Genomic DNA, 71,802 nt, shown 5'->3' on the forward strand with positions numbered 1-71,802 from the left:
ACTCCTTTAAAAATTTGGGAGGGGTACCTTGGCCCACCCCTTAAATTTTGGAAATTTACCAATTTAAACATTGGGTATTATAGTACAGGACCCTAATATGTATCATGATAAATTTGGGCGGTCCACCTCGTTTCCTTCCAGGGGCACAAAATTGCCAAAATATAAACGTAAGCAATACGTTATACCACGTGTTTGATTTTTGGTCGATTTTATCCCCTTTGATGAGATGTTATTACCTTATATGGTTATATGGTCATGTATAGGGGTCCATTACCTTTCATAAGATATCGGTATATTTGTACACTCCTTTAAAAATTTGGGAGGGGTACTTTGGCCCACCCCTTAAATTTTGGAAATTGCCCAATTTAAACATTTGGTATTATAGTACCGGACCTTAACATGTATTATGATAAATTTGGGTGGTCCACCTCGTTCCCTTTTAGGGATAAAAAATTGTCAAAAATATAAACGTAAGCAATACGTTGTACCACGTGTTTGGTCTTTTGGCCCAATTTATCCTTTTGGATGAGGTTCTATTACCTTATATGGTTATATGGTTATGTATAGGGGTCTATTCCCTATCATAAGACATAGGTACATTTGTGCACTCCTTTAAAAATTTGGGAGGGGTACTTTGGCCCACCCCTTAAATTTTGGAAATTGCCCAATTTAAACATTTGGTATTATAGTACCGGACCTTAACATGTATTATTATGATAAATTTGGGTGTTCCACCTCGTTCCCTTTTAGGGGTACAAAATTGTCAAAATATAAACGTAAGCAATACGTTGTACCACGTGTTTCGTTTTTTACCTAATTTATTCCATTGGATGAGGTTCTATTACCTTATATGGTTATATGGTTATGTATAGGGGTCTATTCCCTATCATAAGACATAGGTACATTTGTGCACCCTGGAGAGGTACTTTGGCCCACCCCTTAAATTTTGGAAATTGTCCCTCTTATATGTTTGGTATTATAGTACCGGACCTTAACATGTATTATTATGATAAATTTGGGTGTTCCACCTTGTTCCCTTTTAGGGGTACGAAATTGCCAAATTTTAGTACAACCACGTGTTTGGTCTTTTGGCCCAATTTATCCTCTTGGATGAGGTCCTATTACCTTATATGGTTATATGGTCATGTATAGGGGTCCATTACCTATCATAAGACATAGGTACATTGATGCACCCCGGGAGGGGTACTTTGGCCCACCCCTTAAATTTTGGAAATTGCTCATTTTATATATTTGGTATTATAGTACTGGACCCTAACATGTATTATGATAAATTTGGGTAGTTCACCTTGTTCCCTTTCATGCGTAAAAAAAAAAAATTGCCAAATTTTACTACAACCACGTGTTTGGTATTTTGGTTCACCCCTTGGATGAAGTCCTATTACCTTATATGATTATATGGTTATGTATATTGGTCCATTCCCTATTATAAGACATGGGTATATTGATGCACCCTTTAAAAAATTTGGGAGGGGTATCTTGACTCATCCACTCAGTTTTAGAAATTGATTAATATAAGCATTTGGTATCTTCGTACAGGTCTTCAATATGTACCACTATAAATTTGGATGGTCCACATCGTTCCCTTTCATGGGTAAAGAACTACCAAAAATCAAATTTCGGATGTTATTGACCCCTATTTAATACGTTATATGGTTTATTACCTCTATATGTTTATGTTCTCTTTTAAATTTGGGAATTATCAAATAACAAAATTCGGTAAAAGTTTTCTAGGACCCATTGGTATTCCTCTTATGACCAAATATTCAAAATTTAAAGGTTATTGACCAGCTTTATTATTGAATAAATACAGGATTTATTACTTTTTCATAAGACACAGGTGTATTTGTGTACCAATCTTAAATTTTGGGAGGGGGTACATTTCTTATTGTCATATCAATAATTGGTAATTGTTCTTAAAATTGGATAGTATCTCATTCATTGGGTAAATCATTATGATCACGTGATCAGTTATTGACCTATGATGGGATTAGGAGTCCAGGACATTGGTACATTGAAACTTTGTAGGATAATTTGAGAATTGTCAAATGAAATTACGTCATTGGTTTTGATTATTCCCTCCAAATATAAACGTAAGCAAGACGTTGTACCACGTGATTGTCCTTGATGAGGTAGTGTACAGGGATTCATTTACTTTGTTGTGGTACTTCTTAAGTTTGAGTACACACACTTTTAGAAAACAGTTGGTTCTACTCAGGTAAACAATTGACGGACATTATTGACCTTATTGAACATATAATGATATGATTAATTCTAAGACTTAGGTATATCAAGAGAAGTATTCTTTAAATTTGGGAATGGTGATAAACAGAATTTTAACATAAGGCGCGAAATTTGAAACAATACATTGAACTTTAGTCACAGCTCATAGTCTAAGATCATTGGTGGTGATTGATTTGAAATCTGATAGCTAACCTTATTGAATCTTATGACTCATAGACGAAAGGCAATACATGCTACAACAGTTTGAAATTTAATCATAAGGTGATGTAATCTGACACTAGCAAAGTTATTGTTAATGCAATTTGATTGGCTAATCACTATCTTTCCTGCAATCTGATTGGTTGATCACTATCTTTCGTGCAATATGATTGGTTGATGATTTTCAAATCTTTGCTGCATTCAGTTTTAAGTTTTGTTTAACATTTAAAAGTCTTGGTTTCGTTCAACATTTTGCACTCACTGATAAATATGATCAAAACCGTTTATTTGTTAATCGAATAGTTAAAAACCGGATAAAGTTTGACGGTTAACCGTGAAACGTAAAATTTTTGAAACTTTTTGTTTGAAAATTCTTGCTTTCAAATTTTTGTTTGAATTTTTTGTTTCAGAATTTTATTTGGAATTTTTTCTGACAACTTTTGTTTCAAAATTTTTTGTTTAAAAATTTTTCGTTTGAAATTTTAAAAAAAATTTTTTCGTTTCAAAATTTTGTGTAAAATTTTTTGTTTGAAATTTTTTCGTTTCCAAATTTTTTCGTTTGAAATTTTTTTCGTTTCAAAATTTTGTTTGAATTTTTTCGTTTGAAATCTTTTTGTTTGAATTTTTTTCGTTTCAAATTTTTTTTTCAAACTTTTGTTTCAAAGATTTTTGTTCGAAATTTTTGTTTGAAATTTTTGTTTCAAATTTTGGTTTGACATTTTTTAAGTTTGTGAACTCATTAGTAAAGAACCGGAACTGTTTAGAGCAAAAATCTTTGACAACATTGTGGTGCAATAGTACACGTCAGAATATGGGGTTGTACTTGAAATGGAAAAACACAAATCATTGAAATGGATCATTTTATTACACTCCACATACATCCATACCAGATAGTGGTTCTGGATATTGTCGATACAATGTATTTTGAACTTCTTGCACTAGTTTGTCTTTAGCATATAATTTTAATTCCAATTGAAGTCTTTTAAGGTCTAATGCAATATCAATTGGTGGAAACTCAATGTCCATTTGATCACAAATAAACTGTTTATCAATACAGTTATGCACCCAAGAACGATGTTGACAACCATCACAATATCTAGATACATGTTGTACAATATGCATAACACATTTTTCAAAATAGTACTTTTTCAGGAATATACTTGTTTTGTTGCACACTTCCACTGCATGTTAACACACTGGAGACATTTATGAATTTGTTCCATTCCGTTTGCGTTAGATACACCATGTTGCGAGGGGCATGAAATGTACTCTTTTTACGTAACAGCACCATCTTCTCTTCGAGGACTGTACGCAGCACCACTTCATGATTTGAGCCTAATGATTTGACTATGGCCACATTTAGCTCATCATGAAAATAGTCATTTATTTGATCGATTCATGCCATTCTTCACAGGTCAGTTGTACACCAAATTGTTCTGCTTTGCCCAATCGAATCACTGGTTCAAATGTTCTAGCACTGATACCAATTATCACATGTTTTGTTTGAAATATATTTATTGGATAATAGCTTGCGAAGATGAATTCTTTATCGTTAGAAGTACACATCTTTCCTCCTGAAAAGCACTTGCTCAAATGATTTCACGGTATTGGTTGATTTATAGAACTACGGCTGACGTCATGTGTTGACATTTGAATTCATGGTTTCATCACCGTTACTGACGTGATCCTGACCAACCACATTCATACAACTATGTCTGACGTGCTGACCTTTGAATTCATGATTTCATCACAATTGCTGATGTGTACTAAATTCAAATTGATGACTTCGACCCAAGAATCCTTTGTAACATAAAGATACAGATCCAGTATTTAAGAAATGCAGCAGTTCTTCTTGTTTTGATGCTTCCATGGGTAAATATCTTGCTGGTAAAATTATATTCTTATCATTTTCAAGCTTCACTACGATTCTTAATCCAAACTTTGTAGGGATCATTTGGCTAGCTAAGATTCTATAAGGTACATTTTGTTGTAAATCAGTAATCTTGGTAAATGATTTCATCACATCACGCGTGTTTAGAAACTGCAGACAAGTAGCCATGATGATGTTATCATGAATACTAACTCGAACGATGATGCAAAACTGATGACGTTGCATCATGTTCTGACGTGTACTATTGCACCACAATGTTGTCAAAGATTTTTGCTCTAAACAGTTCCGGTTCTTTACTAATGAGTTCACAAACTTAAAAAATGTCAAACCAAAATTTGAAACAAAAATTTCAAACAAAAATTTCGAACAAAAATCTTTGAAACAAAAGTTTGAAAAAAAATTTTGAAACGAAAAAAATTCAAACAAAAAAATTTCAAACGAAAAAATTCAAACAAAATTTTGAAACGAAAAAAATTTCAAACGAAAAAATTTGGAAACGAAAAAATTTCAAACAAAAAATTTTACACAAAATTTTGAAACGAAAAAATTTTTTTTAAAATTTCAAACGAAAAATTTTTAAACAAAAAATTTTGAAACAAAAGTTGTCAGAAAAAATTCCAAATAAAATTCTGAAACAAAAAATTCAAACAAAAATTTGAAAGCAAGAATTTTCAAACAAAAAGTTTCAAAAATTTTACGTTTCACGGTTAACCGTCAAACTTTATCCGGTTTTTAACTATTCGATTAACAAATAAACGGTTTTGATCATATTTATCAGTGAGTGCAAAATGTTGAACGAAACCAAGACTTTTAAATGTTAAACAAAACTTAAAACTGAATGCAGCAAAGATTTGAAAATCATCAACCAATCATATTGCACGAAAGATAGTGATCAACCAATCAGATTGCAGGAAAGATAGTGATTAGCCAATCAAATTGCATTAACAATAACTTTGCTAGTGTCAGATTACATCACCTTATGATTAAATTTCAAACTGTTGTAGCATGTATTGCCTTTCGTCTATGAGTCATAAGATTCAATAAGGTTAGCTATCAGATTTCAAATCAATCACCACCAATGATCTTAGACTATGAGCTGTGACTAAAGTTCAATGTATTGTTTCAAATTTCGCGCCTTATGTTAAAATTCTGTTTATCACCATTCCCAAATTTAAAGAATACTTCTCTTGATATACCTAAGTCTTAGAATTAATCATATCATTATATGTTCAATAAGGTCAATAATGTCCGTCAATTGTTTACCTGAGTAGAACCAACTGTTTTCTAAAAGTGTGTGTACTCAAACTTAAGAAGTACCACAACAAAGTAAATGAATCCCTGTACACTACCTCATCAAGGACAATCACGTGGTACAACGTCTTGCTTACGTTTATATTTGGAGGGAATAATCAAAACCAATGACGTAATTTCATTTGACAATTCTCAAATTATCCTACAAAGTTTCAATGTACCAATGTCCTGGACTCCTAATCCCATCATAGGTCAATAACTGATCACGTGATCATAATGATTTACCCAATGAATGAGATACTATCCAATTTTAAGAACAATTACCAATTATTGATATGACAATAAGAAATGTACCCCCTCCCAAAATTTAAGATTGGTACACAAATACACCTGTGTCTTATAAAAAAGTAATAAATCCTGTAGTTATTCAATAATAAAGCCGGTCAATAACCTTTAAATTTTGAATATTTGGTCATAAGAGGAATACCAATGGGTCCTAGAAAACTTTTACCGAATTTTGTTATTTGATAATTCCCAAATTTAAAAGAGAACATAAACATATAGAGGTAATAAACCATATAACGTATTAAATAGGGGTCAATAACATCCGAAATTTGATTTTTGGTAGTTCTTTACCCATGAAAGGGAACGATGTGGACCATCCAAATTTATAGTGGTACATATTGAAGACCTGTACGAAGATACCAAATGCTTATATTAATCAATTTCTAAAACTGAGTGGATGAGTCAAGATACCCCTCCCAAATTTTTTAAAGGGTGCATCAATATACCCATGTCTTATAATAGGGAATGGACCAATATACATAACCATATAATCATATAAGGTAATAGGACTTCATCCAAGGGGTGAACCAAAATACCAAACACGTGGTTGTAGTAAAATTTGGCAATTTTTTTTTTACGCATGAAAGGGAACAAGGTGAACTACCCAAATTTATCATAATACATGTTAGGGTCCAGTACTATAATACCAAATATATAAAATGAGCAATTTCCAAAATTTAAGGGGTGGGCCAAAGTACCCCTCCCGGGGTGCATCAATGTACCTATGTCTTATGATAGGTAATGGACCCCTATACATGACCATATAACCATATAAGGTAATAGGACCTCATCCAAGAGGATAAATTGGGCCAAAAGACCAAACACGTGGTTGTACTAAAATTTGGCAATTTCGTACCCCTAAAAGGGAACAAGGTGGAACACCCAAATTTATCATAATAATACATGTTAAGGTCCGGTACTATAATACCAAACATATAAAAGGGACAATTTCCAAAATTTAAGGGGTGGGCCAAAGTACCTCTCCAGGGTGCACAAATGTACCTATGTCTTATGATAGGGAATAGACCCCTATACATAACCATATAACCATATAAGGTAATAGAACCTCATCCAATGGAATAAATTAGGTAAAAAACGAAACACGTGGTACAACGTATTGCTTACGTTTATATTTTGACAATTTTGTACCCCTAAAAGGGAACGAGGTGGAACACCCAAATTTATCATAATAATACATGTTAAGGTCCGGTACTATAATACCAAATGTTTAAATTGGGCAATTTCCAAAATTTAAGGGGTGGGCCAAAGTACCCCTCCCAAATTTTTAAAGGAGTGCACAAATGTACCTATGTCTTATGATAGGGAATAGACCCCTATACATAACCATATAACCATATAAGGTAATAGAACCTCATCCAAAAGGATAAATTGGGCCAAAAGACCAAACACGTGGTACAACGTATTGCTTACGTTTATATTTTTGACAATTTTTTATCCCTAAAAGGGAACGAGGTGGACCACCCAAATTTATCATAATACATGTTAAGGTCCGGTACTATAATACCAAATGTTTAAATTGGGCAATTTCCAAAATTTAAGGGGTGGGCCAAAGTACCCCTCCCAAATTTTTAAAGGAGTGTACAAATATACCGATATCTTATGAAAGGTAATGGACCCCTATACATGACCATATAACCATATAAGGTAATAACATCTCATCAAAGGGGATAAAATCGACCAAAAATCAAACACGTGGTATAACGTATTGCTTACGTTTATATTTTGGCAATTTTGTGCCCCTGGAAGGAAACGAGGTGGACCGCCCAAATTTATCATGATACATATTAGGGTCCTGTACTATAATACCCAATGTTTAAATTGGTAAATTTCCAAAATTTAAGGGGTGGGCCAAGGTACCCCTCCCAAATTTTTAAAGGAGTGCACAAATATACCCATATCTTATGAAAGGTAATGGACCCCTGTATACGCCCATATAACTATATAAGGTAATAACACCTCATCCAAGGGGATAAATTAGGCCAAAAACCCCCGAAATTTGAATTTTTGGCAATTTTTTACCCATGAAAGGGAACGACATAGACACCCAATACTGATAGAGGTACATACTAAGGTCCTAGGCTACCATACCAAATTTTTAGATTTGGCAATTTCCAAAATTTAAGGGGGGTGGGGGTGGGGGTCCTATGTACCCCTGCCAAAATTTTCAAGGGGTGCATTAATGTACCTATGTCTTATGAAAGGAATGGACCCCTATACATGACCATATAATCATATAAGGTAATAGGACCTCATCCAAGGAGATAAATTAGGTCGAAAACCAAACACGTGGTACAACGTATTGCTTACGTTTATATTTTGGCAATTTTGTACCCCTAAAAGGGAACGAGGTGGACCACCCAAATTTATAGTGATCCATATTAGCGTCCTATACTATAATACCCAATGTTGAAATTGGGCAATTTCCAAAATTTAAGGGGTGGGCCAAGGTACCCCTGCCAAAATTTTCAAGGGGTGCATTAATGTACCTATGTCTTATGAAAGGTAATGAACCCCTGTATACGCCCATATAACTATATATGGTAATAATACCTCATCCAAGGGGATAAATTAGGTCAAAAACCCCCGAAATTTGAATTTTTGGCAATTTTTTACCCATGAAAGGGAACGACATAGACACCCAATACTGATAGAGGTACATACTATGGTCCTAGGCTACCATACCAAAATTTTAGATTTGGCAATTTCCAAAATTTAAGGGGGGGTGGTCCTATGTACCCCTGCCAAAATTTAGGGGGTCGGCCAAGGTACCCCTGCCAAAATTTAGAGGGGGTGGTCCTAGGTACCCCTAGGTCATTGACCCCGGGCCAAGGTCATTGACCTTTGACCTATGACGTCACAAAAATTTTTGCTGACTCGGCTGGACATACGGGGGGGACTACTACTCATTCTCTATATTTGTATCGATTATCATCTTATTTTAATTTTTGTTATAACATGTTATTTCATTTTCCAGTGTACTCTTCGTTAGCACATGGTCTTCATTCCCTAGTAGGTTGTGTGTATGCAACTCAAAAGTTGCATTTAATTTGTGATAATTAGCATAGTAATCACTGCTTTTACAGTTTACGGAAATGAACTTTTGAAACTGTACTCAAAATCTGAGATATAGGTATTCTCTCGTAAGTATATGTTAACGTACACGCTGGGGGATACGCTCCTAGTGAGCAGACATGTTAATAAAGGTGATTTTTAGTTGAATAAGCGAATAATTCAAGATTTGTTTCAGCATTTGTTAATACGACTGGTTCTCCGTGTCATTGTCCGTGTCTGTAGCATTTCAACTAGAGCGGGTTTATTTAAAGTTAACCCTTCACTTTTCCATCTTTTCGCTGTACAGTTTGCTGTCCACGCAATTAATGTTGTCTGAAAAACTTCAGTGTAATGTTTTACTTTATTTGAATAACGTAGCCCATAGTGAATCAACTCATCTTCAACCTAACACTAAAGTAATTTTTAAGTGTTGACTTTCTGTGCCCATCACGGAATCGATATTTGGAGAAAAAAAGTCGTGATGTCACAGCTTTAGCGGGAAGTAGAAGCACAAGCTCGAAATTTGAATTGAGAGATTTTAAATATTTGGCCTTCGATTTGACCTTGATGTGAGAAATCGGGCCCAGCAACAATCCATTTCTTATTTGATAGGCTAATATCTAGATTTTCTTTAATAAAAAAAAAGAAAAAAAGATATGTCCGGTTTAACTGATAATTTTAGTGGTTTTCACAAGACTGAAGTAGGTTTCTTTTCGAAACCTGTAGGTATTAATGCAAAGTGGAAGCTTTCAATATGAGTGGAAAAATTAACATATGCTTGTGATCATCGCTCGAGGCGAATTATTAACTAAATAAACCTTAGAGAGCTACGGGGACAAGAGTGAGTACAACATTAAAAACACGTTGAGAAAGGTTTAGTGGTGTGTGTGTATGTCAGACAATATATATGTGCATAGTTATTGTCGGTAGATTTATTAAATTAATAAATCTATTATTTATTACTGATGTCACACACACACACACACACACACACACACATATATATATATATATATATATATATATATATATATATATATATATATATATATATATATATATATATATATATATATGGGGGTAAGGCATTCATTGTCTCATTTTGAAATTTGAACCTTCAGACTATGTCCTTTGGCCTAAATTTATCCCCCCCCCCCAATATAGATTATGTAATTCGCACACTGTATATATATATATATATATATATATATATATATATATATATATATATATATATATATATATATATATATGTGTGTGTGTGTGTGTGTGTGTGTGTGTTTTAATTTGTGGTGCCAAATTAGAGTGCAGATTTACTATACGAATCCGTATATTAAAACTGCACCCATAGTAGTTGTAATTGAATTTTGCAAGTTCCTATATTGCGTGACGCTCTGGAATGTTTGACAAGGCTAGTTCGGAATAAGGTCCTGGTTTGCTCCAACACAAATCAAATTGCCAGATTTAGATTGAGATAATAGATATGGGGACTGGTTAAGAATCTTCGGTAGTGTCTTATTTTATGTTGGCAGAGTTTGGTAACAATTTAAGGCAGAAATTTGAGTTCTGATCTCAAAAGAGACACATATAACAAATATTTCCATTAGGAAACCATGATGTATAATAATCTTTTATGGTAGTCTACTAAATTAATTTGTGACCATAAAACCAATCTCACACTAAGGCATAGGCTTCTAGGAATTTTCACGCTATATGCCATGAGACTGTATTTGTAATCATAATTTTTAAGCCTTCCTAAACCGAATCTGCATCGAGAAATGCAAATTCTCCCTTAGAAAACATTAAATCCAACGGACATAACATAATGAATGGTACCAGATTTTTAACCTTCACTATACTATCACAGGCATTATATATTCGTAAGCAAGGAATTTGAAAGGCAAGAACGCTGCGAAAATATTGACTTTGGAAGTATCGTATAATTGAGAGAAAATATACTGTTGGTAAGACTTCTGTAATTCATTATCTGAACGTACTACATCATATAAAATACGGAATTTTGAACAAAAATTATCACTCTGCTAATGATACTCAAATTAAATTTTATGATCTCAAATGGATCCTCTTTTCCATCAACAGTTAACTCCATGTACAGTTCATAAATATCGTAGCCTTTTACGCACATACTTATTAAGTAATATGAATCCTGAACTTATCAAAGATTTTGCAATGCTCGAACTGGAAGTTGTTCTTCAAAATAGTCGTCCAAACACCACACCCGAACTGGATGGTATTAGCTATAAACACCATAAAAAACCTCCCGTTTTCGGATCTCCAGGTAGTACTTAATTACTCCAATCATATTTGGAATACTAGTCATATACAAGCATAATGGAAAAAAGTGCTCATATTACCTATACCAAAACCTAACAAATCTTCGAATGTAACCACTAATTTTAGACCTATACTTTATTATTTTGTGCATACAAAATATTTGAGAACTTATTGTTAAATAGCTTAAACTGGTTCCAAGAAAAATCTCAAGTTTTTTCCTTCAATGTTACCGGTTTCCGAAAGAAAATCCACGATCTAGCACTTTTAATTAAAGATTTATAAAGCTTTTCTTAAAATAGGTGCATTGTTGGTTATGTCTTTTGAAATCATAGGAGCTTATCACAATGCTGTATTATTATGGAGAAAATGTATGAATTCCAGGAAAAATTACATTCATATCACTCTTATCATTATATAAGTTTTTATTGAAGTTACAAATTCATACTCTACCCACGTGAAACATCTTTGAGCCTCCTTCAAGGCAGTAAATAAAGTCCAATCTTATTTAACATTTATATTGCTGTTTTTATTTCAGAAACTTGGACTCAGTACAATAACTACCTTCGCTGATTATGTTACTTACTTCCATGTACGTAAAAAATTTTTTCGAGGGGGACAACTAAAATTTATATATATATATATATATATATAATGAATCAATGAATTAACTGCACAAAGAGCTTTATTCTGCATTGAAAACAGTGTATTTTCTACATATAAACCATACATTTACCAATTAGAATCTAATATGTAACAGACATTGTATTTACTACAAGAATATAATACTGTAAAAATGTAAAAAAAAAAGTATTTAAATGAACTTGAAGTCTCAGGTATCTCCCTGATATTTAGTGCTACTCAAAAAATTGCAATGGTCAGTTGCGTATTTACGATTTTCTTTCGGGGGGGCTTTGCTAACTTTCGGGGAGGGCTTTGCCTGAAAAGGTGAAAATTCTGCAAGATATTTCATATACTTTACTATAGTAAGTAAGATTTCGGGGGGGGGGCTTAAGCCCGGAAGCCCCCCTAAATACGCCACTGGCAATGGTAGTAGAGTTAAAGAAGTATTTTCCTCTCACCACTGCTAGCCATCACATCAATCACCTTTTCAACATCAGGCGATAACTGGGAATGAATGGATAACAATGCAAGTCCTGTAAACCGTTCACCACCCATCTTGTTTCGGAGATGTGATTTGATTGTTTTCAATGAAGAAAAGAATCGTTCTATTGATGCGGTTGAAAGGAGCAACCAAGCGAAAATTCGGAGTAGCTTGCTGATTGACGGAAAGAAGGCTGGGTCACATGCATCCAATACATCCATTATATCGAGAGGTTTGTTTGGTTTTGCTCGCCATTTTTCACACCATAGGCTGCACTCTGTTTTGATGACAGGTTCAGAAGCAACAATAACCAAATAAAATTCAATATTTGAAAGGTCTTGCAGGTTTCTTTCATCAGCAATTTTTGGAAGCAAAATCTCTAAAGAAGATAATATAACTTCGTTATCACAAAATCTTTCTTTGAGTCCAGAGATTAAATCATCCAAACATGGTAAAAATATTGATCTTTTAAAATACTCTTCTAGCGAACAGCTTGGTGGATTTGACCTACTCATTTGTTCGTCAATTACCCGAGGGGCCTGGATTTCACTTCCGAATATTTACTTTGCTAATTTGGAACAAGATTTGAAAATATCACTGAACTGTCAGCATTTTCTCGCACTTTCTCCAACTTCTTTACTTGTTCAGCATATTGAACAGCAGATGCCAAATCATGGTTCGGATTTTGAAGATAAGCAGACAATGATACAGTAAAACTAAAAAATTAGCTCACAAGGTTTCATTGATACAAAAAAAAAAAAATAATAACCTTTCTCTATTGCTGCCAAAAGTGTCGACGCAGTTTGTGCCACAGTTCCGTGAGTCACAGATAAATCTCTCAAAGTCCCAACTATTTTTCAAACTGCTCACAGAATACTTTCAATGAATCATGAAGTTATATGAATCTTGTCTCACATATACTGACGAGTCGTTTTTCCTTGCTCTCTGGTGTAAGTTTATCTATATTTACTTTCAGTGTTTCCTTCGTTAAAGCATTGTTGCTAAAGAGATCGCACACTTCCTCCACAACACGGATGGCGTTTCTCACGTCAGGAACTGATAAAGAATGAGAAAGCACCAAATTCAGTCGGTGAGAAGCACAGTGGACGAAGGTAGCTTTTGGAAACTGCGCTTTTATTCTAGCTTGCACACCACTAATTTTCCCTCCCATGTTGCCTGCTCTATCATGTCCCTGTCTAACAAGATAGTCCAGATTGCCCAGGTATTTGCACTTATTCAATATTGTCTCACTGATGGCTTCGGCACTCAAATCATATAGTTCAAAAAACTCAAGAAATCCTCTCTCAATGTGCTTTCACAACCAAGAGGGCGGTTCGCGAGTGAGCGACGTACAAGATTCACGTTCTCCCAAAATTGTCACTCCTAAAGAATCGTCCCTTCCAGAGAACAGTGGTTCAAAAAGAACCATGACTCCTGAAGAACCACGACACCCGAAGAACAATGACGAACCACGACTCCCGAACAATCATGATTCCCGACGAACCACGACTTCGATTTCTATGAACAACGACTCACTCACTCATCCAAACGAGTTAGTCAGAAGAGTCGGCTCACTCGCGAGCGATACATCACTATATTTCATCATATAGCATTTTCACTTTATTTTGACCTGTAGAATAGTGCTCTGTGGTCCATGGGTGCCATTTATAGAACACCCGATATATATATAACGCGCCCTCATTCCATTTGAAGCAACTGTAAAATTCATCTCAAAAAGTAATTACTTTGGTAGGGGCGAATTGGCTACCGGGCGGCGCCCGGTGCGCCCCCAAAATCAACATATAAAAGAAAATTTCGGACTGAATAGAACAAGTTTTAAATCGTGAAAATCGATGCTGCGTCGTGGAAAGAAGGCAAAGCTGTTAGAAGCAGATGCTGATGCCTGCAAAAAGATCACATACCTATTTAATGTCTTCAAACCTGCAAGACTATCAACTACTGACTGCCAACAAACACAGTATTGAAGTTAGTGATTCTACTTCACCTGCTACGAGTGGAAATGAACAGGAAAACTCTAGTTTCATGAATGCTTAAATTAGTGCTCCCACCACATCAGCTATTAATGTCACTGTCAGAGTGTAAAATGAACAAGGTTCCACTTCCATGAGTCTTGAAATTAGTGCGCTCCCAACATGAACTACGATTGTTGCTATCGAAGAAACTGAACAGAAAATCTCCAGTTATAGTGATGCCGATTCCGAAGTCAGTGAAAAAATTGAAAAGCGTGATTCATCAGAGAAGAGAACAACAAACTCTTTCATAAGTCCCAAGAGGATGATATCCTCAAGTTTTTGAGTTCCATACCCGTCAACCAAAATAAAGTATACTTTTAAATCCCGAGTTTGCATATAAACAAGCAGATGGTACCAACGGGGCCTGGCTGTCATATTGTGCTGCACAACATACATTTTCTGCAGCGTGCGCACAGCTTATTCTGAAAGTCAAACAAACACGTTTTTTAAAGCTTCTGTTCGTGACGAACGTAACACTAAACACGGTTATCAGCGAGTAAGAGAACACAAGGTTTAGAAAATACATCAGACTAGCGTGGATGCTTACGTACCAAAGAAAAGAGAACATAGGGTTAAGAAACTACTTCCTCATGGACAGATAAAACAACTGCAGTATCAGATTGAGAACATACAGGTAATGTATCGAGTCGTCGAAGTGTTGAAACATTGGTAAAAGAGGGCTAACTTACAAAGGAAAAGGAAATGAAGCAGAATATAGACTGTAAGATACATCTACAGATCATAGAAACTTCTTGGATATTATTTTGTTAAACAAATTTGACCTTCCGCTTAAGTTAATTTAGACAAGGTCTTAGAGAAGAGTAAACTGAGTCATGTACGAGGAAGTAAGCAGAGTGGTGGTGGTCACATAACTTTCAAAAAACACTGTGAATTATGTTTTGGATGATATCAACACACTTATCAGAGAAGATATTTTGAAAGAAGTCTCTCAAGTTCGAATGTTTTCTGTTCTATTAAACATCAGTCAACAGGCCAGTGTTCTGTTGTTTTACGTTATGTTGTTCAAAATGTTTTTAAAGAATCTTTGCGGTTTATTGATAGAAATTCTGCAGAAATTGAACCTTGATGTTAAGAAGTGTATTGGAAATTCAACCGATGGTACAAGTAACATGCAAGGACAATATTCGGATTTTTTTTAAATACCTTTGATCGTGTTACGCTCATACACTCTATATTGTCATATGCAATCAGAGAAAGTTGCACTGATTCTGTGTCATGTTCTGCTGAATGACTGTGCGGCATATCTCTTCTTCTTATTTACCTCAAAGTTTGGTGAGCAACACGGAAATTTTAGAACTTTTCTCTCCTTTGGGAGAGCTGTTTTATACTTTGATAAGGCCTCTTCTTCGTAACTACATCCAGATATACTATCCTTAGTCTTCCTCTCTTTGGTTTCCCTTCTGCTCTTCCCTCTATCAGCACGGTGATCTAATCGAAGTGCCGAATAAGATGACCGAGCGTGCTGTTTCTTCTTTTTTCTATTATCTTTATGATCTGATGTCCATTATTAGCTTCTTTTAGTACGTCTTCGTTCCTTTTCCTTTCGGTCCATGATATGCACAGCATTCTGCATCAACACCCCATTTCAAATGCTTTCAGCTGCGGTATTTATAAGTGAATATTATCTGTGAATGGACATTTGGAAGATCAAATACTAACAAAGGCGTCTTACTGTTATTGCGGAAACAAGATGGTAGAAAACATTCTGTTTTGCAGGAAAAGTTTGGTCATATTCGAACCCAGAAAGTGATATGTTCACAGAGTTGACCATAACAGTGAATAAAATTGCTTCTACAAAAAATATCAAACCAGAAGTTAGGTATGTAGTTAAAGAGTATATAAAAGATCTTCTCAGGTTCAAAACAATTCTGACAACACAAGTGTTCCTGAGAATATTTCAAATGACGACTCCTCTGACAAACTATCTCCAAATACAGAGTGCTGGTGTATTGTAGTCGTATCGAATGGTGCAGGCTACTTTGTCCCAACTGAAAGAGCAAAGAGTTGATTTTGAATCTGTTAAGATTTGCAGAATGAACCAATAACAAATTTCAAGAATTGGAACGTGATTTCTTTGTTTCTACTCACCTGTCGACAACTCTCCTTCGGAGGTGAAAAAGGATATTTCCCTATGAATGCGAAGATGAAGCTGCTTCTGATTAAATGACAGGTACTGCATCGAAGCATTCAAAAATATTGGGGACGGTAATTTCGAGTATTTCTTCAAGATTCAAGAAAAGAGATACTTTACGGATTACTTGGACCATAGAAACTTCAACCAAGTAAGAGAACTTTCAGACACGGCTTTCAATAAACTTACCTTCTGAAAAAATCCAGTAAAGAACTTTCCAAGGATTCTATAATAATCTTCTCTTGGACTTTTCAAGAAAATGGGAACTCTTGAAAGTCAGTCTTGATGACAAGTTCAACCGAGAAGAAACGACTGATTGTGCTGATGGACAAGTTATTCAGAATTAGAAGAAATACATTTCTTCACAGGGAAGGCGAGTGCAAAACATGCTGCAAAAATTGCCTGATGTGCTTTTTTTTTTTTTAATTTTGCAGAGTTGTAATTTGTTCCTAATGCGTATCCAGGTTTGCTACTAGTATACAAATTTCTATTGACTTTACCCGTAACTCAGTTAACATGTGAAAGAAAATTTTCAAAACTGAAATACATTAAAATTGGCTAAGGAGTATCATGTCTCAGGAACATTTGGAAACATTTATATTTAACTCCATTGACAAGTACTTGTTAGAAATGTTTCGAATGAAAAGGTGATAGACTTTGAAGCATTAAAAAGTAGTACAGTAAAAGTCTGCTAATTTTGTAATATAGAGTCCTCCAAAAGTCCTGCAAAAAAGTAAAAAGCTGTAACTTTGAAAATACTACTTACACTTTTGTATCTTGTATGTAGTTTTTAGTGGAAATGTTAAAATTTTTGTTGACAACAATGAGCGAATGTAAACGTTGACGTCATAACCGCAAATACGTGACAAAGATGGCGTCTACACAAGGGAAACACAGTGTGTGGCGCGGTTTTGTGAGTTAAAATCTAGTGTTTTGGCGAGAAGAAAATTTCGACAAAATTATCAGAAACAACCAACTGCAGGTTCAAGTATCAAGAGATGGTACGATAAGTGCCTAGCTACCGGAAGTGTCTTGGACTTGCCTCGTAGCGGAAAGCCAACAACCAGTGTTAATGTGATTCAGTCCGTGCAGGAAAGCATGTTGCGAGGTCCAAAGAAATCGTTGAAACGCAGATCCTTGGAGCTGCGAGTGCCAATGACAATGCTACAGAATATCATTCGTAAGAAAATGATACAGAAGTTTACAAGCAAAATCCAAAAGATACTCAGGACCTCCGGAAGAAGATACGTGTTGTGATTGGGAGTATTATGGATGAAGCACGTCGAAATGCCATTCTTGAATTTCCGAAAAGACTTAAGCAATGTTTGGACGTAAATGGTGCTCAGCTGGAGGTTTGGCATTGAAAAAATGCTTGGAAACAAAATTTCAGATTTTCTTACAAGTCCACTAAAAGTTTTGTGCAAATACAATAAATGGTTACAAAGTTACATCTTTTTACTTTTTTTGCAGGACTTTTGGAAGACTCTGTATAGTATACGTTGGCCTATTCCTTGACCTTCACGTAAAACCTTGAACAATTCAGAATAATATGCTGATAAAAGAATATATGATTTTCACTTGTTAATTGTTAATACTATTAACTTACTGTAGAAAGAAAATTGTGCAACTCAATGTGTGACATTGAGGTGCTAGTGCTTCTTGTGGGGAAAAAACGCCCGCGCCCTCCAAATGATGCCTATCCGCCTCTGTACTTTGGTATCTGGGAGGACTATTTTGCTTCTCACCTGATAGTGGACGACACCACCCAACCGAAAAAGAATTCACCCGAATAATCACTTTCAAGTGATAATAGGTGTATTAGCTATACTATGTTAGACCATATGAGTATTTTGACATTTCTTCTGTAATATCTTTAATTTTTTTTATCAATCATATAAACTAAATGTAATTGACAAATTCACTGCCTAGATCAAATTTTTAAAAAGAATTAACCGAACATCTAAACACAATGAAAAAATGTTTTCCGTTAGATAGAATGAGTATAGTGACATTTATATATATAAAAATTAGTATAGTTGCCCTTTGTATGTGGAGTGACTTACTTGGAAATCAGTAGCGTAGCGTAGTATTCCGAAATGGGAATGCCAAAGTTAGTCACTTGTGTGATACAATAGCGCTGAAATCAGTAATGTATAGCTACTACGAGGGAAAATATAGTATTATAAAAAAATTAGGGAGGGCAGGCCACCCTCCTTGGTGGCCTAGTGGAGCATACAGAACTAATTGCGAGGATTACGTTAGAAGCCAATATGCAATTGTCTCAGCCCCTTCTTACCACTACCGTTGTGACGAGAAAATTCCGCCCCACTGTTTTATGAACATTGTTTCCAGTACAATTCCCTTTCTTTCTCGTGGGCAGCTTCTTTCTCCGCATACCATACTTCAATCTCGTTCTTTTTTATTTATTTTTTAAACATATATCGGCCCTAGAAATTTGTCATCTTGGGTCCGGAACTCAGACGCCCGTTCGTGAATATGGTCTAAGTGTATACGTATATCATTTGAATATGCAAATAGAAAACACTTAAAACAACTCAGGGAGTCTGTTCCTCTGTGTCTATTTCATTGCCAGATATCCAGAGATTGAAGGGCCCAAGCAATCTTTGCGAGGAGTGGGGAGTGCTGGTTCTCATGACCTACCAGATCGGTGACAGTGATTCTACAGAATGCTTTCTATTTATGCTGGTGTGAGCTCCCTCAAAGAGTTTCTGGCTACGCCGCTGGGCATACTATTTATTTATGATGAAGAGTAATAGTTTGCCTTTAATTACGATTATAATTACGGTGCATTTAATTACGATCAAAGCATAACTATTTTTATATTATTATTTACATAACCGACATGCTTCAAAGAGGCATTGAAGTAGCCATTTCTGTTTTGTTCTATTTCCTTGACGTTAGCGCTCGTACGGAAACTATAGCTTAGTTCAAAACAGATGGAGTTGGAATACTTGAGAATATGCCAGCTTATATCTAAAGCAAAATGTAGAGTTGCAAGGGATGAGGAGGAGTGAGAAAGTAAGTAGTTGGGCATGCGCATTCGACAGAAAACAGAAGAAAACCCCGATGCTTGCAGTAGGCCTGGAAGCCCAAGGAACATAGCATACGACAGGAGGAAAGACAGAAAATGTGCAGCTGAATGACGCGCATGCGTAGGTTCTGCTTATAAAGTAAGGCGAGAGAGGGCATTCAGAACATTGCAGTGCAAATACTTGTGATAATAAGTAAACAATTTATATAGAATGAAATACGTACTTTTTCTTATTAACAGGGGATGCCGGGCATACCGGCGTTCCTTTATGCTACGCCGCTGTTGGAAATGACATTCTAATAACGCAAGGAAGAAAAGTCTAAAGTTTTCCGCAAGATTTTTTAAAGCCAGCACGCACGAAAGCAACCAACGGACAAACAGCATCCCTTTCTGAAAATGGATATCTGGCATGGAGTCGCGGAGGAGAGAGAGGGCGACTGTTAGAAAGAAACGACTGGAGAGAGAAAGAGAGTTAGTTGGTGTGTGATTGTATCAAGTGTGAAGAGTGAGAACTTCTAGCAGAGAAAACTGACAAGAATGCTATGGTAAAATAAATAAATAAAAATAACGGTCAATGCAGATTTGGAAAACTTGTGCTTATGCCTGCGTTTTCATTTGCAATTTTGTGCTTTTATAAAAAAAAAAAATGTAAATATTTCCGGACACGAAAATGAGTAATAATTCATTACAATCATGCGCTCCGACTACGTGGGTGCTCCGGGGCTCTGGCACCCACACAAATAAGGGTGCGGTGCACCAAGAAGATTTTTAGTTTGAACCCGTGTTTGAAGCAGTTTCTCTTGCGAATAATGATCGTTGGCCAACTATGATTTTCTCGTTCGCATTTTGTTGGAATTTCGTTGGCCTCCATGGTTGGCATTCTGTCGTCCATTGGTTGGTTTGCCAATTGCACACAATCTTCTGTTGGCCAAACGTTACAAATAATTGTTGGCATAACGATTTGCAGTACCGCCAAAATCACCGTTGGCCAACCATATATGGTCGGTTGGCCCAACCATTTGCCAATCCAAAATTCTACTTGGGTATACCGCACAATATGTAACTTCTACATTCTCCCACACTTGAGCAACCGGTGGTCTCCTTCAAACATCTTCGTTCTAATCACCTAAGATAGTGCGCCATCTTTGGGAACACCACATCCAATCTCATCTCTCAAATACTATTTTAATCTACACGGATGCTTCCAAACAGCACACCGATCATGGATCTGTGGTTGGGGCAGGAATCTATACACCAGGGCTAATTGCGCAGAAACTCACGGACTTTCCCCGAATAGATCAATTTATTTAGCAGAAACCTGGTCAGTTCGCATGGGATTGAAAGTAACCCTACAACGGACACTACCTACCGTTTGCTTTTATAGTGATTGCCTTAGTTCTTTACAAGGAAATTGTACCCCATGGACATCTGCAAATACATGGTTACACATTAATATTCGTCAACAGCTTCGAATATTAAACAACAACCATCAAGTTACGTTAATTCATACGTCATCCCACTGCGTCATCCCCGAGAACAGCGATATCCTGAGCAGGTATCGCAACACTTAACGCAACCCACACGGCACGCCTATTGATCTCCATCATCCAGTATATTCTTTCTCCAAGACGCTGCTACAGAAACGGCAAACCGAATGACGAACCTATCAACAACAGCAATGATCAGGAGCAGGGATTTGTTACTGGCAAATAGAACTTATTTTCACCACGAGAAAATGGGAGGCGCCTAATAATTTGACAAGAAAACATTATTGTTTATATTCTCGCATCGTCTTGATAGTACTCAGACTCCCATCCAGCTATATAAACAGCAGCAGCGCCCCTCACGTTTCTGGTATTGTGGTAAAGACAAAGGTTCTATTGATCACCTGACCTTTCAGTCCTTTTTAACGCCTGACCGTAACGCTGCCTTTCTTACTAGGTAACAAAAACCACCTCGTTCTTTACCTTCTGCTACAATACTACATAGTTAAAAACTACGACTTATAATGGGATCAAAGTGAACAATAGTGCAGTGTTCTTTTTTGTTGATAGCAGCCTGTGGTTACAGGGGCGGATCCAGGACTGACTTCTGGGGGGGCGGTGGGTTGTAGTACTGCTACTTTTAAGGACTCCAAACTTTGGAATGGGTTTTATTTATATATATAAAATAAGAAAGCTTCCTCTTCTGGGGGGAGGTCGCCCCGATCGCCCCCCCCATGGATCCGCCTCTGCTGTGGTATATAGTGTCACCGTCATAGTTAGTGTTCCACATGAAGTGATTGCTTCTATTGTATTTACGCATTTCGTTCCCGGATTCATCCTGGACCATTCATCTCTGTATAGATCTCCATTTCTCTACCTGGATTGCTCAATGGACGTGCACGTGGAGCATGAAAACATTGAGAGAGTGAGTGAGGTTGAGTGTGTGTGTGTGTGTGTGATAGAAGAAAATGAACTGAAAGTGAAAACATTTAATGAGAAGTGTTATATATAAATAGTTAAGTATTGTTCATTATGCAATGCATTGAGAAACATTAAAAACAAGAAGTTGTAATATAAATCTATTATATAAATTGTGGATGTTATATGCGCTTCAATTCATAGATGAAGCGTATACATTAAGTATTCGTAGGCATAATTTGTAAACATAAACTTGGACACAGATAAGGAAAGCATAAAACCGATGTTCTACTTGATTTTGTCAACTCAAAAGAAAATATTCTACAATGTTGTTATCGCTCCAGGTTTATTGTACGGATCCATACATAAATCTATTGCATGTATACTTTTAAAGGAAGTCTATCCTTTGTACATTAAACATTTTGTTTGTAGACGTGCGTTCCTCAGTTTAGGAGGGCAACCGTGTAATTATGACGTAAAAGAATCTTGCAAAAAGCATAAACCGATTCGTGTTAGGTTGCTAGTGAAAAGCACGAATGAGCAGGTATGATATCTAACCGAGTCAGGGTAGGAGGCCCACGCGGAGTTGCGTCCATAGGGTAGGAATAGGGATAGAGGATATATGAGGATAGTACCAAAAAAAAGCTATAGGCTTGTTTATAGCCCGCTCCCCCCAGTTCTTTGTCACTGAAACTGGAAGAGTCACTACTCCTTCTATTACTACTACTACCTCTACTGTTGCTACTACTACTACTACTACTAATATCGAGAACAACCCAACCAACACCTGCGGGGCTTCTAATCCGTTCCTACTACTATTACTAGTACTACTACTATTGCTACTAACTACCACTACTACTATTACTACTACCGCTACTACTACTACTACTACTTAAGGTTGGTTTAAAGGGACAAGTTTTGCCGATAGATGGCACTACAGTCTTCGTATCTCTCCCATGTATTTTTTTACCTTTCACGAAAATTTACAATTTCTCTTACAAATTTCAACCTAGAGACTTCAAATTTTTAGAGAAGGAACTTCATAACCTATTAAAGGGAACAATCCGTGGCGATTTCTTCTTTAGAATTTTCTTCACTATTAAAACAGTTCCATTGTTAAAGGTTTGGGTATCCATTTCAACAATCAAGCCATTACAACAATGAAGAAAATTGAAATTTATAAGAGAAATTATAAATTTTCGTGAAAGGTAAAAAAAACATGGGGGAGATACGAAGACTGTAGCGACATCTATCGGCAAAGCTTGTCCCTTTACACTAACCTTAAGCTTCCTTACCACAAAATTTACATCTTAAATATTGATAACTTGCGATTCCGATTCATTATGAACTAATATGAATCGTTAGAATCACTATGATTCGTTAAAAATCAATGAGGAAGCGGGCTATACTCAATCCAAACTGTATGGCATAGAAACTTTGGGTATTATTTAGTTTCTCCCTAAATCCTTTGGTTGTTACTTGCTCATTCGGTAGATGTTAGGTTGTATTCTCAGTAATCGTTTACAATGACTCGCAGGGTTGGCTGGTTTAAACCAAGGTGGTTTAAACCAGCTGTTTTTTTTTTAAGCCAACTGGTTTAAACCATGTTCGTAAAATCTTTGATAAACACATATTTGTGGGCTATCACGTGTCACTCCCGTATATTATTCGTTTATATTCAGACCTAAATTACCCATTCATTTCTCAAAAAGATTGTACTACAAAAGCAACTTTTTAAAAATAAATTTATGAATGTTTCTTTTGTGATTTTTTTATAGTTTGTTATTATTGTTATGCAATTGCAATCAAAGAAAAATTCTAAATATTGTTTCGTTTTAATAGTAATTACTATTTATAAAATACATCGAAATACCGTTCTTTGGGGGGTCATACAAACCCCAAGAAAAGCATTTACTGAAATCAGAAGTATCTTTGGTATCTATTTATGTGTAAATGGGTCAGAGCCGAAGTGGACTCAAATAATTCTTATCTTTATTCACTTTTCTTACTGGTATGCAAATTAAGTCGTCGTATTTCTTTAGCTTGAACTAATAAATGTCGTAGTGAACTAACTTGGACTTCGTGGTGGCTCAGTGGTAGAGCGTTCACCTCCGGTGCTTTTGATCCCTGGTTTGATCCCAGCTTGCGCCGTGTGGACTTTATGGTGGACAAACACACCGTGCTCGTGGGTTCTCCAGTTTCCTCCTACTTTTTCATTCCACCATTTCACTCATCTCTCATGATCACCGTCTTCTTAAGCCTAACCGGTATAACAGTGGGAGGTAAACTTAAAGATTTCATTTCATTTACTAACTTGGACTTAATTAGTTATTCTGTATTCTGCAGTATTTTGAAATTACCCGTAGGTAATTCTGTATAATGGTTTCACTTGTGTAGCTGTTTATCTTTTTGTCCTCAAATGACTCTTGACAATTAGACAATTATATTAAAAGTATGTAAAGATCAGTACAGCGTATCACAAGTCCTTCCTAAGTGAGTCGGCAGACATATCGCATTTGTGGCCAATTAGTCCCGGTTTCGAGTTCAAATGGAGGACAATTTGTTTCGGATATAAGTCGAGAAACGGTTTGGACTCCGTTTTAAGCTTATGTGACCCCTTCCAGCATAACCCGGTTGTTGCTTAATAACACCAATGTCAAACAGACTTTTTCTATCCATATGTGATATAAATACATAGAGCAAATTATTTAAACCAAAAAACCTGGTTTAAACCAAAGAAACCAGGTTTTAAAAAACGGGTTTTTGATTTTTTTCAATAAAAACCATAGTTTTTGCCAACCCTGATGGCTCGCTATGTCATAGTACTGGCTTCGGAGCCGTCGATTGGGTGAGATACTAAATGCCATCGAAAACATTCTACGTATTGGGTAATTAGGTAATTTATTTATTTATTTATTTAACAATCACCAGATACAGCTCAGAGGCTATTTTACACTGGGTATCCAACAACAACAATAACAATGGAAAGGATTTGGAAAGGTATTGGCCAGAGCCTATTTAGTAGGTACCATCCCGGCATTTGCCTGGTAGGACTGAGGGAAACCCTGGAAAACCTCAGTCAGGATGGTCGGCAGCAGGATTCGAACCCACGACCTCCCGAATGCGAAGCCAACGCTCTACCACTTGAGCTATTTGTAAATTATGGACGTTACAGTGACATTCCGATATGTTTTCGTAGCTTGCATGTGGTGTTCTAAAATAATACACTAATTACGTAAATTTTACAAATATCTGAATCCCCTAACACTTAGACATTTCTAGGCTTACACGTCATAAGTTAGCACTGTGCCTTCAGATACTTTACTTCACTTTGTATAATGTGGTTAATGGCTAGTGAATGGACGAAACCGTACGTAACAGGTTAGACTTTGATTAATGTAATTCTACGTAGATACACATCTTCCAGGCAAAAACACAACTTATTTCGAGTATTTACCAAGTTCGTATTTATATATTGTTCGCCCCTGTGCTCTAAATAATTTGGCGCCCCTCGCATAAACTTATATCTGAAACAAGGAAACAAACCGTAATTTTGCAAAAATACCAGCCCTTCTTGAGTAGCAGTTTTGGTATTACAAGTTACAAAAGTTACAACGTAATTTTAAATTGCCTAATTCTCTCAATGATGATTATGATATGGTGTTTTGCCCGAAGGTAAGTATTTCACTTAAAGTTCCCTCGGCAAGGTAAACCCATGATAGTTGACCATTCCCTTCCATGGGAATATGATGACATACTAAGCACGGGATTTACGGCTCAATTTGGGATCCGAATCACTTGTGTTCCCACTGGGAATCGAACCCGGGAGCTCTTGATTACAAGGCATCTAGCTTAACCACTCATGCATTGGGGACAAATTCTCTCAATAATGACATGTAATTTATTCACGTAGGTTTTAATTTACTGTCCGGAGAAAATTCATTTTATTAATTCTTAATCGACAGTTATGTCATTTTTATATTTCATAATTTCACTTGAATTATGATTGAATTTCTTAAATATTGAATTAAAAAAAAAACTAGGCAGTGTTTTTGAGATTATTTATTTTGAACATATCGCATTGACATTTTTTTCTCGCGCTTGCGCGGGACTCTGCGGGTTGCTAGTTTTAAGTATTATTTTATTGTGAATCTTTTAAAAAAATCAAAAATTTTACCGCTCCTAAATTCTGCCGCCCTGTGCTCGAGCACATAATAATACCTAAATACGGGCCTGGTATTTCCACAATGGTCTATTAAAATATTACAAATTTATTATGTAAAATTTAAAAATTTGTGGATCCATATGGTAAAATCAGCACCCTATTCCGTTCTAATAATTATGCTAATGCACAAATAATTGCGAACAGATTGGTAATGTGCGTGCAAATTGATATGCGATAACATTATTTATGGGACAAGTACGCGCCAACTTGTGGAAAATTAACACTCTTTCTTCAAGCAATTCCGAAGTTCCGGAAAATATACGAGTAGTTTTATTATGCAGCACTTTTGTAAAGATGTGGTTCGGCGTCTTACTTGCATGCAGAGCCATGGCTGATTTCATATGTATTTATCTATTTAGTGTGCGCCAGATATACGATGAATTTTCGCTAAGTTCGTCTTAATTGTGTAGCGAAAATTATGGCACTCATGAATGCAGCTTTTTTCTTCTTTCTTTCTTTTAACGTGTAACCTTTACTTCTAACGATAAGTACAGTTTTCCTACATTGGACAAAAAATCAACCCTGTGGAAATGTCTTATACGCCCTTCTTTTATCTGACAACATTCATTTTGACCGTAAAGTTACTGTTTTCATGACAATATCTCGTAAAACTGCACCCAGGTAAGAATATATTTCTTGTCTGTGAGATAGGTAAATAGCCAACGTCTTGTTTCAGTCAGTACTTGTAATTTTTATCGTACCTCAGATAGTGGCAGCTGTGGTTAGTAAGATTAACTGGGGCATTGTTAGCAAAAGGGGTCCAGAAGCACGTAAAAAATACAAAATTTACAGAAGAAGTGGATGATGCAATTACTTAGACCTAACATAACGTAACCAAATCTAACCTAACCTAAGGGAAAATGTGAATGTTACCCTTTTAAAGGCTGTTCTATTCTGAAGAGAATGAGGTACGAACCATGATCCTAGGATAAATAGGGATGATGCTTGACTGAAAGTCTATAATTTACCAAAAAAAAAAAAAAAAAAGCCATAATTTAAAATTAAGAAACATTGTTTGGGATTGATATAGGTTAACGATTGGGGATTAATTCAAAATTCAACCCCAGTACTTTCACTTAAATGGCATAATTGGCATTTAATACTAATTCGTAATGCTTTTTCTTCAGTTCGCGACTTGTATTATACGAGGAGAAAGATTTGATTTAAATCAAAAAAATCATCAAAAATATTTTTTAAAAAAATCATTATTTTTTTCCACCCTGAAAAAAAGTGAAATTTATCATTTTTGGAACATTATGCTGGACTCCTACATTAACATATCTAATATAACCCGATCTAACCTAAACTAACATAAATGAGACATCAGGTATAGTCGTTACTGTAAAATCGTTTCGTAATCCCTTAAAAAGTAAGCATCATATTTTTCAGAAAAGAAAAACTTAGGTTTCCAGTAAAGAATAATGTGTGAGCACAAGAGAGTGGCGTATAAATAAATAGTGCAGCATAGGGCACAGAAATTGTAACCACTCTGGGAGCTTTGATAAGTTTATGGAGTAGTGCATTGTGGCATGAACTGATAATCTCTTCTTTACTTCAGGTGCAGTTGTTTCATTGCTGAATTACGAAGTTCAACCTTTTTTTTTTTTTTTTTTAATGTTCCTTATGAGTCATCAAATTGTTAATTTCCTGAACCAATGTGTGTGTAGATGCTCACCAATAGTTAAAAAGTGCATTTTTAATATTAGTGTCTTCTTTGAAACGACTTATGTGAAATAACTAACTTGAGATAGTCTTTCGGAAGCGTAAGTCCTTTAGTTTGTGACTGGCAGTCCATTGCAACAAGATCATCATCTGAAGTCATTCCAGGAAATATGAATCCGATAAAGATTTGCCAGAAACATTAGAAAGAAAGAGTTAATGTTTGTTAATATTAGCAAAGTGGCCAGACAATATCTGTGTTAAAGTACAACATAGTATATTAACGTAGTAATGTGGCTACAGATTAATTATTGACACTAGTGATAGTTTGAGTATGAACTTTTTTTAAAAAAGGAAAATGATTGGTTTCAGAATGATTGTTTATTCTATTGGCATATTTACATTTCTGACATCTACATTTGCACAGATTCACAATATTGGTGCGCTATGAATGGCTATAAGATAATTCCGAACAGAACAAATGTACTACATAAAGTTAGTACGGTATGTTGTCCATAGAAAAAAATGTTTAACAAATGAAAATAATAGTAATAATAAAATATACGGTACATTGCAACATTGTCAGGTATCGAATCAAACTAGAACCTTATGTGCTAAAAAGACTCAAGGCGCATCTGTCTCTTATGTACAAAATTTAACTACTGTATTTGTTTCTCCTATTTACAGAAATAACAATGTATATTCTATTTTTAAAAGAGTACTAGTGCTTATCAACTTTCAGATCTTTATTTTGAAGAGTGTTTACACTTCAGTTCTTTTAAAAACTAGATTTTTTTTTCGTGAGGTAGAAATAATAAGTTTGCCAATAATTCATATTTTTGAGATATAATTATGATATTAGGTTTGTCTCGTAAAACATCCAGTGGGTTTTTGTCCTAGTTGAAGTTTTTACCGCAGACACAGAATATGTATTCTTTGTGTTTTTTACCGGGATTTTGTTAGCGGCCCCTCCTACCTTATAAACTCAAGAGGGTTCTTTACTGTGTGATCTTTCAAATATATTTTATTATACAAAGAAAAGATTGGTCTATGGAATTCGCTACTAGAACAACAAAAACAAATACCAGTCCCTCATAATAATTATGAAAGAGTCGGTTTTCTATCGAAGGGTATTTGAAATCCTTTGAACAATAAAATGACAGCTCAGACCTCAAAGAGTCGTCAAGAACGTGCTTTTTCTTCTTTTTGTTAAGTTGTTTCAATCGTTCTTTTGAATTCTGCACATGGAATGTGTTTCTTATCTGTTTGTCCCTGAAGCAAATGAGTCCACATTCAGTGCGAAGCAGACGCGGGCTCACGCTCACTTCTTTCAACTAAGCTCGCACTCACACGGGTTCGCGCTCACTAATTTTAACTAGGCTTGAGCTCACTTCTCTCAACTGAGTTCGCGCTCCCCTGTTTCAGCTGAGCTGGCGCTCACGCTGAATTGGACTTGAGTGTCGAGCTCGCGAGTTTGGACACCTATGAACAGGACAGTAACGAGGGACCGCGGTGGCTCATTGGTAGAGCGTTCACCTCTGGTATGGGATCCTTGGTTCGATCTGAGCTCGCGCAAAGTGAACTTTGTCGAGGAAAAAAACACCATGTGGATGGGTTTTCTCGGGGTTCTCCTGTTACTTCCCACTTTCTTCATTCCACATTTTACTTCATTTCACATCATCACCGTCTCCTTTAGCCTAGTGTTCATAACCGTGGGACGTAAACCTTAAAGCTAAAAGGACAGTAACAGGAATTTGCGCATGATGCATTGATAAACTTATGAACTAAGAAATCCAAGAAATAATTGAAGATTACTAACTCTATAGAGGTATGGAGGGAAACCGTAAAAATAAATTTTGAATAGGAGCACTTGTATAAACGTGATTTGCACTGTTCAGAAGATCTGCCATTATGTGCATATATACGATTAGCACTCAATATTTAAATGATTCATAAGATGTTCTTTCAATGTGACTTTGATTTAAGCAAATCTTTTTATATATTCTTTTCTTTTCTTTTTTTCCCTCGTAAATGTTCTAAAAGTTCGAATCAGCAGTATCATCATTTTTAAGTTTTTTGTGCTCTTTAATCCTTGTTCTTACATCCCATTTTACCTTGTTACACATTATGTATAGTACTGAGAGGATTTTTTCTCTATTCTTTTTCTTTTTTAGGAAAACTTGCGTGTTGAAGATGTACTCAGAGGTCGATGTGTTTATAAGTAATTACACGTTAGTAGATCCCGAAGTGTACCAATTATGGGTTGATGGATATTCTTGTGAGTAAATTTTAGTATTTTATTCTTTTCTTTACATCAAAGTAAAGCGAATTTTGTGCAATGTGGGTACAATATATTACATGTATGTTAGCGTAAGTTATGCGATTGAAATACAAAAAGTAAACAAATGTCCAGCTGTACCGAAAATCGAACTTACCGGTTTCCGGCTTATCGGTTGATGTGTTAACCATTATAATTACCAAATTCCGCTCTCTGAAAAGCCAATCATTCTGTCACTCTTGAAGTCTGTCCTCAGCTATTCAGACCTCATGGATTGTAGCATGAGAAAACTTTCGTATCCCTGGCTCAGGGACCATGGTCCAGAGTGCATAGGACCATCTTCCAAGGCATTTAATACCTTGACCCACCTCAGAAGGGGCGTACATGGCCACTAGAAGTTTGGAGGTCCATCTCGCTCCCTTTTATGGATATAAAACTGCCAAAATTGTAATTTAATTTTCACTAATTTACATCGGTGAGAAGGCACTAGTTACTTTGTTAGGAATAATTAGGTTGACAAACGGGCCAAGATCATCTTTACTCTGCTGTAGTGGGTGCTAGATAACACTCGTCAACCATGGAAAAACGCTAATCAATTGTTTAATTTAAAACGAAAAATCTCTCGTTCCGTTCGTGATATCCCGAAGACATTTTAATAATTTTGAAAATTAATATATATTTTAAAACAAGAACTAAAGTTGTAAATAAAATTTGAATGTGCTGTGTAGTGAAGGGGAGAAATTTTAAAATTTTCTTAACTCAACTCTCTCTCTCTCTCTCTCTTTTTTTTTTTTTTTTTCATTATCATCGAATTTTCACAGGTTATAATCCAAAATATAATGGAGATCGACAATCGATTTAGTCCTCGATTCAAAGTAACTTCGAATGAAAAGAGAAATGTAAAAGAGGAACCAAAGATTGTGTTACTGGGAAAATTTCTAGTTAATCACAATTGAACTGAAGACCTCTCATTAATGCGCATAATCACTATTCCAGGACATAGGTCAATATACACTGAACCATGGAAAATATATTGTGTCTGTAACAATAAAAAATTGTAATGAGACTTCAGAATGACATTCTGTATTTTCAATAAATTATTACAAATTAGATCATGTTATCCGAAAATAAGCTTTACAAAGTCAACTGAGGGACAAATGAAGACTCACCAATTGTGGAATATAATTTTATATATTTAATTAATACATGTATTTATGTACACTTATATTTTAGAAATCAGAAATATAACTGAGTAAATTGTTTTTAATAATACACATTTAAGTTCATAATAAATATATATTAAAAAGTATTGAAAAATCTGTGTTAAACTATAAATTATTTCAAATCTATATTCTCCTTATTTGTAAATAGAAGTATAGAATTAAAATCTTGTGATATGCAAGTGAAATAAATACAGCGAGTGATGGTAATAAGAAGAGTTAGGATTTTATTGCACTATACATTTGCACAAAATGCAAAATAAAAAGTGCGTTTACACTAAAAATCTGTAAAAAAAAAAATCCTAAGATATATTTAAAAATGCTCTAAAAATGTAATTGAAAATATAAAAAGAAATTATAACAGTGTGTTTTTATTTTCGATTCAGTACTCTTGTGCTTTATTTAGAGCACATACAACAAATGCATATTGTACAGACGTATAGATTGTTGAATACGGCGACGATTGTCAGCAAACAAAGACTTGAACATTGAATTTTTTTTTTTTTTTTTTTTTTGTTTTGTTTTGATAGACACATCAGGAGCATACTTGAGATCTGCAAGATCAGCTGCTGTCAGTTACATTTCAGTTGAGAAAATGAAAACTTCGTCTCTGAAAAAAACACGTACCATGGAGTACATTACACGATAACCTATATTTTTGCTTAGCACATCTTTCATTTTTTATGATCCAGTCTTCCTCATTTCCACATTAACATTGTCTAATTCATGCACTGTTTGTCGTCAAGTCAATTGTTATCTGTTCTCTAGGTGTTTCTAATGAAGTAATGACACAAAGTTAAAAAAAAAAAAAAATCAAAATTAGATTTACTGTGCAAAAGCCTTACCTTCAGCTTAAGGAGAAGCTAAATTTTCTGTGCTGTTCGAATGGAGGAAACTTCGGATGCATCGAAAGAGTTTATAGTATTTCTCAGCACTGAAATTTTCATAGTATCTACAGGTTCCGGGTTCCCCTTCTGGTTAGAAGTGGATTGGTAGCTGTGAGAGTACAGGATGCTCGGATTTAAAAGCAACTACTTAATCCTGTCATCCTCGAGAAATCGCACCCGTACCTCTTCAGTCACTCTGTGGAAACTATGTGCAAGGCAAGTTGTATAAATAATTTTCGAATATAGCGCCTACTGTGAGTTTGCTGACTTTACCATATACGTCTGTTACAAGAATAGCATATTCTCGTATTGAAAAATACAGGCCATAACAGACGTGTTGATTTAACAACTAATTTGTTTATGTTGAAATAATTAGCTTTTTCCAGAATGTCGTGGTAGAAGAAATATTTCACTACGAACATCTTGTTCCATTACATCAATAACATTTAAAACATTGCATCCTTGCGAATCATATATGATAATGCATAGGTGACCTTCACGAATACTCATATTTTCTTTCCTTTCACTTTATGCTCAATATTTCTCATTGTTCTCTCGTAAAATCTTTTCACTTAGTTACTTCTTAATGTCGAAAAATCAGAGAAAGATTTAGAAGAGTATTTTTCTAAAAATGCATGTAGTTTTTCATTGTCCATTTTACTCAAAAGAGTGTCAGCACAGATAAATGCCTGACAGAATTATTTCAAGAACCAAACTGCCCAAAAGTAGTTCCATTGCTTTTTCTTTCGCTTGTAGATTAAGTTTACGTTCATATATCTTTCCCAGGAAGTACAGATGCTGTCCATACCAAATTTTCTTTCAGTTGCAACTACCGTATCATATACTTTAGAGTAGAAAGTAGAACAATCCGAATTCAAAAACATTTTCACCACGAAATTGAAATACGAAACAGTTTCAGAGATGTACTTCTTTAACTTAAAGCATTTTGCAATAACAAAGCTGCATGCTGTACAAAACTGGTTGCATCAATCGTTATCTACTAACTGACAGGTGATATAAAAATGCCACCGTAAATACACAGTTGAAGGCGGAGAGAAAGAAGGAGATTATGATTCATACAATTGCAACACTTAACAATGTATGATTCAAAGAGCGAAAAGCTCGATGTGTTTTTCCTTCAAGTGGAGTGAACTTGGAAAAAATTGTACTGTATTTCGTTTCATTTTGTACTTTTTCGTAAACTTCTAAAGATGTACGTTAAAAATAATGAACAAATGCTAAAATTGCACGTATGCACAAACAAGTATAAAATGCACTTATATACAGAAATCGGTAAAAAAATAAAAATAAAAATAAATTTAAAAAATAAAAAGAAACAAATGTGTTTTAAACTACTAAATTTTTAATGAAACAAAATTATATAGTAATGAGCAACGTTTCTATTCGTCGGAGAAAAAGATGTAAAATCGTCGAAACTCTATCCCTAGAAAGCAGAATATCAATTTAACTTCTCCGAAAAAAGAAAAGAATCTGTTCCAATTAGGCTTTTGTCGTAAAATCTGAGACTGGTGAGTAATTTTGTTGCTTACTTAAATACTGTTTAGGTATTATCACTTTAGTGACTATGGGTGGTACATATATGAAAAAAAGTAAACATTGATTACTACTACCTTAGAATATGGAGTTTACACCATGCACGTCTCTTTTAACATCTTCAGTTGCTTACCTAAAAGCGCTTAAATTAATTCTCCACACAATATTTCTGCGGCTTTGTTGGAAATCAAGTTAAGGGCGTTAGGTAATTTCATTCATTAAAGCCTTCGGAAGATACAAAAATGAACTTAACAACATATTTGGAGTTCAACACTATATTTATTGAAACAGTACAATTATGAAAGCTTAAATATGGCATTTTTGAATGTAGTTACCAGCATCGAAAAGTGGAAGATATTTTGAAATAGGTGAAAAGTTTGCACTTATTCAGTTACTGAACAGATAAGCTAGATTGAGACTTAACCTTGTTAATCATTGGATAATATATCAGTGTATTTTAGAATTACTGTTTTGAAAGCTAGAAGTCCACGTATTCATTTTAAGTATCTGGATTTATTGTACATAAACTTAGAAATGTTCTCTGCGCGCGAGTAACATTAGCGTATGTTTGCTGTGTGCAACTCAATGTTACTGTACTGATATGACAGAATATCTAGGCAGTTATATTACTTAATTATTACCGGTCTGAAATAATATAATAAAATGTATTTTGTTTTGTTTCTGTATTATTAATTTTATTTTTTCTTCCTTTCGTTTTTAGCGTCTGAGGCTGTGACAGTTCTGCAACAACGTGGTGTTACACAACAGACAGGGGCTTCGAACGACCTTCTTAAATCTGACGTCTTCGACCATTATCGTACTTACTGCTTGTTAGAAAGACTTTTACATAATCCGACAAAAGTCGCTGAACAACTTGCCTTTCAAATTGATCCTGAAACTCGTCAGATACTGATTGAAAAGTAAGTTTCATTCCATTAACATGTTTCTTGTAAGGTAAAGTTGTTTTAAGGAACCTAAAGACAAGATCTTGGGGAAAGTTAACTGATTTTCCCCGAGTAGCCGAATGATTAACACACTGGTTCCCGTGTCCATTAGAGCCAGAAGACTAAACGCGCTTTCTATATATACTATATGTATTCGTCTCGTATAAAAAATTGAATATTGATCCAGATCCAACTTTGATCAGTAGATATAGTCTCATGTATGTAAATATTTTACAGACATTCAACTGATAGCTTTTTATAAATTTAGTGACTTACATTCTGTCGGCTTGATCAGAGTAATTAAAAATAATGGGTTAATATTTGAAATTATCTAAACGTAAAATATAAGAAAATCTCGTTTTATATGAAGAGAAAATTTCATAAATCGATTTCATGACCAGAGGTGACCACTTTGACCTAACCTCACTCAATCTCTCGCACACAAACTCATTTCGATCTCATGCTCACATTATTAGTCTAACCTCACGCTCACATCACCAGTCTGACCTCACACTCGCTCAACCTCACGCTTATTTCGTGAGGTTGAGGTAGAGTGAGCGTGAGTTCCGAACTCGTGAGCGCCGATTTCGTGAGTTTGGGCACAGTTCTTCCCGCTAGCACGCGTACCTATTGCATAGATATTTACCAAATATATATTTTTATTTATTTGCAAATTTAATAAAAAGTCGGAAAAATTGATATAAAATTAAATCTTTTTTGAAAGATATGCAGTCAAATATCAACAATGAAAATGGTGTGAGGTATAAAATATTAACAAATCACTATGCCGATAAATACGTTAAATTAAACAAAAGTTTCCAATTATAGGATAATTTATTTTCATGTTGTAGTTAACCAGTTCCTTATTACCGTTAAAAAAAGATACACATTCTAATTAAACAAAAATGAAAATTAGTAAGTATGTTGTGTTGCAAAAGCAAAACAAATAGTAAAATATTTCAAATACACAAACAAACCCTTTTTATTATCACGGAATTGTTTGGAAACGAAATTAATAATAGAAATTCGACTTATGAGTCCGACAGTTGCATTTGATCGTCATTTTCTCTGTTGTCTCAATGCTCTTCTTCTGCTCCATATTTGCCAAGTTCTGTACATCTAAGTGATTGAGCACGGCTTTGCAAAGTGACACAATTGATAGCACATGGTCCTTTGATACAACCGCAGCGTACCAATTTTAAAATAGCTCGTGGAGCGCATGGTACATGACTCATAATAGGAATATACTTATTTTCTATTTTTCCTATCAAAACGTAGATGATGAAGAAGATCCAGTTGTGGAAGATTAGCCATCATTTGGAAGTGAGTTCTTAAGATGTGTTGGTGTAAAACTGGCCTTGTTGTGTTGCTGGCAAATTTTCACTTTGAACATTTTCGTATGGAAACAGCCATCACCGAGCTTACCAATGTCAGAAAATTGTTTACCTTGTAAATTCATGCGACAAAGTAACCTTTCTCCCAATTTTTCATCTCCAGATGTAAAACTTTCTGAGCAGCCTAATCTATCAAATGCCTCTAGAACATTTCCTTTAGAAGAGGCAAAAACTTTCTAGATGTTGTTTTCCTCTGTTCTTGAAGCAACCTACTGTGTCACACCCAGAGAGAGAGAGTGAAGTCCCAATAATGTCTTAACTTGCTTTGGATTTAGGCAAGAGAAAATACGATTAAGTTCTATTGACTTTCTATTAGCTCCAGTTTCTGTGACAAACTACTGTCTGGTGGAAGCAACTGTAACCACCACAATAACAGAAAATTAACATGTCCATATCTGTCAGATAGATGTGGAATGTAGAAGCACGAGCCGATGCATGTAAACAGTATAAAGTAATTATTGTATCAGCTTTCTCGTGACTACTTGCAAGTTGTGTAGCATCATTTTCACCCGAAAACTTCGCCTCGTTCCTCACACTAACAACTAAATTTTGCTTTATTTTCTGTGCATGCAATAATACTTTATGAGCAAGGTAAGCTGCCAACTCTTCCTTAATCCTGTGATGAGACAATAAAAATCTCAAGGTTATTTTCCTTGCATCTGTGGAGTCTGATTTTATATCGAACAGGCGTTGTTTGACTAGCCCTTTTCTTTCTCATTGAGTTCTTCAGTGAATGTTCGGACACACTAGGTAAGTTTCGTCATATTTCGTTAGACACCGATCCATCTTTTTGATGAACTCAATTGGAAGGTCTCAACACCTCAACTCGTCTTTACACTTGAAACTTTTTGCATGCACTGTACCTCTATCATGACATGAATGACTGCTAAGAGTGCTGTATCGGAGTGATTTGTTTTGAGTGAACTTGTGGTTTATTGTAAGTAGATGAAGCATGATGATTTGTCTTGTCAGGCATTGATGATATAAGGCGTTCAAGAATGTTCATCAATATCTCTTGTTCGTTGGTAAAATCATTGATCCGTCTCAGTTAAACATTGATCGAGGAAAAGCTGAAAACTCATAATCACTGAGACATTGCTACAGATCAATGTAGGGTCGACTCCTTCAAACAATCAGTAACGTAGTGAACAGAGAAAGATCTCCCTTTTACTACAATACAGTATCCGACAATTTCGTCAATACAACTTTTGGGCTTTACTACATAATGATGATTTGCTTTTTTCATTGGTGCCCATGACTACTCATTTATCTGATTCAATGCTTTTTTGTTTGAAAATTTCGGTCATTTGAAGTCCTTTTTCAGACACTCTTATCGAAAATAAATTCTGGATAAATTCTGTCGTTCTGGATAATTTCTAGAAAAAAACAGCAGCTTTGTTGAAATATTGATTTCTTTTCCCTCAAAAGTTATCGGATTTATCATTCTCAAAAAAGTCATAAATATCTTGTACATTTTTCTGTTGGCGAGACGCTTTGCATGCTATAAGATGGTTGTGTTTTGATCTGTTTTCATTCGTGATATCCAACGTTTCTTTAGCTTCTGTGGATATCCTAGGAAGTTCAAAAGAAACTAAGGAAATAAGTGTTATATCCGGTTTTCATTGAGTGATGTTTTCCATATACTTCCAAGTACTTTCATTTATTTGGTTTCTTGTTTGAGAGCTTCATCTATTTCTGAAGAACAGAAGAGCACTTCGTCTTGTTAAAAACCCAATTTTAGTTGCTGGTTGAAGGAACAAAGCAAAGCTTTCGGTTAGAAATGATGTTACAAACATGCAGGTAGCCACAAGGAAGCCGATATAGTAATTATTTTACATTGTTTATTTTACACTGTTTCTACACTATTTACAAGGTAAACAAGGTAAGCTCCAGTTGGGGCTGTTTACCAAAAAAAGACGTTCAAAGTGAAAAGTTGCCGCAAACAAGCCCAGTTTTACACCAACACATCTTAAGAACTCACTTCCAAGTGACGGAGTGGCAACAGGCTAATCTTCCACAACTGGATCTTCTTCATCATCTACGTTTTGATAGGAAAAGATAGAAAATAAGTATATTCCTATTGTGATTCATGTAACATGCGCTCCACGAGCTATTTTAAAATTGGTACATTGCGGTTGTGTCAAAGGACCATGTACTGTCAATTGTGTCACTTTGCAAAGCCGTGCTCAATCACTTAGATGTACAGAACTGGGTAAATGTGGAGCAGAAGAAGAGCATTGTGACAACAGAGAAAATGACGATCAAATGCAACTGTCGGACTCATAAGTCGAATTTCTATTATTAATTTCGTTTCCAAACAATTCCGTGATAATAAAAAGGGTTTGTTTGTGTATTTGAAATATTTTACTATTTGTTTTGCTTTTTCAACACAACATACTTACTAATTTTCATTTTTGTTTAATTAGAATGTGTATCTTTTTTTAACGGTAATAAGGAAGTGGTCCACTGCAATATGAAAATAAATTACCCTATAATTGAAAACTTTTGTTTAATTTATCGTATTTATCGGCATAATGATTTGTTAATATTTTACATCTCACACCATTTTTATTGTTGATATTTGACTGCATATCTTTCAAAAAAGATTCAATTTTATATCAAGTTTTCCGACTTTTTATTAAATTTGTAAATAAATAAAATTATCTATTTGGTAAATATATATGCAATAGATATAAATAATAGGCATGGAGAAAAATGAGACACGTATTAAAACCCATTCGCTAGTTTAGACGGTAATGCCATTTAAGTTCGAAAAGTGATTTAATTTTATCCCAGTTTTTATAGTTTTCGTAATTTTTGAAGTAGTAGAACTATTTATTTGGCAAATATCTATATTTGGCAAAAGACACATGCAGCAGCCATAAGAAATAAAATGAGCCACCTCTCATAAAAATCGGTTGAGAACTTGAGACACCGATGTCGGCGTTAGCCGCCATCTTAGAAATATGACGTCGTACACCTGCTCGGCCACTCTTTGAGACAAAACGCCCGGTAGTACACTATTCTATAGCTCACGGACTTTGTTATATTTACAAATGCCTCTACACTATGAGTGGCGCTCTACAACTTCCGCTGACAAATGTCTTGCAGCTGTGCCTCTATCCTTTTCCAACGCTGGTATTCATGCTTTTTATCAAGCAAGGGATTATGTTCGGTTTGTATATGGATTCTTTCAGAGTTTGTATATGGATGACCTGGGTTTGCGGCACGGAATTTTTATTGTATTCCTTTCAATGACCTGCCCTGTGAGTAATAATCCTTTACGATGAGTATCTTGCCCTTCTTCGTTAGAGTCAATTTCGTGTCTACAGTCGTGGTTGGCTTTACCTCAACAGTTTTTCCTTCACAGCTGCAGGGCGTATTCCCCCCGCCCCCTCCTACTTCCCGCACATTTGTCTTGTCAATGTGCTTCGTTCACAGTTCATTACTTGGAATACGAAATATTGCATGTTGCTACGTAAAATACACTAGCGTTTTTCGGTTTCTGATCTCCCATGTCCGGTTCGCTTTATCTTGTCCCACGCTGTACAATAAATTGTAATTGTCACATGATAAGTCTTAAGATTCATTTATTCCATGTATATCAAACTAATCAGTTTTGAAGGTTTTACAGAGGGCTTGCCTACATGATTCATGTAGTATCATCCGCAGTGAACATTTCTGAAAATAAAATCTCATGAAGGCCATTAAACGATTGAAAAATCCTGATTTGCTTCATCTTTGTTTCTTTGTGTTTTCGTGTGACTTTTAAAGAAATCCTTGTTATAAAATATACTATACTTGGAATTAACATATTTAATTCATTACATATAGTCCATAAACTGTTGTTATTTATAATTACACAAATAATTTAAATTGTTGAATTTCTTTTTCACTTGCTCTAAAGAGATTCCGTCAGTTTTCCCTTCTAACATTAAAAGAAATTGAAGTATTGTAACTGATTCATTGGATTTGAAGATGTATCAAAAAGTATATAACACTACAATAACGAATGATACATGAAAATATGCAGAATCTTGTCCAAGTTTCAGGCGTACTGTTACAAATGTTCGATGTGTCTTCCTTTCATCACACGATGCACATCTATGCAGTAGTCTAGTTCGCCCTATACGCGCTCCAGCATATCCCTAGTAATGGTCGTAAATGCAAGTGTAATGCAATCGTAGAACTCACCAAAATTGTTAGTAATGGAGACACATACATTATGTCTTCCACATGCCGCAAAAGGAAAAAATCACAAACCGTTAGGGATATATATATATATATGCGAGGCCATGGGAAAAGTGCTAGGTCATCTTCAGTACACAGCTTTATCCAGTAGCGTGAGAATTCTTCGTTTCAGAGGGCAGATATATATATGTAACAAGGAAGTCACATCTAACATTTGTAACGTAGACAGTTTCTGTGTATTTCCTGTATCATTCGTTATTGTATATGTTACGCATTTTTAATACATCCTTTTCAGACCCGATGAATCATTTATAATCACCCTGTATATATTAAAAAATACGTAATAGAAACCAATACATGTATATTTACTAATTATATGCCGAAAGGTTTGCGCGTAGTCTCTAGTTCGATTCTGGGTAAACATAGAATTTCAGATGTCGGTACACCATTATAAGGCAATTGGAGAAGTTACTTGAAGTAAAAGGTAGCGAACTCCCGCCTAGAAAAGTAGAAATAATGACGTTCAGAGCCGGTTACACTTACTGCACATTTCTCAGTTGTGTGTGCACCATCTCTCTGTCCGTAGTTCTTCGTAGGCTGGAGGCCCATTGTGTTTATTTTAATAGTAACTGATTTCATAAATAAAAAGTTAGTAATCTAATTACTAATTGTACAATGCGCGGCAAAAAACCTGCAACATGAGCATATAAGTTTATTGTGAAATGATGAAGTCTTTTGTTCCAAAATAAGTGTTCACGGGAGGAGGCCGAGGATTATGCTGGCGTGATTAATTCCACTTAGACGTTATGTTCATTCCCTGTGCTGTTAGGCGTAGTTTCACAATAAACTTACATCCTCATGTTGCAGGTTTTTTGCCGCGGATTGTACATAGATATTATTATAATCCTTTTCAAAATTAAGAAAATCCTGTATTAATATGTTCCAGGTATTATGAATTTGATGATGCTGTAATTCGAGAATTACTGGGAAAGAAATTATCATCAAGGCATAAAAAAGACTTAGACGAAGTTAGTGAGAAGACAGGAGTGCTTCTTAAGTCATGTAGGTAAGTAGATTCGTTAAATTTACTTTTCAATACCATTGATATAAAATTAACTTTAGTTGTAGATTCTAATACGCATTTTATATATATAATCTTGAATTCTGTGGTCGTACCTCTCTTTGTTTTTAAATTTAAAATATTTTGAGTTTCTGGTGAAAGCAATATATATAGTATATAGTGCAATAATGGTTTATAGTTTATAGTGAATTTTTGATTAAGCCATTATTAACTTTTCCAGTATATAGACCTCAATGTGCCCAAGTACCATAGCGAAAAATCATGTTTCGTCACCCTTGGGTGGATTTAATTCATAAGGTTATAATTTTCTTGCCTGTACAGATATATTTATCGTGTTTTATTGTCCTCGTGTAGATATATACTCACTGATCACTGAACTATGACCACATACCTTAGCGTGTAGGTCCTCCTCTCGTTTTCCGTACAGAGCGATACGGTATGCAAGGAATGCAATGAGATGTCAGAAGTCATGCGTAGATATATCAATCAAGCTGCATATGGAGGTGGAGAATGTCTCCAGAGGCTGGAGATGCCATTCTATGGCGTCTTACAAGTTGTAAATAGGATGGAATTCCGAGAATTTAAGATCCATGGAGGATACCATCGCTATGGGGGATATTGCATCGATCTGCTAGGAAATTACGGTACCAGACAGTCATCCATTCGTCTATAAGCATCAGAAAACGTAATTCTTCTCATGTAAACATGCCCCATACTATGTATTCGCCGCCATCGGCCAGCAGTGTTGATACGATGCACTGGGCTTTAGTGTCTCATGTGGTTTCTGTTAAACATGCACACACGCCCATTCACGGATATGCTGTAAACATCATGATTCATCAAGCAGCAGAGTCTCCTATTCTCATTTTATGATCACCAGATGAGTTGTTTGCGTTGCTGAATTCGGATAAGGACCAAGTGACGTTGAAAGCATCTGTAGGAATACTCCATACGTGAAGTGTATAACTCATGATCATAAGAAATACGTACTTGAGATTGCCAGAGTGGTATTGAATAGCCAGTTCCTCCTAATATGCTACGCCTATAATCCCGTACCAGTCGTTAAATGCGACTGTAACCCCGACAATCAACAAGGCAACGTTCAGTGCAGTTTTGCTGACAGTTCGTCACTTCTGCTTCTTGACATTAGTCGTGATATTCTTTCACTACAGATGCTTTCGAACACTATCGAGGCACTAGCTATTAAGGGGAGCGCGATTTGATCTTTGTCAAACACTGCTAAGCCTGGGTAGAAAAATTGTAACTGTTCATCACGCACGAACTCTTACTACCGGCTGACTGTCTAGACCCGTAGCTATGCACTGTTAGGTTGCGTTACGTGATCACGAAATTCATCACAAAGTCTAACCCATGGGAGACCCGGATTCGATTCCTGGCGGAGCTCATGTGGTTCGGATTCCATGTTAATCAGTAGGTCCACATCTCATACAGCCTCGCTGCTGAAAGGGACGCTAAACTGAAATCAAATCAAATCAAAGTCCAATCCACTATTCCACTATTCAGTCGTAATTGAGTTATTTATAATTATTATTTAATCATAATCATCTTATATATATATATATATAATCTTAAAATCTTAAATCTATTTTGTGATTCCAGACGTCAATTCGACAACGTCAAGCGAGTATTTAAGACTGTAGAAGAAATACCAGGATTTGTGGTGCAAAATATTCAGGCAAATTTTCTTCTTTCAGAGGATTTAGCCAAGTAAGTAATAATTGTGTTAGTGAGTAGAAAGGATGTTATTAAGTTCGAAATAAGTAAGAGAAATAATATTCCCTGTGTGAAATTTAAGAGCTGTTTTAATTGTATTAAATGATGGATAGAGGAATAAACTTCTTTGAAGCTTCCTTGAACTAAGTGTGGTTGAATCGAAAGCCAAACCAGAATGGAGCAGTGCAGAACACTCTTCGTAAAAACTTCAAAACCACACACGAAGAATGTACAAGATTTTAGAGAAAGTGCAAGGGAGTTCGTATATCAGAATACTATTAGATTACAATATAATGCTTTACAAAAGAGCCAATACTAACAGAACCATTCCTAAATCATTCATTTTAGATGATTCTACTGTTAAGGCTCTAAAAAATTCTTCATGCATGGTTTATAGCTTGCCAAAAATTCATAAAACCGATGTCCCTGTCGGACCTAATATCTCAGGACAACGTCATCCTACGTACTAAATGGTTAGTCAGTTTCTTCAAGGATTTGAATATTCCTCTTAGAAACTGTGTGAAGAATAGATGTGAAATGAAACTACAAATTTGTGACTTAACCAATACCAATCATACGAAAATGGGTTAATAGATGTAGTCGATATTTATTCATCCATTCCTTTGCAATTGGGGTTTGAATCTGTAACTGCCACTTTGTAACAGCAAGAATCATAGTTCCTTAGAGGTGAACGAAATACTGAGGCTCCTTGAATGTTGTTTCCACTATCACCTTTACTGGCTAATCTGGTACTTTATATGTTCAAAAGTAAGATACTGAAAGAACAGATATTAGGCACTGTTCGCTATTATAGGTTCGTTGGGTACTTTTTTAAAGATAATACACAATTTGATTTTATATTGGAGGAATTGAATAATATCCATAGCAATTTGAGATTTACGGTAGAAAATGAGAAGGAAAGCAAAGTCATTTATCTTAATGTAGGGAGATACAACAGTAAGTTCGTTACTATTGTCCATCGTAAACCGACTGCGAACACGCAATATATTCATTATAAATCTACTCATTCAGCAAAGATTAAAGCAAAATTTGGAAGAATTTCTTTTGTACGTGCCATTTGACTTACCACTTTGAATTAGACGTACAGATAGAGAATAATCATTTATTGAAGTTTCGCAACATGAATGTGTATCCAGTTCCATTATTAATAAAGAGGCATAACCAAGTTAGAAGGGTTTAACTTTTCAACAGAGCTGAAACCGAAACCAGAGGCCCAAAATGGATTGGACTACCTACTTTTCCCAGGTTGATAACAGCATTGAGGAAAATTTTTACATGGCACGGATTCCGTGTTGCTTTGAAACGCATCAGAACTTTAGAGAAAAACATCACCCAATTTAAAAATTATTGTACTGATCCCAATGGAAATTCGGGTATCTATGAAGAAAGAAGAAGAAGAAAAAGCAGTTGTCACAGGACTTACATAAGCAAGACTTAAGAAAAAACCCTCAAGGTTCGTGTTAAGGAATACGTTAGAGGTGCTAAAGAAAAAAAATCCGATGTCAGATTTGTCAAACCATTTAAAAGAAACTCAACATCGGATAGAAGATTTAAAAATTGTATTTAGGGATAAAAGTGAAGTAAAAGCGCAGTAGCGTGTTTGAAAATTTGTTTGTTCGTTAAATAATAATATAATAATAATAATAATAATAACAGGAGGTGGTTAAGTGATAAATAGGAAGCAGGACTTACAAAATTTGCACAGCATTGGCATATAATAATAATAATAATATCAAGGCGAATTTGGCAACCTTTCACTAAGGAACAAAAATTATGCGCGGGTCATTCCACGTCAGTTCAACCAAGACTTTTAACCCACTATCTCAGATTTGGATTAAATTAGGTAGTGCTATAAAACTTTTTATGCTGATTACAAGTGTGTAAATTCTATTGCAATAGCATCAGTGGTTCAGAAGTTATTGCATTTCAAAAATGAGAAGAAAATCCATTTTTAACAGTCACGACATGATATTTTCCCGGTTTGTAGGAACACTAAAACAATTATATTTCGGTCCCTATTAATGCCAGTAACACTTTGAGGAAAAAAAACTGGAACGCCATTTTGTAAACTTCAGACTTAATTTCTCAAAATCCCCATCATGGATTTCAACGAATTTGTTTTTGTTTGAAAGCTTATTACATCTAGTTTCACATATACAAAAATTGTGATAAGCCATCCAAGCACTGAGGAGATATCCCAGTCAGTGTTGTCAACTGATTGAGAAATAAACTTGAAATGAAATGAAATTTTGAGTTTTACGTCCCACGGTTATGCCGGTTAGGCTAAAGGAGACGGTGATAATGAGTAATGAATGAAATGGTGGAATGAAGAAAGTGGCAGGAAACGGGAGAACCCCGAGAAAACCCACGCATGAAATAAACTTTTTCCAATAATTTTCATACGATTTAACGTCCCCCTTCGCCCAAAAAAAATATTGGTATAAGCACTCTTCAGTATCCTGGAAATACGCCTGTAAGCATTACCACTCCTCCCAAGCAACCCAGTTATCAGGGTTGCCTGTCACAGCGTTAGACGTATTTGTGCCCACACTTTGCATTATTACGTGCGACATTACAAATATACGAAATCGTGTGGACCAAATACCCCTAATTACTGAACTACCAATTTCGTAAAAACATAATATAAATATGTTCAATTAATATAGAACACTGTTCGACACCGTACTAACCTGTACGTAGGGCTCAAAACCCGTATTCACTCTGCTCTCATTTCCAAACAATAGCGAAATTCACCTTTTTCTTTCTTTCTTTGAAAATGTACATGGCACTAGAAAAAATACTACATGTTCAACGCTCTAATTCTTTCCGAAAGTCAGAGTTAGTGAATGCATTTGAAGATCTTCCAAATATTGCTTACCCCGCACAACGGAGGGCGTATCAGCTAGTATATCTATAACAAGTAAAGTTTTATGCTGCTGTTCTAATGTAGTATAGTTATTGTTAGAATTAAGGAAACTATTGTATCCCAATGTGATTCCCCGTTTAATTATGCCTATTCAACACAAAAGTTACTGTACTCTTTCAGATATGTCACATGACGTACCAACAGTCTTTCAAACACAGAAACTGATAATGTTGGATTTAAAACAAAATTTTCCTCGCGTAACAAAAGTGGAATATTTCACTGATGAGTGTGGAGCCCAATATAAAAACTGCAAAGCCTTCTTTCTTAAATCTTCACTTCCACGCAAGTGATTTCCATGGTATGGCGGCAAAATGGTCTTGGAAAGTCCCCGTGCGATAGAATTGGTGGGGCTTGTAACCGGGTTGTGACAAAAGCAAGCCTTCAGAGACCATTGTCTGATCAAATAAATACATGTGCCCTTATGTTTCATTTCTGTGAAGAAAACATCATTATCACCATGTTTTCTTTGTGTACAAAGAAGAAATGGCTGTTGTTCATGCCACACTTCAACAAAGATTTCTGAGAGCAAAAACTATTCCGGGAACATGTGCAATGCATTGTTTTCAAAAATCTGGTCCATTAAAATTGGAGCGAAGCAAAAAGGTCCGGATGAAGATTTTAGTGAGTGAATAGTGATGAAGGTGATGTCTCATTTTCTACATCCCCATGATTCATCTCCCTAATACTTTTGGTTGAAAATGATTCCTGTTGTGTTCCGTTTACTCACATCTTATGTAAAGTTGATATAACAACCTCTACTGGCGGAACATATCAGTTATCTCCAAAGTATCTGCAAGTAGTTACTTCAATGTGGGAAACGTTTACAAAAAATACTTGATGTTAATATGTAATTACAGCAAAACAAAAGATTTATTTTATGTGCCATAACATGTAGACATATAATACTATCAAGCTTTATTATATTTGCTTCTTTGGTAGTTATTCTCATTAACATTTAAAAATGCTAATGCCCATTTAGTATTCAGATTATTGTACTTTTCTCCTTACCTGTAAATTTTCGAAATTCCCTATTTCTCCTCCGTGCTTGGATGGCCCATTACAATATTTGTATAGTGAAAATAGATGTAATAAGGTTACTGCAAACTGGCACAGAAACGTCTAAGGCTATGACAGGCGTGTCCTGATAACTGGGTTACTTGGGAAGAGTGGTAATGCTCACAGACGTGTTTCTAGGATACTGAAGAGTACTTATACCAATTTTGGGGTGGATATGTTAAATTGTATGGAAGTTATTGGAAAATGTTTATTTCGCAATCAGTTGGCAACACTGACGGATATCTCCTCCGTGCTTGGATGGTCCATCGCAATTTTTGTATAGGGAAACTAGATATAATAAGCGTACTGCAAAATGTGGCACAGATACGTCTTAACGCTGTGACAGGAAAACCTGAAATTTGTTGGCAACCCTGACAACTAGATTGCTTGGGAGGAGTGGTATTGCTCACAGACGTGTTTCTAGGATACTGAAGAGTACTTATACCAATTTTAGGGTGGATATGTTAAATTGTATGGAAGTTATTGGAAAATGTTTATTTCGCAATCAGTTGGCAACACTGACGGATATCTCCTCCGTGCTTGGATGGTCCATCACAAGTTTTGTATATGTGAAATTAGATGTAATAAGCTTTCAAACAAAAACAAATTCATTGAAATCCATGATGGGGATTTTGAGAAATAAAGATTTGAAATTTACAAAATGGCGTTCTAGTTTTTATTTTATTTATTTTTTTTCTTTCTTCAAAAAATGTTACTTTTCAAATGACCTTATAAATTTTCTATCAGTTCTAAGGAAAATTTTCTTGTTTTTAATGGTAAAGAACTTCAAGACAATCTGAATATATATATATATATATATATATATATATATATATATAAAGAATCATGTTTCTGGTATTAATAGGAACCGAAATATGATTGTTTTAGTGTTCTTCCAAACCGGGAAAATATCATGTCGCGACCGTTAAAAATGGATTTTCTTCTCATTTTTGAAATGCAATAACTTCTAAACCGCTGATGCTATTTCAATAAAATTTACATAGTTGCAATTAGCATAAAAAGTTTTATAACACTACCAAATTTCATCCAAATCTGAGATAGTGGGTTAAATTTCCCCAAAATTTTGGTTGAATTGATGTGGAATGACCCGCGCATATTAACCCTGCCATAACATAATTTACATGACTATCATGTAAATATAATGTATGATTTCCACAAAGTTTCTTCTGCACAACTCTACCCTGGTAAGATCGTTCCTTTTATTTTTCCCCTGATGTTTTTATTTATCTGTATTCTGTTTTCATTCTCCGTCACTAAGAACCCAGGAGAGAGTCGGAAGCTCAGAAGTACAAGTGATATCCAGCAATTGCATAAACCTGTAAGAAGAATGTTGGTTAGAATTCATGAGCATGTCATTAGAATTTCTTCCTACCTTCAAAAAGGTCCGCCACATAGTGTGAACTAGTTCAAATACTTACCTTTCTCATCATCTTGAAAATTGATACAAGATGAAAAAAAAAGAGCGGGGACGTACGTATGTTGAGTTAACTTCTACGGTCGGATCTGTAAACAGTTTTGAGTTTTTCTTCTGCTACAATTAACCCTGAAGAAGACTTCAATGCCATTGGAAGTCGAAACTATCAGTTACAGAAAATTAAAACGTAAGTAAATTAGCATATTTTTTTATTTAATATATACTTGTATATGAGCGCGTGCAAAATACATAAAATGTTAAATCCTTTTATGAAGAATTAATTAGTTACTTACCAATAACGTTGTAGTATTTTCGTGGATTAGGGAAATACTGTGCTCATTAATTTTGTTCTATTTTTTTTATTTCAGAAGATATGGCGCTGTGGTATTTATGGGTTGCATGCGTTTTGAAACAAGCAAACGGAAATTGCAGTACTTGACGTTTTCAGATTTCTTCCATTGCGCCCAGGTAATGATGTCTTCATGGACTTCACGAGAAGGAAACTCCGAAACGAATGACACTGACCTTGATCGTGAATTTCTACTTGAATTGCGTGAACTAAGAATTATTCTGGATAAGGAAAAAGAACATAAACAGTAAGTTAGCATAATTATATTCTAAATTTAGGGATATGCATATTATTTGTGTTGGGAAGCAGTTAGACTTAAAAGGAAGGAAATGATCACTATTTCTCTTTTTAAAACGAGTCTTTGAGGTATAAGAAATAGTTACTGTTTGAAATGAGGGCTGGCCATCGACATGTTAGCGTAAAAGATAGTTACTTCATTCACTTATGTAGTAGGTCCAGGTAAATGGCAACGTTGCATTTTCATTTACATTGGGCTGTACATTTCATTTACAACACAAACGGCTCGTCCAATTTAAAAAAAAATCCTTCACTTTAGATTGAAAACATCATATTTGGAGACGGTTTTTCCTCTTACATTTTGTTGTAACTCTGATAACAACAGAGTTATCCTATGTCAGGGGACTGTTGAGACACCCTATAAGAATCATTTGAGCTAATACTCTATACTTCTCATATGTTCCGAATTTCAAGTTTTCCTCTCACTTAAAATGTAATAAATATCTCACTAGTCATAATGTCTCTTTTTCCACTTTACTTCGACAAGTATAAAGTCTTACCCTATACGCGATAGTATAAGCAATAAATAAATAAATAAAGCTACTATTATAAATAGGAATTATAGTAAGCCGGCAAAGTAATATAAATATGGAAAGACAATAAAGTATACGAAAATACGTGCAAATAAGAACAGTAAATTATACATACATACATAAAATTAATGAGAGAGAGAGAGAGAGAGAGAGAGTAAAAAACACAAAATTATAAGGCCTTTCAACGTTATCGATATACCGTTATAAATATACCGCTCAATATTTCTTATTTACAAAACTTATTCTGTTTACAAAACAGACATAATAACAATTAACTTATATAACTAATAGAATTATTAATTAAAGAAATAGCTAGGTTCTATGGAATTTAGTATACTAACCTTCTGGGAGATTAGACATTGCTACTACTACTCGAAAATTTACTAAACATTATTTCTGTTTCTGAAAGATTTACTTAACCTTTTGAAGATGAAGAACGACATCCTCGGTGTCATGACCATGGGGAGATCCTGCAGCAACCTGAAATTGAAAGGAAGGAATTGACTGCAGTAAAATTGTATCAAATACGTTAAATAATGTCATGCATATACTTAACCTAATTCATTTGAAACAATATAGATACATGTGCTAATTGAAATTTTGTTTCAGATCATTCTGTTTTAGTTGAATTTATGTATTCTCTTTCTGCTCATATTGTAATTAAATTTGTAAAACTTTGGTATAATATCGGTTTCAGAATCACATTTCGACCATCACGTTTTTAGTTTCTTTAGAGTCCATAATAATTCATTGATTCGTCTTCCGGGAGAAACACATCTTCCAATCGCTGAACCTTATTTCCTTAACATTGTTATCCAGGTCACTTATCTGGAATGGTGGCCCATATTTGAATAAGATCGTTGTAATGTCTTGTAAGGGAAATTTGAACAAACGTAACGCAAAAAGAAAACCAAACAAATCTGCGATCCCATAAAGAATTCCCTCGATCGCAGGGAAGCAAAGCAAATTGTTATTATTTTATAGTCTTCAGCATAGTAAGAGTTCAGGAGTTTTACTGATTTGGTCCTCTTATCAATTCGTGTAAGTTTTGAGCTGTATGTCATTGAAAAATCCAATAAATGAGCTTGTGGATCCCTGAAATGACCATAATTTATGGTCTTCCATACGTAAAACGTTAGGTGCGTAACACCTGTTGGATTAAAGCTCCGTGACTCCTCGAGTTGCTTCTGGTGGGAGTGTATTTCTCGTCTAATTGCTGGAGAGGATGACCATACAGTTTGACACCAGGAAACCTTCATTTACCAATTTTTTAACATTTCGTACAAAACAAAATTCTTAGCGTTTGCTGTCTCAAAATTTTCAGTATACTGTTTCTTGGTAATTTAATAGTGTGCTGGATAGCGTAGCAAATCCTTTTCATATTTCATGTAGTAAGAACTCCTATGATATTGAAAAAAAATTCTTGTTGAACTGAAGAAAATGAATATAGTGTGTTGCTATGGATATATTAACCATTGTTGCTACTAATATTTTTCTTCGATAACTGTCGACAAAGACATATTGTTGTTTTTCACCATTGGAAAAAATAGAACTTGACACTTTTTGAGCTCGTTGTTATTGTTCAAAGTAATTATGAGAGCCCCCTCGTGGCTAAGCGGTTAGCATACGCGCCTTTGGCGTGGCGTGGAAGCCCCGGATTCGATTTCCGGTGGAACTCGTGTGGTTCGATCCCACATTAAGCTGTAGGTCTACGTCTCAAAAAAGCCTCGCTGCTGAAAGGGCCGCTAAACTCATGTCAGATCAATTCAAATCAAAGTAATTGAGAGTTCAAACGAGGTAAAAAGTTTCAAAACGATGAATTCTCATGCATTACATTTAGAATTACTTGGTTTGAATACTAGCATTAATGGTGCAAGGCTTCTTGGCATTTTTTCTGTTCAGTTATGGAAGGGATCTTTCAAGTAACAATGTAAATCGAATTGTGCCTGTTTTCGAATGTCTACTTTGAGTAAATAAAATCATCTCTTTTTCTTTCTCCCTCGCCTTTTTACTTCTTCCTAGTCTTAGCTCTTCTGTCTTTCCTCCAGCTTTGTTTTTTATTTATTATGATGATTTATTTATTTATTTATTTATTTATTATTTTTACATTGGTTTTTGCCAGTCTGATGTTCGAAAATCCTTAAGGCTTCAGAGTCTGCTTTACTGCTAATATTGGTGTATGTATACTGTTCACAATTTGAAATTGTAACATCTTATCTCCAGTTTTAGTTTAAATGTAAGAAATGTAGATGGACATTCTCTTATTAGATCTCATTTTACAGTTTAGTGTGTCACAAACTGAAACCACAATTATTGGAGAGAGCGTATCAAGAACTAGAAGCAAACTTCAGAGTTTATTCACGGGCATTGATTGGTGTAGCCTGTGGGTTACATCGTGGTCGAGAACTTAAAATGTTCTTTGTGGAGTTAGTAGAAAGGTGTATAGACCCATGGCGCCAAGGTTCATGGTCTCATACGGATCTGAAAAATTTTCTAACAGCATACTCACAAGCTGCTATGGAAATGGATGTCTTCAGGTACATTTTATAGCTCTTAAATTAAAGTATTATTATATTATTATTAATGTATAAAAATATTATAGTTGTATTAAAGTGTAATAATAGTGTTGATATTTCATAATATTTTAGTCTAAAGAACGAATGGATATTTTAGGCATTGAACTTCGTTCCTGAACTATGATGTAATTGAACAATTGACAAATACAGATAAATGATTAGCAAATTATCCTGAGAAAAGGACATTAAATGCTCTTGTTCTTTATATATGGTATAGTCGCCAGCAAAACTTCTATTTGACAGTTACAAATCGAGGAAGAAACTTGACGAATAATTTTCAGTAAACATTAGCATATGTCCATTTATTAGTCTCACAACAAGACACATCTAATGGGAGTTATTATTATTATTATTATTATTATTATTATTATTATTATTATTATTATTATTATTATTATTATTATTATTATTATTATTATTTCTGTCACTGTTCTTTTACATTGAATGCAGAAGCAGTAGGTTTACTCCTCTGCTGCCACTAGGTCCAAACAGGGCTCCCATCATATTGTGTTTACTGTTGACTGATAACGAACGTAATTAGCGATATCGTGTTAGCTAATAAAATATTAAAGCTGCGGCGGTCCTTGAGGGAAGTCGCGTCGACAAAAATTAAAATGTTATCACTACAAGCTAAAGGAAGAAATTTCACTTAATGTTCTAACTCTAATTTAAAGAATAGAAAACCGCCACTGAAACAAACAATATACTAAGTTATTTTATATGATATAATTATCTTTGTCCATATGATTTTTTTAAATATAGTATTTATTGGAACAATAATAACTTATCATATCAGCACAAATTTTACTTTGTTTATAAAATGTAATTATTACAATATCTTTGTCTTTATATCAACAAATATAAAATTGCATTTGCTAAGCCTAATATAAAATTAATTAGAATGATAATTTTACGAGATATTAATTTATTTGGCTTCACAGATTAAATTTTTTTTGTGGATAATAGTGATGAATTATTTTCAACTTTTAAGTGCTTACTATTATTATTTTATGCTTTTTAGCGCTTTTATAAGCTCCTACTTTTTAGCGCTTCTGTTGAAGGTTTTTTAAAAATTAAACCTACGTGTTCATGGGTGCCTAGAAGAGTGATCTCAAATTCGGGATATAAATAAATATTCCAGTTTTGAAGTAATTTTTCTCGTGATTCCGTGGACGGATATATTTGGAAATAATTCCATTGAATTTAGGATTCTTAAATTACTATAAAAAGCGCAATTAGAAATTAATACAAGCGTGGACACCTTTTTCTATTGGCATGATCGTTAGTTCTTTAATGTTTTTGTCAATAATATGGTAAATACATATTAACATAATTTTGTGTACCGTGTTCCTTTTTTATTATTCATTAGTCTCAAAACATTTTTATTGGATATTTCAGTACTTATTATTGTCTGAAAATTGAAATAATTCTGTTATTGATTACAGAGAAGCAGATCTGAAAGCAGCTTGGGAACGCTACATGTGTGTTGTCACGAGTTGCCTCTTAAGAATGTATCATAATTAAACTTCAAAGGAACTTGTAAAAGGATATATTAAAAAAAAAAAAAAGTTCGAAACGACATATGATAAAATACATGTTTAGTGTTCAAATTAACTTTGACGTGAAAGAAAGGCTATAAAAATGACAATTAGTGCGATAAATATTTGAAAGTGATTGCGAAACTAAAGGAAATCACGAAAATCAGAATCAGATGAAGGGAAGATCTGAATACAAGAACTGGTAATACTACTGAGACTTCAAGTAATAATTTCATTTCATCCTTAACAGCAATGAGTTGTCTGAAATAGCTTTTCAGTTATGATGTTGCAAATATGAATTCTGTTACAATACAAAATTGTAATACTAAGAATAAACTGAATCCAGTAATTTGTTGACAGTACGTATTTCCCAAATGTAAAATATTTTATGTATATAGTATTTAAATTATTTATATTATATAATTACATATATGTATGTAACTTTTCTAGTCTTGTATTGAAGACCATACTGTACATAAAAGTAATAAAATAAATGAGTAAAAAATGAAATTGTTCAGTTACAAGTGTATAGAAGGAGGTGATATTTGTAGCTCATTTTAAAACAATGCCCGTTTTTAAAGTGAAACAATGCCTTGAAATGTCATGTTTAGAAATAGTAAGATGTCAATAATGTTAATTGCACGCCTCTAATCCAAATACATCCGAGATATCATCAGGAGAAGCCAAGGATGAGTTCTAATGTTTCAGTCAAATATACGAGTACAAGTGCAAGAGAGGCAGAATGGGTTAAAAGATGTCCATGCGTCCGAAGATTCGAGATCGGGGTATGTTTCGTGGTGCACGGGACGGCCTCATCACTAGTTGTAAGTTCGGCGAAGTAGGAGTGTTGGATTTGCTTGAGAAGACATCATTTTCGAATATTGAGAAAGTGACATGCTGTTAATGTGTATCGAATGTAGGAAGACTGTGCTAGCGTATACAGTCTATGCCGAAAGATACCCCAACAGACGAAATTATTCGTTAACCTCTTTAACCAGCCGAGAGCACTAACCTCACCCGCCATGCCAGTCACTGGTTTATTTCTCGTACGACGACAGCTATTATATTTTCAGTTTTCTGTAGTTGGTTAAAGAACTTCACGACTAATTGTTTTATTTGTTTACGTCTATTTGGGTATCTCTCTCATCGTACACTGTTAGCGACATCACGTATGCTCCTTGCATTCGCCACACATTAACAACATTCGAAAATACATCTTCTCTACCAAACCCACACGTCCTACTTTGCTAAATTCTCACAAAACTACGAAATATCATGTAGTATGAAATATACACCCGACTCCCGAATCACAGCAGGGACAACATTGTTTGATCCATTCTGCCTGTCTCGTACTTGACTATTGAACGGGGCATTAGCACTTGTCCTCGGTTTCTTTCAACAATATGTCTTCATATATTTGAACTAGATGCAAGCCATAAACATATAGTCGAATTATATTTGATAGTCTAATATTTGATAGACTACTATACATATATATATAGTCGAAGTATTAATAGGTAATACAAATATACAGGGTACGTCAAAATAAGTGTTACTAGATAATATCTCGCGAACCATACATCAAATAAGAAAAATGTTGAAAGAGTCAATGTACAATACAGAGGGGCCTAAAAAATGAGTCAAACACGAGGTTCCCCCCACCCCCCATTTCGGGGGAAGGGGGTGTACGTGAAATTTTCAAATGAGAAAATAGGTCGAGTAATACCTCGTTCTAAAGAGCTTTGAAAATTGAACAATTTTTGTAGGAAACAATTTTTGATATGGGGCACCGTTTTCAAGATGGTCCCCAAAAATGGTCCTGTATCAGATAAAATTTCCAGTACTTATAAATCAGAAACGGCTGAGTAGAAAACGATGAAACAAAAAAGGAAAAAGCCATAAGCAACGTGGAATGATATTGTTGCGGTGTCCCTAGGGCCCCCATCATTTGGCCTCGGGACCAACTTGAAAATTTCAAATGGGAATATACGTTGAGTGATGCCTTGTTTGATAGATCGTGGAAAGCCAAACAGCTTAGTACAAAATTTGTTTTGATTTTGGGCAAGCCTGTTTGTTTCAAAATGGCCGTCGAAAATTGTTCCATATTCAGATACAAAGCGGAGTGTTCAAATTAAGTGTTACACGCCAATATCTCGCGAACTATGCATCAAATAAAAAAGTGTTAAGAGTCAATGTACAATACAGACGGCCTAAAATATGGGTTAAACACGAGGTTCCCACCCCCCCATTTTGGAGGGAGGGCTGTACGTGGAATTTTCAAATGGCAACATAGGGTGAGTTATACCTACTTTGATAGATCGTGAAATATCAAACAGCTTAGTACAAAGTTAGGATCTCATGTAATCAGCGGGGATCAATGGGGAACTATTTTTAGCAGCCATTTTGAAACAGGCTTGTCCTAAATCAAAACAAATTTTGTACTAAGCTGTTTGGTTTTCCACGATCTATCAAACAAGGTATCACTCAACCTCTATCTATCTATTAAAATGCTACAATAGCAATAGAAGCGCCTCAGCTCCAAACTCTAACTTTTAATTTCAAATCTTTGATTTACGGTTATTTGTGATTTCATGTTTAACAAACACAAATATTTTAAAGTATGTGTACTTTAAATAAATTCTTTAAATAGATATTTTTTCATAAAGTTTAGTTTTTTAAAATTATTGTTCAAAGCCTTTGTATTTTAATAAGTCTTCTCCAAAATTAATGCAAATGAATTGTGTTGCCATCTTTGGAGTCCTTTTAAACTATATGTTTGTGGCCAATCATTTTGACAATGAGATCTCGGAAACTACAGGTTCTAGAAAGATGACGTTTTCACTGATCGATTGCAAATTACATGTAGATTGTCCAGTTCTAATTGAATATTTAAAACACATGGGCACTATTTCTTTATTACATTTTTACAGGTACACTAGGAGTGTTGAAATTGAAGAAAGGAAAAAAAAAGCATCACACCCTACGCTTTATACATTCCAATGCCACATTGTTATATATAAGGGTTGTATATGTCTCAGGCGTTTGTTTCATGGCCAAATAGTAAGGAAAAAGGAAGGATAACCATTTCTCCAGTCTAAGATGAATCTTTATTTTTGGAGTGTTTTGCCCAATGAACACCATATATAACTGACATTGTAATTAATTGTGTATGTAATGTATTTGCTCATTACATACTGCACGCAAGAAAGAAAACATTGGTCATACATGAATTAGAAACTCCAACCGGAAATAGGCTCAAATCTTGCAAACGGTGCGAGATATTGAGAAAAAGCCGAAAAAAAATCTCCCTTTTATGATACCCCTTGGCTTTTTTTTTTTTTAATCAATACGTCTTTCACTTGTGTCTGTAAAGGAACATGTACAGATGATGTGAGGAATGAGAAGATTTATGCTCATATGCGAATAATGCGCTGTGTAGAGAGCGCAGGTTCAGCTAGTTCCCGTTTGAAATTTCCAAGTTGGTCTCGGGGCCCTGGGGACACCATGACAACACTATTCCACGTTACCTATGGCTTTTTTATATTTTGTTTCATCGTTTTCTACTCATCCGTTTCTGATTTATAAGTACTGGAAATTTTATCTGATACAGGACCATTTTGGGGGCCCATCTTTAAAACGGTGCCCCATATCAAAAATTGTTTCCTACAAAAATTGTTTAATTTTCCAAATTCTTTCGAACGAGGTATCACTTGACCTATGCTCCCACTTGAAAATTTCACGTACACCCCCTTCCCCTGAAATGGGGGGCGGGGGAACCTCGTGTTTGACTCCCATCTGTATTGTACATTGACTCTTAATATTTTTCTTATTTGATGTATAGTTCGCGAGATATTGGCTTGTAACACTTATTTTGACTCATCCTGCATATATGCGTACTGAAACTAGTATTAGGAAAATTGATAAAATGGATAAATAATTAAGCATTATGACTTAATGTTATTTATTCGTGAAGTACTCCAGTCAGATCCTGCTTAAGAACCCTAGTTGCGAGTGGACCTGGAAAGGGTCACATCATGACCAATCTGTACAAATATTAGTAAAATCAGATTAGGCTCTCCCTGCTGGTTTAGCGGTTATGTGCGTGCCCCCTATTGGTGCGCGTAGTCCCAAGTTTGATTCCCGGGAGAGCATGAAACATTACATTGTTTCGGATTCCACCTTAAACTATATGTCCACGTCTCATGGTTTCGGTGCAGAGAAGAGATACTTAACTTCAGCAAACATAAACATTGGATTTCTTGGTAATGCAGGATATTTCCGTAAGCTGGAATGAAATTCTACTTACATTGCGTCATACATTTTATAAAACTCGTAAAACTTTGTTTTTCAATATTGCTTCATAACAAATGTTACATATACTGTGGTAAATTGTTAATACAAATTGTTGTTCTTTATCAGGGCTATGTTAGAATCAATAAGTAGGTTAATGTGTGTCTGTCCAATATAAACAGCCTTCCGGACTGAAAAGAAAAATCGATAGAAAGTACGTACGGACTATCAAAAGAGGAAACGTCGGGATTTATTGGTGAAAATGTCATATTAGAAAGGCGCAGTGTTAAAAAAATAATAATAATAAAATAAAAACGCAAGTTAAATGAGCAGTTCGACTTAGAAATGCATTCGTTACAAATTATTTCCATTTGTAGAGTTGAAAATTCCAAAAGGAATGGGGTTTATTTGATCGCGATACGTTCAGTCCTTAGCGAGTAACAGAGGAGAAAAGATTTTGTGATGACGTCATACTTGGGCAAGCTGTGTGAGCAGGCTTCCATACACACAGTGCCAAGCATTTCGTTTGAGTGGTGCGGTGGCACGCTCTAAAGTGCGAATTCCTTTTCCAAAACTGATTGCGAAGACTTAGTAATGTCATCTGCATGTAGAAAATAATATCTGATGGTGGGCTACACAAAAGTTTTTATATTATAAAACGTAGTTTTCCTACAAAGCATAAGTTCGGCATTTCACGAAAGGAACTAAAAGTTTCGAAACCAATACCATATAAATAGATGGCGGAAGAGATTGCTACAACACCTAAGTACCGTTTCTTTAATATGGTTCCGATTCCCAAACATAAGTATGTTCATTTTCATCTTTTGTTGCAATTTTTAATGATGAACCTATATTTTTGTGCTTCAAGGTATGTACAGGAGCGTAGCATATGAGGCAAAAATTAAATAACATCTTTAAAGTTTGCCAGGATATGAGAAATACTTTAGCAGTTAAATTTGTTTTATTCGCATTGTCCTCTGCGGAACAACTCTCGTCACCCGTTTCATCGTCATTGTCACTTGATACAGGAAAAAATTAAACGATGAATCAATGTCCTACGGAACACTGTTTTTGTCACTGATTCCTTCTACAAGCCGGCATATTTCACTCTCCAATTCACATTGTATAGCAATTGTATTTGCATTTATTTCTAAAACAATACCTTCAAAATCATGAGTGACACCGTCGCTATTAACCTCTAATGTCTCGTTTTCACTACAACCGTCAATTGCTTCTTGTACGATATTTTACGTAGTTAACGGGACACACATCGGCGCTTGTTCAATGGCTCGGATTGTAAACCTTTGAATAATATACTTGGAACAGCATTCTTTCTCAGTTTGCGGGTAAATGATTATTCTGATTAGCTTTTCTTTCAGTAAACATAGCTGCTCGAAGTCGGACTCGTCAAGATGTTTGGAACAAACACGAGTGTTTTTATTTGGATCAAAACTTTTGCTATTGATATTCTTGAGCCATAATTTATATCGATCTGGTAATTTCTCACGATTTGGGAACGTAAAAAAGATACTTTATGTCCCTTGGCTTTAACCGCACGAGAATTACAATCGAAAACTCAGCACACACTGTACTAACACGTGTTTTCTACTTCGCACTAGTGCTTCTTTCAGAAAAAATTGTTCCCGGAGGATACATTTAATATTCGGAGGGGCACATATAATTTTCACACGGTACTTTTCTATTTATTATTATATTATAGACGTATTATTTAGGTCTCCTCCGAGTGGAGGGCGACACTCAGAGCTCCGACCCAAAAACATGTATAGAATAAACACTGCTTCGCACAACACTACATAATCACTGCTCTCCCTCTCTATATATATTTTTAATACTAATGCTGTAGGGAAAACAACTAACAAAAACGTCCCTCAAGAATTCAAGACAAAGCAAGGCTCCTAACGAACCTTAAACAATCGATTTAAAATCCACTGCACTAGGTTTATGAACTGCGTACAAGTGAGTAGTTTCTGACTCACACTGAATTCCTTGCTAGCCCACGTGTGACGTCAGCATTTGCGATTCATCAAAAACAAACGCCTATAAAAGCTGAACGAGACGGCCTATCAAGATTTTAAAAAATACGTGTCTTATTTTCTTGAAAAAATCTTTCTATTGCACCAAACTTATTTTTAACTCAAACTGCCCCTTTAATGTGTCACGGCAAAGATAACGTGGTACAGGGAAGAACTTAGTTGAAATAAAACTTTCATGGACAAAAAAGTTCGTCTGTATATTAAACAAAGAAGTAGAAGAGAATGTGATAACAGAGCAGATAAACAAAATATTCAAAAATTTACTTTCAGTCGTGTACGCTGAAAGTCATGATTCGGCTGCTTTTCAATTCCATTAAGTAAGAAGAACAAGACATGACATTTTCAATGCGTGATCGACTCAAGAGATTCTGAAGCTTGGCTTTCATAGGCAAAGTTTTATAAGAACTGGACAGTTTCGTACACAAAGAAACAAGGTATTTTTTCACACACCTTCATATTTCCTGAAGACACGTATAATGCATTAATATCTGCAATATTTGAAAAACTGCTCAGTTTTTCTTCTAGAAGTAAAGAAAACGACCTTTTTCTTGCCTGTCTTTGGTCACACATTTCCTGGTGAGCAACAGAACAAATCTCTTGTGCAGGCATAATGAACGTAAATTATATTTTTCGAGAGTTTGAGCTAACATACTTCTCCCTTTCCCAAGTGAAGGTACAATATATATTAACGTTTCCTACAAATTTTTATCTAATTTAGCTTAAAACCAAACATTTCGAACATTTGGGCAAAGAGCAGCCCGTCAGAAATCTGTAACACAGTTGAAGATATCTACTTGACTGTTGTCATTAGATAATTTCTAGGGATAAGAAATAAAATAAGTGTTCCGAATTAGTTGAGATGCATCTGATATCACCGCACAGCCTGATACGACTCAAATTATCTTGTCTTACAAAGGCTACTTCATAGTATTGGCACAAGGTCTTAACTGTTCTATCCTAACATTGCAAACATAATGTAATACTCACTAAATGAATGCTACAATCAACCTCATGCTGTACCAACTTCATATTCTCCGTTCTAGCTTCCAACTGCCATGCTAATCCTCGGTATCCTTCAAGATTTCTGGTTTTTCGGGGTCTGAACTTCTTAGTTGCAGCATAAAGCTTAGCTAAGACCTTCTTATGTAACTCTTACGATGTATTTACATGTATGAATACTTCCTGTATCGACGTGAGTTTTTGTTTCTTTTTTATTTCCTGAAACAACTAAGTTATTCACCATTTCCATTTTATATCATTCTCAAAATAAAAGTACGAATTGAGGGTACTTCCGCTCTAAAATTTGGGTGCGCTGAAAGGGGAAAAATGTTTTCACCTGTATGTATATGGGGAAAATAAATAATCATCTATTAATTACTAAACACTTCGTATATGAAGTTTTTCCATCTGTGTATTTTTAGATACATTTAACTTCTATCACCCAGTTATGTCCATCACCAACAATACATACAAAGAGTACTAGGAAAGTTTTGCAATACGACGCAACCATGTGTCGCAGGAGTCTGCTTCCTGGTGCATGCTGAGACATGTTCATACTTGCACAGTAACTGCTGCGCCAAGTCGATGAGCTGATTTATTCATTAGCAGTGATCGTCTAAAGTGCTTGGTATGGCACCTTGGTCACGAAATGAGATACGAGCAGTTTTGCGGTATAACTATGCGTGGGGTTTAAATGTAGACCAGTGCTCAGAAGAAATGACTCTTGCTGTGGGTTCTGTCTACATTGTACGACTATAGTCAGGTTGTACAGAAAATTGCAAAGAGGAAATTTCACTCTAGAGGGCGGCAAGGCCACGAACGTCAGTTTCGGAGGAAAACATTACTGCTGTTAGAAAATGTTTGACAAAGACAGGCGAGTGACATACTAGCAAATTAAGGATAGACCTAGCAATTCATTCAATTCTGCATGATCATTTGCACGTGAAGAAACGTGGTTGTCTCTGGCGGGTGCTGCATAGTGTGAAGAGCAAATGACGATGTGTGACATGGTGCCGGGAAATGCTGCAAATGTTTGGTAAGGGACAATCTCGATATGTGAACAACATCGTGACAGGTGAGGAGACTTGGTTGTACAGTACTATTATGATGTGCTGACCAAGATTCGGAACAAAGTTTCAGTCTTTGATGATGAGGCTACACCTGTAGCTATCAGAAAATCCCAATTAGTAAAGAAGAAAATGATAGCTGTATTTTCCAAATCGAGTGGATCGTTTTGGACGCACAAAAGACAGTCACAGCTAAGTGGTCGAATCAATGAAGAACCTACGACCAAATTCAAGAATGGACACCTGGTTCTTTCATCATGAGAATGATTCACCTCACCAAGGGAAAGCCTGCACAGAATATTTGACCACTACAGGACAAAATTTCTTGAGCACCTTCCTTACAGTCCAAACCTTCCCAGATAGCACAGAAAATGTTTTACAAATGTTTAAAAATTTGCAAAGGCAAACTAAAAAGTTTGCAAAAAACTTGCCTTTTCAAATGAGAAAATTTGCCGAAAGTTCAATGCAAATAACGAAGTTGACGCTGGCTGAGTTTGCAGCAAAGTTGCCTCAGAAAATAAAAACATCTGCCAATACAAACGAAATGTTTGCGACTGCACAGCAAGAAAGTTTGCCAGGACTTTGCTGCAAATATTTTGTGCAAGTTTTCTTTGACAAAATTTCCGAAAATGAGCTGATAAATTTGGTGAAAATATTAAAAGGTTTGCAGCAACATTGCAGAAAGTGTTTTCACGATCGCAAGATCATGTTTCCTGCAAATGTATCAGGTAATATTTGCTGGAAATTTATAAAGTGAAACCTAACTTTACGAAACATCAAAATTTTTATAATGTGGATCCGTCTTTTCTTAGTGGCAAGCATTAAACATCTTTAGCTACTTGCCAAAGATAAGAAACTTATAAAGGATAAACGCACAGACAAAGGATATCGCAATTTATCTACTTACTCAACGATCATATCCCTGTACTTACTCTCACACACATTCACAAAATAACGTCAGGCTGCCTGAGTCAATAAAAACATCTGATAAGCGACCAGTGAGTTTATTCTGAAGTCCTCTGGTGTATTGGTTTTTCCCGATTCCCATTTCCCGCTTATTTTGTCACAGTTGATGTAGCGCAGTGAATTCTGGGTACGATGCGCGCGCACTCGGTAATATCATCACATATTTGCTTTCAGCAAGGTTTTCGAAACAAGTTTTTTACAGAGTTGCAAACTGTTTGCGACGGCAGACTTTCAACGATATATTTTCAAAAAAGATGCAAGTTAATGGCAGTGGTGAATTTATTTTTACAAATCAGCGAAAATTTGCAGATCATATTGAAAGCTTTAAATAAATATTAAGAAATTTTGCCTTCGCAAACTTTCAGATTGTTTGCTCCACTAAACGAAGCAAAAATTTGCCGCAAGTATTCGTGCTATCTGGGTTGCTTCCTGAGACTTTGCACTATTACCGTATGTGAAAATGAAGCTGAAAGGGATGCATTTTTCTGGTGATGAGGATCTTCTGAGAACTTGCGACGATTGTGCCTTATTCCCTACTGAAACTTACCAGATCTGGTTTAACAATTGAAGGGCCCTCTGCAATAACAAAGTAAATCGAGCTACCTCGATTCCTGGTAAAACATAGATAAAGAAGGCGTGTGGACTTCGTCACCTCTAGTGCACATTCCAAGCGTTTGTTGTGAGAAAAACATAATTCATCTGCATCGAGTCTCCACTTCCCGATGTGCATAACAGAGGGCGCCGCTGTTTGAGGCTAGTGAACCCAGATAGCACGAATACTTGCGGCAAATGTTTGCTTCGTTTAGTGGAGCAAACAATCTGAAAGTTTGCGAAGGCAAAATTTCTTAATATTTATTAAAAGCTTTCAATATGATCTGCAAATTTTCGCTGATTTGTAAAAATAAATTCACCACTGCAATTAACTTGCATCTCTTTTGAAAATATAACGTTGAAAGTTTGCCGTCGCAAACAGTTTGCAACTCTGTAAAAAACTTGTTTCGAAAATCTTGCTGAAAGCAAATATGTGATGATATTACAGGGTGTGCGCGCATCGTACCCAGAATTCACTGCGCTACATCAATTGTGACAAAACAAACGGGAAGTGAGAATCGAGAAAAACCGATGCACCAAAGGACTCCAGAATATACTCACTGGTCTCTTATCAGATGTTTATATTGACCCAGGCAGCCTGACGTTATTTTGTGAATGTGTGAGTAAGTACAGGGATATGATCGTTGAGTAAGTAGATAAATTGCGATATCCTTTGTCTGTGCGTTTATCGTTCGTAAGTTTCTTATCTTTGGCAAGTAGCTAAAGATGTTTAATGCTTGCCACTAAGAAAAGACGAATCCACATTATAAAAATTTTGATGCTTCATAAAGTTAGGTTTCACTTTATAAATTTGCAGCAAACATTACCTGATACATTTTCAGCAAACTTGATCTTGCGATCGTGAAAACACTTTCTGCAATGTTGCTGCAAACCTTTTAATATCTTCACCAAATTTATCAGCTCATTTTCGGAAATTTTGTCAAAGAAAATTTGCACAAAATATTTGCAGCAAAGTCCAGGCAAACTTTCTTGCTGTGCAGTCGCAAACATTTCGTTTGTATTGGCAGATGTTTTCGTTTTCTGAGGCAACTATGTTGCAAGCTCAGTCAGCGTCAACTTCGTTATTTGCATTGAACTTTCGGCAAATTTTCTCATTTGAAAAGGCAAGTTTTTTGCAAACATTTTAGTTTGCCTTTGCAAATTTTTAAACATTTTTAAAAATTTTTCTGTGCTATCTGGGAAGCAAGCATTGGTAGATGCGAGGAGGCGACGCGACGTGTCTGCAACTTTGTTTTCAAGGGTCTGTTCAAGTGAAAGCACTGGTACGGAGGCATGCTTGAACATTTTGTTTCGAAATGGACAAAATCGAAGCAGTCGAATCAGAAATGACAGAAGTGGAAGGGATGAAATAGAAAGATAAATCGTGAACTCTGGCAAAGAAATAGCAAAATCAGGGTGAAATGCAGTGTTTTGTTGTTTTTTTCTTCGATGTTCATATGGAAATTCAAACAGTACGTCAAAAATCCAGACATTGGAATATTGGGTTTTTGAAAAATTCGAATTCCGGATTCAAATTTAAATCGGGATTTCAGATGTCGGATTTGAAAATCAAAAGTCGTGATTTGTTATTCGGATATCTAATCCGAATCCAGTTTTCGAAGTTACTAGTAAGTCAGGCAAGGGGAAATGGAATGACCCCCCTATACCTGTATCAATTTCGGAAACATATAGTGGTGTAGGAGAAAAAACTTATTCCGTGCAGGCACCACCACTGGGCAACATTCTGTTCTTCCTCAACAAACCAGCCAAACCGGGAATAAAAAATTCAGAGAAGAAGGATGTAGAAGCTCTGCTACGATTCGTTACTTTTGCCAAGCAGCAGATTTACAAGAACATACGGAACACTTTTCTCCCGGATCTGTGCTCCCGGATTCTTAACCTGAAATGGACTCAGGACTGCAGTTTCCGGATTTTATTGCGTACAACGGTCAGATTATTGATATTTTGTATTCTCGTGTGTTACGATACATAAACGCTGTCACACACGTCATGTGTTCCTACTTTCCTTTTTCTTTTCACTATTAGTTTAGGTTATGTAATAACAAGGTAAATGCTCACTTTTCCAACTTCGTTTTTTATTATTCCGCATTTTCAGTATTCGCTATTTTATGATCCAAACCACAAATCAGGTGCTACACCACTGTTCTCCATAGGCAAATATACACATATTTACTCCTGATAATTGGCACGTTGCACTTTAAGTTTATAAGCTTTGTAACTCAAAACGTCCATTTTTCACTTACTTGTTATTGCAGAGGGCTCTTCAATTGGTTTCAGAGAATGGAGAGGTGTATTAAATGTGGTGGAAATTATTTTGAAAAAAAAAATTACATAAATAAAACTGTATTGCAGAACTTTCCTACTACCCTTTGTATATGCATTTGTCTGGATGACATTGCGGTAGTAGTTTTTGCTGACAAATTTAAGATTACAAAGAAATACAGTTAATGTCATGCGTTCTGTCACTTTGAGAAAAATACTTTATGAGTGTGTGTGTGTGTGTAGCAGAATTCCTGTGTTTACATATTTGTTTTGTTTTGTTAGTTCCTGTGTTCCAGGAATGATGGAACACAGGTGAATGAATGGTACGTATTCTTTCATATTTTGTCCGTTAGCACAGAAGTCCTCATTTCGATTACCAATAACATTATGTAATATTGTCATATATTATTTGAATATTCTACCATCGTTGATTACTCATATCTGATTGTTCGTCTCGGTTTACATAGTCCCTCGGTGACAACTAACATAGTAGAAGATCACTTCTGTGTTCTTGAGCTTTTCTTATTGTTGTTTGAATGTGATTATGTTGTTCCTGTGTGTACCTGTTACATTAATTCACATGTGTTAGGACAAACATAATTGTTAAGTTCGTACTATTACTTAAAGATCGCGAAATGAGTCTTCTACCTTTTGCTTATATAAAAGTTGAAGAATATCATTGACATTCCATTAACTGCAGCAGACATAGAAGTGTTGAAGATTGGTTTAATATAATGTCATAGAGATTTACGGAGAATGATCTGGAATTATGTGTGAGTCCAACTATGGGGGAATATATTTGACTGATTGACTAAGTAAGTTTAATAGTATAGAGAGTTAATTTAAATTTTAATAATTTATATTCGTAATATAAAGGACAAAATTATTAGAAATATTATTAAAATAGCAATTAGAGGGATGACGAAAATATAATGGAATTACATTCTGGAAAGCACCTAGGAAAGGAAATAAGTTTCAGCAAAATTAAATCTTTCATTGGCTATTTTTCTTCAAATTATGTTTAGCATAATTTAATAACAAAATGTTGGTTCTTTTTTTTTATTATTAACTGATTTCTTTGGAGGATGCTTTGCACATCTAGTTAATCTGTCGTGTTATAGGTCTCTATTTTTAATTTTGCTTTGCAAAACATGTTTTTCGTCTATTCACTTTCCCTGTAACCAAAATTTTATTTCATTTTATTTATTTATTTATTTATTAAATGGTTGAGATGAAAGATTATTTAATTGACTTAAATAAAATGGATTTCCTACATCCCATTCTGAAAATGAAAGATTTACAAGTAACTCTTATGTGATGCTATGAGACTTCTACCATATGTCTCTACTGTCCGAAATTACTTGATTTGCTATTACTGAATCGGAAATGTTATACTACCTCTGACAATAAAGTTCGTTGAATGAAGTCGCTGTGCTCGACCTGGCAACACTGAAGCAACGAAACACTGCACACAGGTAGCGACAGGTGCCGCCATTGTGGACCCTCCGTTGTTCAGTTGTGAGTCAACTGTGGTCTTTGTGAGACGCGTTACACCAAGTGAGTGTTAGTGTGTCCGGTTCCAAACTGATAACAGTAAAATGAACGAACAAAGAATCAATTTGAAGTTTTGTTTTAAGCTTGGCAAGACACCGAAAGAAACCCATGATATGCTGGTACAGGTTTATGAAAATCAAGCAGTGTCCTTGAAATGTGTGTACGAGTAGTTCGGCCGTTTTCGAGAAGAGCGGGATAGTGTTTCTGATAACTCCCGTAGCGGAAGGTCAACAAGATCTCGCACAGACAAAAACATTGAAAAGGTGAAGACATTAATCACGAACGATCGCCGATTAACTTTGTGAATGATTGCTGAGGAACTGAACATTAGCCGTGAATCAGCGAGACTTATCCTCACCAACGACTTAGGGAAAAGGAAAACGTGTTGTCGACTCGTGCCACATTACTTGACTGATGACCAGAAGCACGCACGTGTTCTTGCCTCAAAGGATTTTATCGCTATGGCGGATGAAAATCCAAATTTCTTGAACTGTGTTGTTGCTGAGGATGAATCCTGGTTCGTTTCCTGGAATAGAACCTACAATAAGAAAATGTTTCTGAAAAAGGTGGTGGCGTATTAGACCTAACATTTTAATTACAGTAAAACCTATTATCTTTGCCCCCCTTTTGTGGCACTTGCAGTTTTGGTGTCTCGTATTAGAAGGTGGCTATCTATCTATCTCGGAAATGAAATAATGTTATCCTAACCTGTTAATGTTAAATTCATCTTTGTATGTTGGAATATTTCACAATACATGTGAGTATCTTCGTTACTTAGAAATCATTTCAGAGTATCTTCTACCGCTAGAAAAATCAATAAACCCAAGTGACAAAGTGTGTAAACTTGTACATAGAAAGTAATTTCTCAAAAACGCAAGTTTGTTTTCGGCTAATGTATGGACGAATCGGCTCCATTCATGTAAACTTGTTTTAAACAAACTGGCCACCTATCTCTGAAAAGCTCTGTAACAAATTCAGAATTAAATAAATGTTGATATACTTAGGCTAATTCTTATCTTTTGTGTAGAGTCAAAGTATTTGCATTTCCTACGTATGGTTGCCAGAATATAGCATTTTAAAGGAATGTGGGTTGCCAAAATGTTTTGAATAAGACTTTGCAAGATGATCCAGTACAGATGGATTTATTAACCTACAGATGCGTTTCGTTTTCGTAAGGTATTCGAATAGTTTTCCCTCTGGTAGTGGCGGCCGGTGGATTGTGGTTTCGGGTGTTGCAGTACGAACGATCAGACATAGAAGATATAAACTAGGCTCATTGATTAATCAGCATAACTTTAGATGCAAATGATGCGACATGTGAAATTAACTAAAATTGTTTAAAAAAAAATAAAAATAATGCAAATCATTTTATCCGATTAGTATCCTTATTTAATTAGTAAGTCTATTTTCTTTTCTTTGATTGGAGGAAATCTGTCTAATATATGCTGGTTGAACTCGGGTATTCTTATTATAAGATCTTTTTCGATGGAATGCATAATCAATTGTGATAACCTTTCTTGGGATATTCAATTCCTTGAAAATTTCAATTCTTTTTTATGTGTAAAAACGCTTCTCCTTTTGCTGACGTTATAGGTACAGTTCATATTAATCTCAGAAGCTTTGTACATTCACTAAATATTTTTTTCTAGATTATTGCGAACAATTCAGTCTAGCAAACCCAGTTCCTAACAGTGATCAAAATTCCTCTGTAGCTTAGTCAAACTAAGTCAAAATAAGTGTTACAAGCCAATATCTCGCTAACTATATATCATATAAGAAAAATATTAAGAGACAATGTACAATACAGAGGGGCCTAAGAAATGAGTCAAACATTAGGTTTCCTCCGCCCCCATTTTGGGGAAGGGGGTGAACGTGAAATTTTCAAATGGGAACATAGGTCGAGTGATACCTCGTTCGAAAGAGCTTGAAAAATTGAACAATATTTGTAGAAAACGATTTTTATATGGGCCACCGTTTTCAAGATAGACCCCAAAATTGGTTCTGTATGTGATAAAATTTCCAGTACTTATAAATCGGAAACGTATGAGTAGGAAACGATTAAACAAAAAATGAAAAACGAAAACATCATAGGCAATGTGGAATGATGCTGTCGTGGTGTCCCCAGGGCCCTAATCATGGGGCCTCGGGACCAATTTCAAAACTTCAAATGGGAATATAGGTTGAGTGATACCTTGTTTGATAGATCGTGGAAAGCCAAACAGCTTCGTAGAACATTTGTTTTCATGTTGGGCAAGCCTGTTTCAAAATGGCCGCCAAAAATGGTTCCACATTCAGATAGAAAGTGCAGTGTTCAAATTGAGTATTACACGCCAATATCAAGCGAACTACGCATCAAATAAGAAAAGTGTTAAGAGTCAATGTACAATACAGAAAGCCTGAAATTTGTGTTAAAGAAGTTCCCTCGCCCCGCTTTTGTATGGAGGGGTGTAAATGGAATTTTCAAATCGCAACATAGGGCGAGTGATAACTCTTTGATAGATCGTGAAATACCCAACAGCTTACTACAAAAGTTGTTTTGATTTCAGGCAAGCCTGTCACAACAGCATTACCATAACCTAATATCCTGTAAAGTAGTAGAATAACGTTTAGTAATTCTACGGGTATGTGCGATGTTAAAAATTGTAATTTCTATCACTGTAATGCAAATAATTTCAACACTTACCATGTTACAAATGATGCTCGATATGTCCTCCATCCTGCTCTACACACCTCCGTAAGCGGCGGCATAGGGATGTCCGTACATCATGTAGCATCTCTGGAGTGATAGATGCACACACCCCTTGGATACGCGCCTTCATATCATCAGTATTTGTTGGTACGTTGGACATTACCCGATCCTTAACATAACCCCAGAGGAAAAAATCAAGTGGGGTTAGGTCAGGAGATCGTGGAGGCCAGTGAATAGGACCTCGACGCCCAATCCATTTATTCGCCATACGGTGGTCCAATAAGGCTCTGACCTGGCGTGCGTTGTGTGCTGGAGCACCATCATGTTGATACCACATTCTTATACGTTCAGCGAAAGGAATATTCTCTAACAACTCCGGGTATAGTACATCACTGATAAATGCGGCATAGGTATCACCAGTAAGACGTCCATCAAAAAAATATGGCCCAATGATATGGTTACCAAAGATGCCACACCATACATTAAGAGACCATCGATGCTGATGAGCAACTAGTCTCTGCCATAGTGGATTTTCCCTAGCCCAATAATGCATATTATGTCGGTTTACGTGTCCTGTGTTTGTAAATGTAGCTTCATCGCTAAACAAGATATGCTGTCTGTTTTCCATACCTTCCAACCATAGACAAAATTGCAATCTGGCATGAAAATCATTGCAAGATAGTTCCTGATGTAAGATGATATGATACGGATGAAACATGTACTCGTGCAAAATACGCACTACAGATCTTTGGCTAACTCCACTGGCCTGAGCGAGGTGTCTCGTGGTAACATGTGGGTCTACATGCACTGCTGCCAATATTCCTCTTGCAAGTTCTTCATTGGTTGCAGAGCGGTAACGACCCATACCTCGTCCCCGGACAAGACTACCATGTTGCCGCAAACGTCTCTCCAATCGCAGAAATGCCATGTGAGATGTTTGTTGGCGTTGGGGATAGCGCATTGCACACATTCGTGCCGCGTTACGATAGTTTCTTCTACATTCGCCCAACACCAGCAACATATCTACACAATGATCAAACACCGCCATTGCTCTATTCAAACGCTACCCAAACTAATAATATTAATGCGATAGTGTTCGTTTCCTTGTACGGAAAACTTATCACCAAAGTTGATAACCCGTTCTTTCTACGCTTTTGAACCGTTCAACATACAACTACAGCCCCTACCTACAATATCCACACTGCCACTTCCCTTTAAGTCACTAACAGCTAGGCAATGTAACATCAATGATGATTTTACGTTGAACACTACTACTCGACAAGAAAAAAATAATACCATACTATTCACCTGCATGAACAAACAACACACAGGTACATTCAAATGTTCTCAGTAGAA

The 71,802-nt window shown here is 35.4% G+C and overlaps 1 protein-coding gene across 2 annotated transcripts; it reads left to right on the top strand.

Annotated features, from left to right (window-relative positions):
- Window positions 1-22,030: 22,030 nt before the first annotated feature.
- Fibp (acidic fibroblast growth factor intracellular-binding protein) lies at window positions 22,031-54,484 on the top strand. Of its 2 annotated transcripts, none has more exons than XM_081728106.1 (8): window positions 22,031-22,152; window positions 30,114-30,217; window positions 34,600-34,798; window positions 41,354-41,473; window positions 43,109-43,216; window positions 49,029-49,256; window positions 52,122-52,376; window positions 53,861-54,479. In XM_081728106.1, exons 2-8 carry the CDS (start codon window positions 30,133-30,135, stop codon window positions 53,937-53,939), a joined length of 1,074 nt encoding a protein of 357 aa, XP_081584232.1. In that variant the 5' UTR covers window positions 22,031-22,152; window positions 30,114-30,132; the 3' UTR covers window positions 53,940-54,479. The 2 variants fall into 2 exon arrangements, with proteins under 2 accessions (XP_081584232.1, XP_081584233.1); XM_081728107.1 differs by lacking the exon at window positions 22,031-22,152 and adding an exon at window positions 27,820-27,838 and having other exon boundaries at window positions 53,861-54,484.
- Window positions 54,485-71,802: the final 17,318 nt, after the last annotated feature.

The sequence above is a fragment of the Thermobia domestica genome, chromosome 10 (genome assembly GCF_964235325.1).
Source record: "Thermobia domestica chromosome 10, izTheDome1.hap1.1, whole genome shotgun sequence".
Lineage (NCBI taxonomy): Eukaryota > Metazoa > Arthropoda > Insecta > Zygentoma > Lepismatidae > Thermobia > Thermobia domestica.

Coding starts and splice junctions, on each gene's coding strand:
- Fibp (XM_081728106.1), top strand. CDS start 30,133: ATGTACTCAGAGGTCGATGTGTTTATAAGTAATTACACGTTAGTAGAT. Junction 34,799..41,353: donor CGTCAGATACTGATTGAAAA/GTAAGTTTCATT, acceptor AATATGTTCCAG/GTATTATGAATTTGATGATG. Junction 49,257..52,121: donor AAGGAAAAAGAACATAAACA/GTAAGTTAGCAT, acceptor CTCATTTTACAG/TTTAGTGTGTCACAAACTGA.